This window comes from Rhineura floridana, chromosome 1 (assembly GCF_030035675.1).
Source record: "Rhineura floridana isolate rRhiFlo1 chromosome 1, rRhiFlo1.hap2, whole genome shotgun sequence".
NCBI classification, from domain to species: domain Eukaryota; kingdom Metazoa; phylum Chordata; class Lepidosauria; order Squamata; family Rhineuridae; genus Rhineura; species Rhineura floridana.
Window position 1 is genome coordinate 67,857,489 of NC_084480.1, and position 72,089 is coordinate 67,929,577.

Sequence of the window (72,089 nt, forward strand, 5' to 3'; positions counted from 1 at the left end):
GCAGTCTGAAATTGCCAGGAAACTTAAGGCATTGAGTAGGCAGAGTTTTAGTGGGGAGGCATCTTCCTAGGATGCTTTGACTGATTGCTTGGACAATGAATTTATGATGTCATTTCTTTCACTTTTTTTTTTAGCATTAGCAGGTCTCTGGGTTTTACATGGAGACTCCAGTTTTTTTGGGTCCTCTCCAGGTCTCCAGGTGAGGCACCCCAATCATGGGTTTTTGATCAACAGGGACACAACGGGCCCAAATCTCCCATCCCCAGGAAGATTTAGGCCTGTTGATGTGTGCCGCTGGCTTCAGAGCAGGCTGCATTCAATTGGCGGGGTGAGAAGGAAGTTCCTCTTCACCTCCCCATTGAATGCAGCTGGCTCTGAGGCCAGGGGGCATGTCAATGGGCCTAAATCATCCTAGTGAAGGGAGATTGTTGCACCCTCCCAGCTTAGGAACTGGCCACCACCCATCAATGGGATGCAGCCAGCTCCAGGGCCTGCCTTGTGACATCACTAGGTCCCACTCCATAACATCACTAGGTCTCACCCCTGAAATTTCAGGGTTTGGGATGCTTCTGACATGGCAACCATATCTGACATACTATGCCTTTTACAAGGTAATATCTGAATAGGGGGCATACTGTTCCTATTTTGGAAACCACCAATATTATTTCTCTATTGTTTCTGTATTGAGCATTGTGTACTAATAAAGCTTTCAGACAATTTCATTTATAATTTAGTCTGTGGTCCTTGACATTGGTATTGCTTTGTCCCAACCAACTGGGTTGTGAAGGTGCAATTTTAAACCTAGATTGAATGGCCAGATTAATGTATATTATTGACTAAAACAGTAGCAGTTGTCCAGGAAAAAATTAGGAAAAAAGTTGATTCACTTAGAAATTAAATCAGCATAATTACCAGTCTTTTGAGAATTAAGCCCGCCCCAAAAAGCTGGTACATTTTTTCTTTAAAAGTACAAAAGAAGGAAACTGAAAATAATTTTCATATATTAGGGATGGAGCATGAGGCAGTCAAATCATTTTTTACCTGTTCTGTCATACTGTGGTGTGGATCACTGAATGATGTCTATTATTTGCAACCCAGGGGTGAAATAAGACGCAGACACAATATGATAGGTTAAACATTATATTGGTTTAAAATTGTCTATTGATGGCCCTGTACTGCCGCTTTTTAAAATGGTTATTGTTGACAGCGCTGTATTTTATTATGTATTGTATTATTATGTATTGTTGAATTTAATGTTGTACGTCGCCTAGAGTGGTTTCGGCCAGATAGGCGACTCAAAAATTAAATTTATTATTATTATTAAACAACGGGCCACTTTATTAAACCAAATTCATATTATGATAATGAACCTGCAAAGGGGAACATAAGTGCGGGATTCAACTGGTGAGTCAGGCAAAGCCTGCTTGCAGCTATTCGGGCGACTCAAACCCCTGTCGGGCAAAGGGGTGCAATCTGTCAACCCCTTGCCCCGACCACACTCCAATTGTGCGTAGGGAGGCCAACCTGCGTCACCGCCCCCCGGTGCCCTGAAACTCTGGGTGGATGAGACCTGTTGGCCCCAAAGGCGACCCGTATCCTGCCCTCGGGCCATAAAACCCGGAGCTGCAGGCCTCCGGAACCGCCTATCACCTCCAAAGGTGCCTAAAGGTGTCACCTAGCTGCCCTTCACCTTCAACCTTTCCCGCACTTCCTCGCCACAGAAAGGGGACAAACCTCTGTTTAGTCACCCTTTACCCCACATTCCGACAAGATGTCCTTCAAGCCCCTCTGCAGGTCTTCTAAAAGGATATCATTACCTACATCGGTCATATGAACGCCATCTGACCGATATAGCTCAACCTTACTGCGCCTTATCTCTGGATGGTGAATGACAAAACCACCAGAGTCCAATAGAGCAAGACGGAGCTGCCTATTTACTTTTTTGCGGGTCCTATTTATCCCCCTAGGGTCACCCATACAATTCCAGTGTCTACGGGGTAAACTCATGCTCACCAACTGAGGGCCTTGCCATGAGTAACTGAGGCCGTCGTAGCCTCTCCGCTGCATGTCACACATGCTCACCAACTGAGGGCCTTGCCCAGCGCAACCAAGGCCGTCATAGCCTCTCCGCTGCATGTCACACATGCTCACCAACTGAGGGCCTTGCCCTGAGTAACTGAGGCCGTCGTAGCCTTTCCGCTGCATGTCACACATGCTTGCCAACTGAGGGCCTTGCCCAGCACAACGAAGGCCATCGTAGCCTCTCCGCTGCATGTCACACATGCTTGCCAACTGAGGGACTTGGCTTTAAGTAACTGAGGCCGTCGTAGCCTCTCTGTTGCATGTCACACATGCTTGCCAACTGAGGGACTGGGCTTTTAGTAACTGAGGCTGTCGTAGCCTCTCCGTTGCATGTCACACATGCTTGCCAACTGAGGGACTTGGCTTTAAGTAACTGCCTGCCCAAAAGACCATACTATGGCCACAGAGGAGGATGTGCACTCTTTCGTCTCCCTTCCAGCGGCCTGTCAAAACAAACAATGGAAACTCATAACAGTGACAGAAACAAGTCACAAACTGGTTTTTGGAACCCCTCGAAAAGGCCGAATATAAGACCTATAGGCTGTAGAACGCCATCTGCCCAGGGACTGTAACTGGCCTTGGGAAAAAACCCAAGCAGGCAGCCGTAGACACTGCACCAATACGGAAAGAATGTGTTCTAAACGTGTTGGGATCGAGTCCCATATGCCCAAGGGCTAACCTAGTAACCACCCAAAACTGAAATCTAGAAAGGGGGAGGCCATCCTTATGTACAAATAAGTATCCAGGCTGTTGTCCACGGACTGTTAAGAACTTGGTTAATGCAGCTACAGGGCAAATTTCGTGCAGCTGTGAGGGGGAAAGCACCACCATACGTCCCCTCCTGCGCTGATCAGTCTTTGACCAGCATAGCTGGAGGGTAGCCTGTCCCTCCCTCCAACTAAAGTCAGACAGCAAAAGGGCACGGGAGGATAGGTCAGTCCTGGACCCCGCCAGCACCACACTGATCCTAAAAGCTCTGAAGAACAGTGTAAGTGCGGCCACATGAAAAAGCAGGGCCTCAAAAGACGATGAACATAAACGTTCAAATTGGGACAAGAGCCCTAGCAAAAGTTCTGGGTGAATAGGGGAGCGAGGATCAGAAGTGGCGGGGTGTTCCCTTGCACAGCCTTCCAACATCTTACGAAGTCGGAAGTCATCAGAAAAGTCCCGCAAACCTCGGGACTTGGCCAAAAAGGATAGGCCAGAGAGCTTACCTCGAATAGTCTTAACGGCAAGGCCCTTCCTCCTCCCTTCCACGCAAAACTCTATGAGGTGTTCCACTGGGATGGGCCACTGCTGTACGTAACCCCTTTCTACCCTGAAAGCCAATAGCTCCCTACCTGCTCTCTGGTAGCTGGCCATAGTACTGGGCGCAATGGACAGGCTTATCACTCTCTTCGACTCAAGTTGCCAATCTCCCACAGATCTGGCGGGATCATGTCCAGCTGAGCCTTGGCCCACGGCGCCAGGTGGTGAAATCTCTCAATCTGGTTCCGTGACAGAGCACTGGCAAAGAGCCAATCTTGATACCCAGAAAGGTGAACACTGGGACAGGATCCTCCATATTCCCAGTTTTCAAGGGAACCCCCCAGTTACATATCCATACTATAAGCTGTGACCTCAGGTGCTAACATGCACCCCAAAATCTGCCCTACCGATGAACAGCCCATCATACAGATAGTGCCCCACTGTTTCTGAGTCCACTTGTCTCCTGACTGCCCCCTACCAGAAGGATCTGAAGCACTCCATGCGAGAAATATAGCAGTCCATAGGCAATGCTCTGCCAACTGTGCACACCATGTTAAATGAAGCATAGAGCACCGTTCCTAGACTATCAGGTATGAACCCGTTACTGCCTGACCCCTTAAATAAGACTGGTTGTGAATCAGGCATAATTTGCCCACTGCCTTTTAAGGCCCTACCCGACTGGGGTGGCCAGGAAGGGGTCAAGAACTCTGCCCAACTGTACATCTTTACACTCTGTCCCTGGCAATTACCGCCATAACTAAAACAGATTGAAGATTGTAGGCCATGAAGGCCAGCTGGGAGTTGGAGGCCATGACTGCCCCTCCCAGAAGGAGCTAAAGCACTCCATGTGAGAAATATAGCAGTCCATAGATAATGCTCTGCCACATAAAAATGCATAAGGCATCTCTATCATAGGCGTGCACCATGTTGAATGAAGTGCAGCGCACTATCCCAGACTACCCAGTATAAACCCATCACTGTCTGACCCCTTAAACAGGACTGGTGGTGAATCAGGTGTAATATGCCCTCTGCATCCTAGGGCCATAACTACGACAGATTTAAGACTGTATGCCCTGAAGGCCAGCTGGTAGTTGGAATCTGGGATCAGGAAACCAAAAGAAAAACACCATAACACAGACAAAACTTCCCTTTAAACCGGGTAGCCAGTAAGCGAAGTTCATAGTACCTCAAGTCTAACTGGGGAGGGACACATGTCCCTGAGCAGCTTAAGCTGGGGGCTTCCTCTTACCCCCTTAAAGGCCTCCGGCCTAATATCTCACTGCTGTGCATATCCTTCTGCAAAGAAAGGAAGTAAATCATTTATGAGTAAGTACACTTTACCAACTACTATTCCATGGCAGCTAATCCAGTTCCCCTAAAGCACAGAGACTGAGGATATGCTGCTGTCACCAATATTTGGACCCACTGCAGCTTTCTCCTAGTGGGTTTCCAAACAACCATAATAATAAATGTTCAAATGCAAAATGTGCATGCTACATTGATTTCAAGTAACTGATATCAAAATAGAAGTGCCAATATAAAAGTTGCATGCTATATATGACTGCAGGTAAATGATATCAGAAATCCTAACAAAGAAGGTTTTTTTTTTTTTTTTGGTCGTTGTTGTTGTTGTTACAAAATCATCAGGAAAGGATAAAGAGTCTGCCTGGAACTTAAAAGGCAGCCTCTATGTCAACAGGAATCTAAAATCCTGTCAAGGCAGCCCCTGCTTTAGTAAAGTCTAAGATCCTGGAATTAGGATAAGAGCCTTATAAGCAGTCTGGCTTTCCTTGTTATTCCTATCCTCCCATCAAGCCACATTATAATCTGCTAGACCTTCAATTCCATGCAGAAGTTTGCATGTCCTTCTTTAATATAACAAATGCCATATGCTTTGTTTTTGATACGAGACTAAATTCAAATAAATGCAACTTCTGTCTCAGAGGTAACAATTAGCGTGGCACTGACACTTGCAAAAGGATCACTGTCAACTAAGTTATGGAGATTTAGACATTTTCTAGCAAAACCTTGTCATCTGTGCACACCACTAGTATCTAAACAGGACAGGTACAAAGTCCCAGAAGGCTCACCCGGCCCCACCAAGGCCACCATATAATGTAATGATAATAGAATTAATTACCTCAACCTAATATATTCCTGGGCCTAGCAACAAGTCGGAAGCTTAGCCAAGAGCTCCGTATCCCCCAACAGCCACCATGTAATAAATTAATAGAATAAAGTACCTGCAACCTAATATAGGCCCGGGTCTAGGAAAAAACAAAACAAAACTGTAAGCCTAATCAAAGAGCCCTGCACAATTGCCAATAGAGGCTGCCAGGGCCTCACCCACATCCCTCACTGTGTGGCGCCCCCTACCTAGGCTGAACTCACACCCAGCCTTGGCAATCAAAGGGGGAAATAGGGCCTATGTTGGCAGGCTCGAAAAGCCTATGCAGCTGTCTTACTGGCTTGTTGTAAAAAGTGGAAAGTGTAAAGAATCTTGTTATAACACAGCCTCCTCCCATAATTTGCTCTGAGCCTGCAGTAACTGGCCCAAGGTCACCCAATGCGCCTCACAGCAGTTGGGGAGACTTGAACCCTGGTCTCCTGGGTCGCAGTCCAACACCCTAACCACTACACTAAACCACCTTTTCTCCCACAATCTGCCCTGGGCTAAGGGTTTGTGTGTGGTTTTAAATGCCCAAAGGCCTATGCAGCAAGGGGTTGCCAAATACATATATAGCATGTTTATTAACTTGATATGTTTATTGTATTTTACTTTATTTATAAATGTGTTTCTTTCTTTTACCATTATCAGCCCAGACGCTTCCTGCCTGCTAGGCCCTTTTAACGAGGCCTGCTGGCTAGGCACATGCCCCTTTTGGCCCAACTCTCTCCTTCTTAGGAGGCATTGGGTTCATATCTATTTATCATTAATTATTTAATATTTAATATGAATGTTCAATATATCTAAGTGGTACTCTTATATTACCTTCACCCCCTTCCCCTTTTATGGGGGGGGGGAGAAATCAGCAACCCACAGGGATGCGTCTCTCTCTCTCTCTCTCTCTCCCTTTAACTGCCTAAATGTATGTGGTTGTAATCCTTGTTTAACATCCACTCCTTCCTCCCTGTATAGGGGGGAGGATGTTTGTGTAATCTTGCTTAACTTGGCCAGGCCTCACCACCAGGCCACCTGCAGCCACACAGAAGCATTAACAGTCGTTGCCCTCATGGCTGCAACCTTAAATGGGCTGATCAGGCCCAAGCATCGACCATGCAGCCAGAAAATGGCTGCCGCTCTCTGTCCCTCGCTGTTCAGTAGCTCCGTCTGTCCCACGCCGTCATTCTTCCTCTCTTCACACAGATATTCGACTTCCTCCTTTCGTTGGAATCAAACTCCAGCCGTGAGCAGAGCTTTGGCTGCATTATGCCACAATTATGAAGAGGGAGAGGGGGCGGATGGCATGAGCTTAAGTAAGCTCGCATGCCCTGCCCCCTCTAGAAGCGCGCCGTGACTGCGTCACCCCAGTCCGGCGTGCTTGCCCTCTCCAGACATGGAGGCTCAGGCTTCACCTGGGCCGCAAACACGCCCCGCAACTCGGTAGTCCCGGGTGCGAAGCAGGGTTGGCCTTGTTTTGTGTATATATAGACCACACGATGCCCCTATACTATAGTGGAGGCCACCAATACTGAGTTTTGTTATTTTAAAATGAAACAGCTGATCCCTACCAAAGAATGCTGCTAATTCAAGCATTCTCACGGCCACTGCTGTCACCAGCTTTTGAAATTCAAAGCATTGCTAATTGGATCCAAAGACACCCCAAGGTTGCAAGCACCACATGTGGCAATATGCTAGGGAATCAGAGCCTACATGTTTGACCGTCGAAAAGTAGTGACAATAGTAAGCAATTTCTTAAGAGTTAAGGATATCAATGAAATGGACTACAGAACAGACCCAAATTCTGAATACAATGGGCCTATCCTATATTTCTTAGACAGCAATATTTTTGATGGTTTTATATATTTCTTTAAAATATTTGCTCTGGCATGGCTGCACACAAGCTAGTTGCTAAAATGTCAGTGATATCTGTGTCCTCATCTCATTGACTACATGTTGGTACCTATATTCTTACAGAGATTTTTCTCAGAATGCACTGTGAGTTTTTGTTTCTTCTTTAAATAAATGGTGTATGTGACTAGCAGATTTTAATTTGGATATATTAAATAGCTGAGCATGACAAGGAATTTCATAAACCTGTTGCTGAGAAATATTGCACTTCAATTTTTCACCGAAACATAATGCTTGTGTTCTCTAGGACACCTTGTGTCTTTAGCAAATGAACAAATAAAAGCAGGTTAAGGGTAGGAGATAGTTTTGCTGGTTTTTCAGCTTTGCTTGTGATTTAGTTCTGAGCATGGATTAATGCACAAAGTACACTGTGATTTTTTAACCTGCTTGACATAAACAAGCTTAAACACACAAGTTTCTGTTCAAAAAGAACTATTTTCATTTTACTTCTTTGCCAAAATTTCTCTACTACCAACATTAAGAAAAAATCATGGTGGTGACCAACATAAAATCAACAATAACATTACATTAATAAATATTTGTTTTATTTATTTTATTACTAAATTTATACCCCGCCCTTCCTCCCAGCAGGAGCCCAGGGCGGCAAACAGAAATGCTAAAAACACTTTAAATCATCATAAAAAACCTTAAAATACATTAAAACAACTTTAAAAACATTTTTAAAAAAGTACATCACTTTAATACATCAACATTGCTTGATCACCTCTCAGGGAAAGCCTGGGTGAACAGATGAGTTTTAAGCAGGTGCTTATATGCTAATATTTTAAAGGCCTGCCTGATGTTCATTGGGTGCATATTCCAAATGGCAGGTGCCACTACACAAAAGGCCCTGGTGTTAGTGGATATAAGACAAATCCTGGGAGCATATGGTTTTGTATAGAATGGTGGAATTCAGCCCTATGGCTAACCTTCCTTGTTAGGAGGGGAAACAATATTTCTAGGTGGGGCATTTTGAGGGGAGAGGTGATAGCACCAGCCAATTATCCCTGCCCACGAATGGAGACAATGTGAGGGCCAAACTAATGGAAGGGAAAGGCAGTGACCTTCCCTCTCATTACTTCTCCATGTGGAGTGTGTGTTTACTTACATAATGAGCTATGGAAATGTCAAGTTAACAGAAATTTAGTATGAACACAAGGAAATAATTAGCTTTTTTTGTTAGTTTGATTCATAAGAAAAAAGGATGTTGTCTACAATGAAGAAGGGGATACTAAAAGGTGTTAATTCCTTGAAGGTCCCTCCTACTCTTGTTGCTGACCTTTAGGTTTTCCTTCCTGTTGGACAATCAAGGGAAAACTTTTTAACTGGTTGCTATATAAAGGACTGGAAACCAATTGTGGAAAGCAATGGGAATTTTTGTATTGGTTGCTGGGTTGATTTTTCTGCCCAGAAAACCTGAAAAGATCTCATGCTGAACTGCACACATTGGGAAAATCATAACTTAGGTCTGAGTTACAGCCTAGGTGGCCAGCCAGGTAATTGTAGTGTGCACAGTGTAGGTAACTGTAGCATGTACAGCAGTGTTTCTGTTCCTCTAGGGTTGTTTTCATCCTTTGCTATCAAGTAAAGAAAAAGAAGAAGAAATAGCCACCATGGTTGTGAGTATAGTGAGTGCTTTAAAAGAGTAAAGGGTAATTTAGGGCAGATTTTTTCAGATCACTTTGTTATCTCTTTATTTCACCCTTTAGCAATAAGTACCTAGTCCTGCTCTACTCATAATAACTGCAGAATAAACAAATTCTTACTTCTTACAGCACACAAATATACTTCCTTAATGCAGAGCTTGGAAAAGTTACTTTTTTGAACTACAACTCCCATCAGCCCCAGCCAGCATGCACTGGCTGGGGTTGATGGGAGTTGTAGTTCAAAAAAGTAACTTTTCCAAGCTCTGCCTTAATGATGGCTGGGTAGAGAACACTACTGAAACTGAAACTGAAAAGCAGAGCAAATGAAGTCTAACTGCAGCCCACAATATTAAGTTCTAATATTTTACTCTTCAAGGGTCATGTTACTATACAGACTGTTTTTTCAGGATCACTTAAGTAATTATAGGGTGATTGTGATCCTGAAATATTCACCCTCAGTCAGGGAAAGTCTTGAGTGAGCAGACTTTTGGGCAGAGCTTGGAAAAGTCACTTTTTTGAACTACAACTCACATCAGCCCCAGCCAGCATGGCCACTGGATTGGGCTGATGGGAGTTGTAGTTCAAAAAAGTAACTTTTCCAAGCTCTGCTTTTGGGGGCTCTTCCAGATGAAGCTTTTGTTGTGCACTAGCTCTGCCTTATTCACTGCATTTTTCAGAGGGTCCTATTGTTATTATTAAATTGCTTCTGTTATTAAAACAAGATTTCATTCTTTAAACGGAGGCTATCATTGCCTGTCTGGTCACAAATTAAAAAGGCAATTTTCCAAAAAGAAAAAGAAACATCAAGGGAGGGGTGAAGTATAGCTCAAGGGGGGCAGTGCCCCCATTTGCACCACCCTGGCTACAGGGCTGATAGAATTACAAGCCACCTAGGCATGGAGAATCTCCTTCCTTGGAAAATTCAAGTGAGAGGATCTATAGAGTAATTTAGATGCCGGATAATATGTCTTCAGAATTCAAGTCAAACAGGGCCTTTGCCAGCCTTCCTTGCATAATTGGGCTGCCATATTTACAGATGGGTTGAAAAGAAATTAATAGAGAATCAGTTGTTTCCTCAAAACCAGGAGAAACATCTATAATCCGCTAATCAAGCCTAAATGTCTATGTGTATTTTAAGCCACAATCACAACTGCCAGTAAATGCCATTGAATTTGAGTAGACATGCTTGGTATCTTCTGAGTAGGCATGCATAGGATCATGCTGTTAGTAGCTAGAAATTGTCAGCATCAGGATAAATATCCTTTCTTTAAAAAATCACAACGTTTTATCTACTAAAATTGAAGACCTATCTTCTATAAACAAACCAAAAATACCTTATATAAAGATTTACATGAGTTTATATAGCCTATATAAAAACTGAAAGTAACAGGAATTAATTAGAAACATTTAGTTAAGCATGTTTCATAAGAATTAAGGATGCTAACAAAGGTCGTAAAATAATTAAAACATTTTACTCTTCTATAAGGAAGTATTTTCCTCCTCAAGTAATGACAGTAATCTGGAAAAATCCACCCTGTACTTGGGGAAATTTTAGATGGACAAAGTTGGGTAGTTCAAATGGATGCAATATGGAGAATTATCATTTTTGGGAGAGGGCATCATCTGCTATTTATCATCATCATCAATCATCATCATCAGACCAGAAATGTATTTATTCTAAAGAACAAGTTCTGTTTATTTAAATGGAAATTGTTATATTACAATGCCTTAAAAAAAATCCTTGGGTGGAAGAAAGCAATGATCCAAATGGAATTATACATACACTGTTCCCATCCGAGTTACAGACCTGAGATCAGATGAGGTGATCTGCTCACTGTTCCACTCAATTGGCCACATCCAATGGCATCAATCCACAAGTACAATGGACTTCCCCTTTGCACAACTGCACTGCCCCTTCCTTTCTTCCTCTCTTTAGACCCCCCCCCCACTAGTAGCATAGTGGCAAGTTCAGAAGTTCAGGGTCCCTTCATGATAGTCACAGCCACACACCCTCATAGCTATGCTCCTTTCTAAGATTATGCACCTTTCTAAGGTTTGTTTTTAGTTTATATATATATTGAACCAATTTATCTAAGGTTATAGAATAATGTGGGCAGGCTTGAATACTGCTTTCTGTTTCTCTATCATTGTCACCATTTGACTGTCCTTTCTCACTGTCAGAGATATTGCTTGAATTACTAGTTTTAGTGTCTACACTGGCAATGTAGGGACCCTGCTGGGATCTGGCTCCCAAAAAAGTAAGGCGTCTAAGACCCATAGGACCCTGGATGATACACCCCTGCCCTTCACATACTCCAAAACTTACATGGAGCATTGGGGGAATATCTGGAGTAGATTTGAGGGATTGTTGGCGGGCAGGGGGGGCTGCAGGAGAAAGGAGAGGAAGAGGATGTTCTGTGAAGTTGATCACTCAATGATTCTATAAACCATTTTGATAGAATAACAATGCAATTGCATGCATATATACTCAGATGTAAGTCCCATCGAGATCAATGGCGCTTATTCCCAGGTAAGGGGCTATAGGATTGCAGCCTAAGAAGAATTATAGTAATAATGATAGTATTTCCGAAGGGAATGCATTATAGGAAATGCTGAGGCTGTCTGATTAGGGCCTCAGACATCTAGAGGATAATGGCCATTCTTCCATAATAGCATAAACTCATTGTAAAACATGAACATTACTGAGTAGCAAAACCTCTGTAAATACAAGATTGATTTTTCTAAGAACAGGAGCATGATCTTGGAAAAATATCTGGGCCAATGTCGGTGATTTCATTTCACATGTAAATTTTTGACCTGTTATTAATTGTCTGAGTATCTCCACTCAAATTACAATTTCCCTCTTCCCTGCCAGCACAAAAACAAAACCATAGATGAATACTCTTTCTGAAAATACATTTTAGGTATACTTACTCTTCATATTTCATAAATATTACTGTTCCGAAGTAGCAAGCAATTTTCTGGCCAACAATTTGGGTTGTATGACTGGACTAAGAATTAAAAGCAATGTTTTTAATTTTAAGTTTGGAAGATGTAGGATGAAAAGCATAGAAACAATGTACACTGAGAATAATACAAGTTTAGTTTTCTGTAAAATGTGCACAAATTACTTGACTGAGACTGCACGAGGATGTAGAATTAAAATTATCTATACAAAGGTGTTTGGCAATGTAGAACCCCTGTAACAGGGAAAATGTTGGTGCCATATATGTTTTTATTTTTTGGATAGGATATGTATTGAACCAATTTATGTTGTAGACAAAAAGCACACATCTCACATATATCCTTGTTATTACATTAAATGGATGCACTCTCTCACTTTTCTGAGTTGTGATACCTAAGATTTATTTATTTATTTATTTATTAGATTTATATCCTGCCCTTCCTCCCAGTAGGAGCCCAGGGCAGCAAACAAAAGGACTAAAAATACTCTAAAACATCATAAAAACATCCTTAAAAACATATTAAAACAAAACATCCTTAAAAACATATTAAAACAAAACATCCTTAAAAACATATTAAAACAAAACATTCAAAATATCTTTTTTAAAAAAGCTTTAAAAACATCTTTTTAAAAAAGCATTCAAAACATCTTAAAAAGCAATTCCAACATAGATGCAGACTGAGATAAGGTCTCTACTTAAAAAGTTTGTTGAAAGAGGAAGGTTTTCAGTAGGCACTGAAAAAATAACAGAGATGGCGCCTGTCTAATATTTGAGGGGAAGGAATTCCACAGGGTAGGTGCCACTACACTAAAGGTCTGTTTCCTATGTTGTGCAGAACGGACCTCCTGATAAGAGGGTATCTGAAGGAAGCCCTCGCCTGCAGAGCATGGTAATTGACTGGGTACATAAGGGGTAAGATTATCTTTCAGGTTACCTGATCCCAAGCTGTATAGGGCTTTGTACACCAAAACCAGAAGCTTATTGTATTTATTTATTTATTAGATTTATATCCTGCCTTTTTTCCCAGTAGGAGCCCAGGGCGACCCAGGGCTAATTTTGAACTCAGCCTAGTAACTGTTGGCAGCGGTGTATCGATTGCATGTGCCCAGCAGTATAGAGCAAGTTGAAAGGATACCCACACACAGGCCGTTAATTGTTAAGAGTCTTTTACTGGCAGGATTTCGTAAAGGAACGGTTACAATACAGATACGAATACTTTCCTTTACTCTCCTAACACCCCCACACCTTGTAGTTTCTCTTTCAAGGCTTTATAGACTGGGTTTGCTCTGTGCCAGCTGCAGCCTCTGCTGTGAGCTGTCCTTGAGCTGCTGCACACCTTAACCCTTTACTTGTCTTTCATTTCTGGCTTTCTGGAAAACTAGACAGATAGACTCCTCAGCAGCCTACAGTTCCCACCTTTTCCATAAAGACACAGTTAATGACGTTTTATTCTTTTCGTTTCACACTTACAGTCAGTACATACCACTATGGCGATCTATATTTAACACATTCTAGGTACAATGTTTCACCATCATCCTTTTCTTTGCACCTGTTCATTTCTTGGTCTGTTACTGTGCCAATCTGAAACCTTTCAGGTGGTTTACCTAGATTCGCTCTTTCAGAGCGTCTCAATGTCACCTGAGGCTCTGTTTCCTCTTTGCCTCCCTCATCCACGCTAGCAAGAGGTCGTTCCTCTTCCTCCTGTTTTATCCCTTGTTCTATTTCATGTTCTGTGATTGCGTCATGTTCATGTGAATTGCCCAGTTCAACATACTCAATGTTATCCCAATCCTGTTCCTGAACTTTGAAGCTCCTGCTAAGCACCACTCTTCTTTGATTCTGTATCCAGATACAGTAATAAGCGTTTTGGAATCCCAGTACATGCCCTTTTTGTGCTCTGGGAGCCAGTTTCCCATTCCGTTTTCCCTTGGGAATGTGCACCCAGCACTTCGCCCCAAATCTCACAATATGCTGCAGTTTTGGTTTCTTTCCATTGAGTTTTTCATATGGTGACATTTGTATTGCCCTATGATACAGCCTGTTTTGAATGTAATTGGCGTACAACATACACTCTCTCCAAAAAGCATTCAGTAACTCAGAGTCCTGTAACATGGCTCTAGTTGCATCCTGTAGGGTTCTATTTTTTCTCTCCGCTATTCCGTTCTGAAACGGAGAAAATGGGGCTGTTAAAGTTTGTTCTATCCCTTTCTTTAGCAAATACTGCTCCAGCGATTTACCAGTGAATTTTCCCCCTTGGTCAAAGCGTATTCGTTGGATTGTTATACCGTGTTGCACCTCTATCTTTTTCACAAACAGTTTTAGTTTCCCCTCTGCTTCGTCTTTCGCATGTAACAAATATACGGTGCAAAACCTGGTATAGTCGTCTACTATTACTAGAAAATACTTGGCACCACCTTGTGATCTTTGAAACGGTCCTGCAAGATCAATATGAATCATTTGATATGGTGCGCTTGTGCTACTCTCTGCTTCTTTACATCTGGGAGCAACTGTGGCTTTGGTTCGGTTACATATATCACATTCCACATACTGGTTACACTCTTTTAATGTTACATCCATACTATTACTGGGTGTTTTTATGATCGTTCCGAAATTAGTGTGGCCTAGTTTCCTGTGCCATAGGTGAATGCATCTATCATGAGGTTTTTTGTTTGCAATCATAGTAGCACGTCCTGTGGGGTTTAATTGTATGTAAAACAGCAAATTCCTAAGATACCCCTTCAAACAGAGTTTGTCCCCTTTCCTTATCTCACATGTCCCTTGTCTAAACGTGACGATATATCCCATTGCGTTCAGTTTCGTAACAGACATGATATTACTTTCTAAGCCTGGTACATATAATGTCAGTCATTACAGTGTTAAGTACGCTTAACTTTACAGTTCCCCTCCCCAATACCTGACTGTGCATGCCATCCGCAAGCACAACATCCTCTTTTGTGGGAAGTGTAGTTTTGAATAATGTTTTGTCCTTTATCATACTGTGGGTAGCGCCTGAGTCTACAACCCATACAGTGCAATCTCTGTCCTCTTTTCTTGAACCTGATACTCTGACTATGTGTACCTTCGAAGGCTTCCTTCCTTGTCCTTTCCGCTTCGCTTCACAGTCTCTTTGTAGATGAGTATTAGAACCACAGACGTAGCAGGCCTTTAGTCCGAAAGATCGTGCTTCTGTGTCCTTAAAGTTTAGCTTTCTGCTTTCTCTTTTCTCATTTCGCTCCCTTCCTTCAGCTTCCTTTTGTCTCTCCCACTCCTGTAGCAGTTTGCCCGATACGTACTCGACTGTCAGACCCTCGTCTGGCATAGCTTCCAATGAGCTTACGATTGGATCCCAGGATGAATTCAGTGAAGAGAGAATGATGTACACTTGTTGCAACTGTGTGTGCACCACATTCCTTTCTTGCAGCTCTGCAAACAGTTTCTTTATCTCCAATAAATGAGCAGACATTGTCCCATCATCAGGCATCTTCATCTGATAGAGTCTTCGTGCTAAATGGATTTTACTGCTGGCTGTCTTTCTTACGTGAACCTCATTTAATGCAGTCCATATAAGCCTTGCTGTCGGCTTATCTTGTATTGCAGCAATTGGGAATCATCTACTGCCAAGATGATAAACGCCCTTGCTCTTTCATCCATTCGAATCCATGGAGCCAGTTGCGGTTCCGCCAGTGGGTCGGTCACAATCACCTGCCATAAATCTTCCTTAGTAAGGAACTCTTGCATCCTTAATCACCAACAGGAATAGTTTCATTCGGTGAGCCTTTCCAAAGGCATCCCGGCTGAAAGTGAGACTGCCATGCCTGCAGCCACGTCTCCTGAACACTTCTGGACACTATTCCTTCTTTCTTCCTTGGCACTGTGGACAAGCTGTGCTTTCTAAGCCTCTGGGCTTGCTGAGCCTACTGGGCTTGCTGGGTTAGCAGAGTGGTGCAGAGGAAGCGTGCTGGGCCCATAACCCTTGTTGGCAGCGGTGTATCGATTGCATGTGCCCAGCAGTATAGAGCAAGTTGAAAGGATACCCACACACAGGCCGTTAATTGTTAAGAGTCTTTTACTGACAGGATTTCGTAAAGGAACGGTTACAATACAGATACGAATACTTTCCTTTACTCTCTTAACACCCCCACACCTTGTAGTTTCTCTTTCAAGGCTTTATAGACTGGGTTTGCTCTGTGCCAGCTGCAGCCTCTGCTGTGAGCTGTCCTTGAGCTGCTGCACACCTTAACCCTTTACTTGTCTTTCATTTCTGGCTTTCTGGAAAACTAGACAGATAGACTCCTCAGCAGCCTACAGTAACTAATAGGTAGCCAGTGCAATTCTTTTTGCAGATACATTGGCAATACCCTGCCATAGTGAGCAGTCTTGCTGGTGCATTTTGCACCAGCTTCAGCTTCCGGACCAACCTCAAGGGCAGCCCCACATAGAGCGCATTATAATGGACCAGCCTGGAGGTTACCAGTGCATGGACAACAGTGATCAGGCTATTCTGGCCCAGAAATGGCCACAGCTGTCTTACCAGCCAAAACTGGTAAAAGGCACTTCTAGCCACTGAGGTCACCTAGGTGTCTAGTGACAAAGATAGATCCAGGGGCAGCCCTAGACTACAGACCTGTTCTCTCAGAGGAAGTATGACCCCATCCAAAGTAGGCAACTAACCAATTATCTGAGCTCTGGAACCTCCAATCCACAGTGCCACTGTCTTGCTAGGATTCAAACCCTCATCCAGCTCACCACCTAGTCCGTGCTGCGGTCCAGGGCTTGCACTGCCTTTCCTGTTTCAGATGTTATGGAGAAATAGAGCTGGGTATTGTCAATGTACTGCTGACATCTCACCCCAAATCTCCTGATGACTGCTCCCAAGGGCTTCATGGGGGACAAGATGGTACCCTGTGGCACCTCATAGCACAACTGGCAGGGGGCTGAAAGACAATCATCCAATGCTATTGCAGTGCATAGCCAGGAAATGAAGAGGCAAGACAAGATGAAGTATGGGTAAATCAAGGGCCACGTTTATTGGAATAAAGCCAATTACATGCTTGATTGCATAATAAAATGATCTGCAGAGACAAGTGTGGAACCTATCTCATACCTAATTGGGCGAGGACACCCTACCATGGGAAAGGAGGTGGTCTAAGCCCAATCCTCTTCTCCAGGCCTCATCCCCACAGGGTGGTTAGGGAGGCCTTCCTGCATCATCCCCCTCAGGGCTGCACAACTCTGAGTGGGTGTTACAGGTTAGCCCCAAAGGTGAGCCTTATCCTGCCAACAGGCGCACAACCTGGAAGGCAGGCCTCAGAACCCACTGATCACCTTAAAGAGTGCCTAAGGGTGGTCCCCAAACCCTACCTTGTGAAATTCCACACATATCTGCCACAGAAGAGGACAAGCCTCAGCTTAGTCCCTCTTCCCCCACCTGCGGCAAATTATTTCACGCAAGGCACTCTGCAGATCAGAAAGAAACAGATCATTACCCAGGTCAGACATATGAACACCGCCTGGCCGGTAAAGATCATCCCTGCCACACTTCACCTCCGGATGAGCAAGGGTGAGTCGGTCTTCCCTGCATCTGACGATGGTGGGAATTCTCTGAAAATGACCCTGGACAGTGCCTCCGATACCCATCTGACCAAGATGGCCCAGAAGGATACCATGGTCAATGGTATCAAAAGCCGCCAAGAGATCAAGTAAGAATAGCAAGGTTGCACTCCCCCTGTCCTTCTCCCAATAAAGGTAATCCATCAGGGTGACTAAGGCCGATTCAGTCCCATACCTAGGCCTGGACCCAGAGTGGAATGGGTCAAGATAATCTCTTTCATCCAAGCGTACTTGCAATTGCTCTGCCACAATTCTCTCAATCACCTTCCCTAAAAAGGGGGTATTTGCAACCGGGTGGTAGCTGTCACAAACCAATGGGCCTAGTGTGGGCTCTTTCAGGAATGGTTGGATCATCACCTCTTTCCCCTGATGGCTTACCAATCAGAGCACAGGCAAAATGAATATATGCAGTCAGTGTAGATTAAAGTAAAGTTTTAAAAGTCTAAAGGTTTTTTTTAAAAAAAATACCTTTTTGTTTTTTAAATTTCTGTATTTTAAAGAGGGTACTAGACTTTTTCAGGCAGAAATATAATTTTACTTTTAGTCAAATTGAAGCAAAGAGAGTCCCCAAGTTCAAAGTTTCCTAAGCTTTTTATTCATTAGTGGAATGTTGCCATTATGAGGCATTTAAACGCCAGTCTGGGGGCTGTTTCATACAGTATGAACAGCAAATCCAGATTTTCCACCACCTGTATCATTGCAGGTCTATAAGTTGTGTACCTTGCATGATTTATGCTTTCAAACAACTGTTTATACCTTTTACCCTATATTTTCTTACATGTATACCTAGAATCCTGAGACAATAAATGAATCATTCCTAATCCCCTTTTTTTCTGGTGGACTCCTCAAGAACATGTATTTTTATGTGAACAAATACATTAATGTTGGCAGGGCTGCCAGAGCTCACCTATCCCACAAGATATACAATTACATGAATGCAGTGAGGCAGAATGCAAGATCTGCATGGCTCTCAGTAAATCCAAAGAGCCTTTCTCCCTCACAATCTGCAACATGGGATGCACTTTATTATTATTATTATTATTATTATTATTATTATTATTATTATTATTATTATTATTATTATTATTATTATTATTATTATTATTAATTTATTACATTTGTATACCGCCCCATAGCCAAAGCTCTCTGGGCAGTTTACACTTCACATTTCCACATTTGATTTATACTTAAAAGTGCTAATAATGCACATTACTGATCCTAAAATGGCAATTCAGAGAATAATATACAGTGTTACCTTAGCATTATTACTAAATAAACAGTAGTGATATTTACACTTGATGTTAGCCAAAATCTGAGAAGCTATTGAAAATCAGTGATTTTTTCCCCTTCAGAATTTCACTAGAACACTTGGGCATGTTTGTTCTTTCAGATTTCATTCCATTGAGGGGCAAAATTAGAAAGGCTAATTTGCAACTCATTTCCTACTGCTAAACTGTTTTTGTTTTTAGATTCATCACTGATGAAAACTCTTGCTCACAGAGATAGGTGGTACCAAATGGCAGCAAATGGACGACAGCTTCACTTGCCAATTCTGGATATTCTAGAAATCCAAAACTTTGGTAATATTAGTTGTTGAAATTGCATTTTTAAGCTTGTGTCAAAACAGAGCTCATGGAATTGTTTCAACAACTCATATCTTAATTCTAGTGACTGGGTCTGCTGTGAATAGTGATTGCATCCACTGTATATCCTCACACAATTTTTGGGAGATGCAGATACTGAATCATTCAATAAATTCTTCTACATGTTGCATAACATCTCCTTTGATAGAAGCATCAGCTTTGATAGCTCGAAACTTCCATTTGCTAGCATCTCACCACATTTCATACACTGAGGTATTGGCAAACTGTTTTCTTCAGTGCATGTAAACCTATATTTCATGTACTGTTGGGTCAAACTTTTGGACTCTTTTAGGAGTTGTGTCCTCTTTCCAGGTTTTTTTTTCTTCAATGAAGTCTGTCTTTAATGTTGAGCAAGAGTCATCATCAGCACCATTATGCTTGTGTTTTCTTACCAAAAAAATCATCCAAGGCATTCAAAAAGATTCAACTCTCCTTTGTCTTCTATATCTCCTCTCGCTTTCTGTTCTTTTTACCTCCTCCTTTCTTTTTCTGTTACTTTTCCTGGTGACTTTTCCCCTCCCTATCTTCTTGAACCTTTTGCTCCATCACCTGTCTTGCTTTTATCTCTTCTCAGCTCCTGCTTTCTCTTTGCCTCCTCCTTGCACTTTCTCAGTCCTTTCTCTGTTACCGCTCTGTCCCTTGTCTCACCTCCTTTCACAATCTTCTATGCCTAGCTGTTTGCCTGTAGTCTTTTCCTCTCTGCTGACATCTTCCACATTCTCTTTACCTGCTCACATGTTACGATCCTTTCTCTCGCCTGCTGTTGTTGCCTTTCCTATAGGCATCCATAGCCATTCCATCACACTTCCATGTACAGAACAGAAACAGCTACAGCTACAATTCCCTCTCCATCTTTCTCCATGCACTAAAATCTACCCCACCAGAGAGAGAGAGAGAGAGAGAGAGAGAGAGAGAGAGAGAGAGAGAGAGAGAGAGAGAATGCGTCCCTTGTAGTTCAGCATAACATGAGCTAAAAAGCAAAGGGCTGTTGGGCAGCTGGCTGAAGTGGGCATATGGCCTGAACAGATGTCCTGAAATGGGAGAAGGGAATCTGCGGCCGAGGGTTGAATTAAACACACAGACCAAAAGGCTGGGTTGAACTAAGGGCCACTTTATTAAACTTTAAACTTACCCCTTAAAATAACCTGCAGAGGTAAAACATAGGTGTGGGAGCTAGGTTATAATTGATATATCTAGTCCTGGAACATAGCAGGATGGCCTGCTAAACAAAACATTCCAGACTTTATCAACTATTTAAACCAACAAGATGTAATTTGTTTACAGGAGACTTGGCACACTAGTGACTTAAGTATAGATGGTTTTACTTCTATTGCCTTACCTGCTGTCCTTCCCTTGCCTAAATCCAAAGGACGTCCTAAAGGAGGTTTGGCAATTCTTATATCAACATCACTAAAGATCCGCACCTGTAAATTACCGCCCTGCCATAATTATGCAATGGCCGTTTGCCTGACCTTTGATACCTTGTCCTTCATATTAATTAATGTCTATATTCCACCTGCCACATCCAGAGCACTCACGGACCAAATATGGGAGGATTTAGATCAATATGTCACAGAGTTGGAGGCTCGTTTTCCTAAAGCTAACATAGTCATTACGGGAGACTTCAACGCTAGAATCGGACAGAATAATGAAAGGCTATTTGATTCCAAATTATGGATGGGTGAAGTCAATACACACCTAATGCCCGACTTAGAGAGAACCTCTAAAGACCTTAAAGTTAACTATGCGGGAATATGTTTGACTCGCTTTGTTGGTAGCCATAATTTTGCTATTCTTAATGGCCTGCAAACCTTTGACGCTTATGCAGAATTCACTTACATTTCAAATAGGGGAAGTAGTGTGATCGATTTTGTGATCACATCACCCCCCCTTTTGAATCTAATAACCAATTTTTTGGTAGATAACAGATTAGATAGTGATCATCTACCCCTGTCTCTTTCATTACGTTTAGAGCCAACCTGCAGACTACAGGCAACATACAACCCAGCCGTTAACCATCTGTACTTCAGATATAAACACCCCATGTGGAGCGCGACTGTCGCTTCTAAAATAGCGGAATTTATTTCATCCCCATCGGCTAAGATCATACAAGAGTTTCTTGGAAACTCCTCCAATCTCTCTGACTCTCTAAGTGCATTTGATTCGCTGGTCGAGTCACTCCAGCCACTACTAGTACCAAAAACTGTGCACATTCAAACAAATTCTAATCTAGGCCTTCCCACTTGGTATGACTCAGAATGCTTAAATCTGAAGAGACAATTAAAACAAATATATCTATTCTACTGCAGGCAAAATGCCAACTTTTTGCCGATTGACTATTATAATACCAAAAGGAAATATAAGGCTCTTATAGCCACCAAAAAATGGCAAGCCCTACAAAAAGGATGAGTTACTCTGAGACAAGCAGCCTTAGATAAAAATCCAAAAAGCTTCTGGTCACTAGTAAACGGCTCTATTAGACCGCATAACCTTGCCCCCTGCAATATCCTCCCGTGTGTCTGGGAACAACATTTTGCGGACTTCCAAAAGGATTTTTCCCATAATGCCCCAAAGTCCTCGTTTATTGTTGATCATGAAAACCTTCCTACTTGGTCATCAGTCACTCAATCAGAAATAATGGATCTGATTAACAACTTAAGGCCGGCCAAAGCTCCGGGCGGAGATAATCTTCCCCCGGAGCTATTGAAAAAACACTCTGACTGGTGGGCTCCTATTTTGGCCAACCTATTTACTTTGATCAATAATACTGGACACTTTCCCCAGGCTTGGAAGGAAGCCATAGTCGTGCCCATTTACAAAAAAGGCCGCAGGGATGCACCCGCCAGTTATAGGCCAATTAGCTTGCTTTCGGTCATTGGAAAGTTATATGCCACCTACTTAAGGAGGAAACTACATAACTGGATGGAGGTGGAAAATGTAATGGGATGGGAACAGGCAGGCTTCAGGAGCAGTAGATCTGTCATGGATCTCTGTATCCTCCTGCTTCATCTGGCGGAAAAGTACAGGAATCATGTTGGGAGCGGCCTCTATGCCGCATTCATTGACCTGAAGTCTGCCTTTGATTCCATTTCGAGGGACATACTTTGGGCCAAATTGGCCAAAACCTCTATCGACAAAAGGCTGTTGTTTCTGATATACAATCTCCATCTCGACACCTCGCTCTGCGTCCGTTGTGGACGCAATGGAGGTCTTACCAATCCAATCCACACGGTAAAAGGAGTCAGACAAGGTTGTGTATTGGCTCCCCTCCTTTTCAACCTTTTTCTCAATGACCTGGCCCCTAACTGCCTGGCGCCTGATTTCCACTCTCCCAAAATTCATGGAAGTCGCTGCCCCCTTCTCCTCTATGCTGACGATGCGGTCCTGCTTTCCTTTTACAAAGTAGGCCTCATACGTTTGATTAGAGTCTTTATGAGCTATTGCTCAGAATTCACTAACAATCAACTTCAATAAAACAAAAATATTGGTGTTTACCAAATCCTTATTGACCTTTAGATGGAAAATTAATGGCCATTCTATCGAGCAAGTTAGATCTTATAAATACCTGGGTATGATATTTCACTCTTCCCTCTCCTGGGTGCCTCATATTCGTGTGGCAGTTGCTACGGCTCGGAACACTCTGAAGGGCATTATACGCTACTATTATAATAAAAGAGGGCAATTTATACCAGCAGCCATCGAGGTTTTCAGAGCCAAAGTGCTAGCCCAACTATTATATGGTGTTCCGCTATGGATTTATGCCTTTAACTCTACAGTTGAAGCAGTTTTGTCCATCTTTTTACGCCGAATTTTTGGGATTCCAGTGTGTCCCCAGCGCGGTCTTGAGATTAGAAGCCGGCCTAAGCTCGGTCGAGTGTCAAGCATGGTCTCTTGCTTATAACTTTTGGGCCAAAATTGCTTATGCCTGCTTACCGGGTTATGTGTCGCTCCTAGAGGAAGATATGTTCCTTTCCACCTGGAAGAAATCCTTTATAGATAAGCTTCCCTATTTAGGCCTTTCAACAGAATTTCTATTGTCCCAAAATTTTAATAAGGCCAAACAGATTATCTCCTCCCGCCTCAAGGACATTGATAGACAATCAACGTTTCAAGCAGCAGCCAAAGTCTGCTCTCCCCTACATCACAATTTGAGCTTTAATTTCCCAAAATGTGTACCTTATTTGGAGATCCTTACGAATCCTAAATATCGACTAGCTTTTTCTAAGGCTCGCTTCAACTGCTTAGATTCTGCGCTTTTGGAGGGCAGATTTCAGGGTATTCCCTTAGACCAACGTCTATGCCCGTGCAGGTTAGGACATATAGAATCACTTGATCATGTTCTCTATGTTTGCCCATTTTATTCTGTGGAAAGGAACCAACTCATTTTACCTTATATCCAAAAGTACTCTAACAGCTCCTTAGAGCACCGGACATCTAGGCTTTTGTCTGGTAAGAATAGTCCACATCTGATTCCAGTTGCCAAGTTTTTATATATAAGTCAGTCTAAACGTATATCACTTGGTCATCAATATCCCACCTAATTATTTGTTATTATTATCATTTTATTAGTCCTAATGTACATCCGTCCTCATTTGTTAAGTTTTTATATATAAGCCAGTGCAAATGTATATCACTTGGTCATCAACATTCCATCTAATCATTTGCTATTATTATTATTTTACCAGTCCTAATGTATGATTGACTAACTGACTAGAAGCTGTCTGTATTTGACTATTCTATTTTTATTTTATTTTATCTCTTGGATGGGTCGTTGACCGTAATAAAGATACTTGTACTTGTTGATATATCTAATTATAACTATTGGGCGACCACCCTTGCCCGGGCAAGGGCGAACCATTTTGCTTGCCCCTACCACTGACTAACCTCAAGGGTGAGTAGGGGGGAGTTCCCATATCACCACCCCCAGGGCCATACAAGTCTGGGTGGATGAGGTAAGTTGGCCCCAAAGGCAGCCCATATCCTGCCTCCAAGCTGTATAGCTCTGAAGGGCAGGCCTCCGGATCTGCCAATCACCCCCAAAGGTGCCTAAGGATGCCACCTAGCAGTCCTTACCAGCTTCCCTTCCCGCACCTTCCTGCCACAAAAGGGTGTCAAATCTCTATTTAGACACCCTTTACCCACTGCCAAGGACCAAACCTCACAGAAACCTCTGCAGTTCTGTAAAAAAAAAATGTTGTTACCCGCATGTCAGGTGAACGCCATGAGGCCTATAAAGTTCAACCCTGTCATGACTTATGTCTGGATGCTGTATAACTAAATCCCCTTGTCCAAGAAGAGCCAACCCAATCTGTCAGTTGACCTTCTTGCATGCCCTATCAGTACCCCTTGGGGTCTCACAATAGCGCCACACCCTACGTGGTAGGATGTCAGACCACACCAACAGAACTTGAGGCCAACTGTGCTTGACAACATGAAAGTCGTGGCATGCCTGCAACATTGGGGCCTTGCCCTTCAACAAACCTAGGTCATTCCCACCCAGGTGGATGACCAGGACATGCGGAACAGCCCGCACCAAACTTTGCTGGAACAAAAGGAGTAGGAGCCCATCCCAGTGCATCCCTCGGCGGCCAAGCCATTGCACTGTGGCCCACTGGCTGAGCCCGAGCTGTGAACCAACACTTGACTTTGCCGCCCTATGGCCAGCCCAAAAAAACATGCTATGGCCGCAGAGTAGGATGTGCACATGCTCCGCTCCCATCCAGCAACCTGCCAACACAAAAAGAAAAATTAAAACAAGTCAAACATTCGGATCCCGTGGCTTACTCCATGATCGAACATACAACTTGTAAGCCTTAGAATGCCATCTACCAATAACCTTAAGCTGGTCTCATGGAATGCCAATGCAGGCCGCATTTGAAGCCACCCCAATCCAAAAGGAATGGGTACCAAATGTAGCAGCATCCATCCCTAGGCCCTGAAGGGTGGATTTCATGAGGGCCCAAATTGAAATCTTGTCAGAGGGGAACCCCCTTTGTGTATAAACAGATAATGAGGTCCAGATCCCCGAATCAACATAAAGGCTCCAGTGCCTAACGGGGCAAATGTCCTTCTGTGATGCAGGTGACAAGACCACTGTCTGGCCCTTACACTGCTGGTAGGTCTTAGACCACCTCAGCTTAATGCTAGCCTGCCCTTCTATCAAACTAACACCTGAAATTAACAAAGCACGGAAGGAGCCGTCTTTGATCTGGCCACTACTTCTCCTACCCTGAATGCCCCAAAAAACAATGTGAGGGCAGCCACGTGAAACAAACAAGCCTCACAGGCAGAAGAAAATAAGGTTTTCCATTGCTCTAACAACCCCAGGAACAGTTGTGGTGAAAAAGGGCATCTAGCATCAGGGGAGGGGGGTGCTCCCTGGCCCATCCCTCCAACATACGCTCCACTCGAAAATACTCAGAGGAATCCATAACACCCTGGGATTTGGCAAGAAATGAAAGTCCTGCTAACTTACCCCTTAGGGCTCTAACTGAAAGGCTCTGTTGCTGCCTGCCATGAAGAATTCCAGTAAATGATCAACTGGAATGGGTCATGAAATTCCCTACCTGCTCAGTTATAACTGGCCAGCATGCTGGGGGCAAGTGATAAACCTATCTCCCTCTCCAACTCCGCTCTCCAATCTTCCAAAGTGAGAGTGGGACGACATCCTGCTGAGCCCTGGTGAATGGTGCCAGCTGGTGAAATCTCTCCATCTGGTTCCATGACACAGCATCAGCAATGCTATTATCAATGCCCGGGACATGACATGCCCAAAAGAGAATATTGAAGCAGAGACATTGAAGGATGAATGCCCTGACCAAGCACATGACATTGATGTTCTTGGATATAAGGGAGTTAGTCACCTGAACAGTGGCCATATTATCACACCAAAAATGGACGGTGGAATTCTGTAGCCTAACGGCCCACAAGTGCACCACCACTACAATAGGAAAAAAATTGAGGAAGGTTAAGTCTCTAGTTAACCCAGCCCAAACCCAATCTTCAGACCAGCCACCTTTACACCAAGAAGCACCAAAAATCACCCCAAAGCCAAAAGACCCAGCTGCATCTGAATGGACCTGTAGCTCCGCCTCCAAGAGATGTTCTTCTTACCAGAAGGACACTCCATTAAATCCTTGAAGGAAGAATGTCCACATGGCCAGATTGGCACGCAAGTCAGCCGTCACTCAGACCCTATGATGAGGCCGAGACAGCCCTGCCATGGCGTCATACACCTGTTGCAGGAATGCCCGTCCAGGTGCAATGACCTTGCAGGCAAAGTTCAAATGCCTGGCCAGCTCTTGCAGGGTAGCCAGGGAAACTTTTGCTGCCCGAGTCACCTTCCTGATCCTATCATGTAGTGCATCGCGCTTAACCCCGGGGAGCCGGCAATACTGGGCCCTGGAGTCAATCCCAATGCCCAGAAAGGAAAGCACCGGTGAGCGCCCCTCAGTCTTTTCCGTGGCCAATGGAACGCCCAGCTCCTCAGTAAGCTTGTAAAAATTGGGACATACAATAATGGCACTCACCGGAATCCCTACTGCCCGCAAATAAAAAATCATCCAAATAATGCACCACATAGTCTAACCGGGTTTGCCTCCTGAGGGCCCATTCCAAAAAGGAACTGAAATGCTCAAACACTGAGCAAGAAATTGAGCAGCCCTTTGGCAATGCATGGTCAACATAAAATTAACCTGCAAAGGAAAAGCCTAGCAACTCAAAATTCTCTGGATGGACTGGCAGGAGCCGAAAGGCAGACTTAATGTCACATTTTCCCATAAGGGCCCCTAAGCCACAAGAGCGCACCATGTGCACCACGGAATCAAAGGAGGTGTAGCAAACTGTGTACAACTCCCCTGGAATAAAATCATTAACTGACATACCCTTGGGATAAGAAAGGTGGTGTATAAGGCAAAATTCTTCAGCCGCCTTCTTAGGTACTGTACCCAGGGGTAAGACCTGCAATGAAGAAGTAGGGGGGGACAGAAAGGGACCCAGCACCCGACCAGCTTGAACTTCCTTCTCAATCTTTTCCTTAACTACGCCTTCAAGCCCCACAATCGACCTGAGATTACAAGACATGAAGGCTATCTGAGGGCCCGAATATGAGATCCAAAAACCAAAAGAAAAACCTTGTAACAAAAACTGAGCATCCTTGATGGATGGATACCCCACCACCAGTGCTCTAAGAGCATGGAGTTGAATTGGGGAGGGCTCCTTTTCCTGCAGCTGCCACTGGAGGAGGCTGCTTCCTACCGCCTGGGACTCCCTATCCCCACCCCTAAAGGGGCGGCCCAATGGGCAGCTGTTACAGGAGTGAGCTCCACCGCGGATGGCACACTCATGTTTCAAATGGCATGAATTCCTTGCACATAAACCCTTGGAGATATACTCCCAGCACACAGATGGTGTTGAACCCCCTGCCCTGCAGTTACATGGGAAGAATGTACTACCGGTTGCCTAAGTAAGAGGTGCCCACTGTCGCTCCTGTTCCCTGTCACTGGCCTAGCAGCTGCCATAAACTGGAGCCATAAATCTGGCTCCTTCTTATCCCAAGGTAATGTCACATCAAAGGGATATGAAAGGCCTCATCATACGACAACCAGGCAGAGCCCGTAAACTCCATGTAACCCCTATATATGATGTCTAGGTATTTAAGAAGCAACAGCCCCCTCCGAGGCTGAATCTGCAAAATAACTCCCTCATATGTCAGGTAGGCAGGCAACCAATTGGCCCCAGTTCTGTCCACCTTTCTGCACTTGAGCCATTTGTACTCCCTATCCTCCCCTTCTCCTTATCTTTTTTGGGAGGCTCCCTATAGAGAAGAGAAAATAGATCTATGTATTCCCCCCTCCATTTTTTTCTTTTGTTGTAGGGAGCTATGAAAATCCAGAGGCGCTGACATCTCCCCAAAGGGAATGGCACTCTCTGTAACTGCTCCCAATGGGTCCTCCACGTCTGTGAAACTTGCTGAAGCCGAGGACTGGTTCAGAACAGTGGCAGTAGCGCCACTCACCAGTGTGGGCTGGCCCGCTGCCTGGGGCTTCTACACCTGCTCACAAGCCGCCATAAGTGGCTGTTGGGAGTGCGCCATACCATCCGCTCCCTGTGTGATCCCCTGAGTGGACCTCACATCGCCTGCTACATGGGGTGAAGAAGTCCAAGCCTGGCCTGTGGGAAACCCCCACCCCGGCCAGCCTCGTGGTAGAGTTGCATAGCCCTGCTCACCTGACAACATCATTGGGGGGTGGCTCCACCACCGGACGTTGGTCAGACATGGACTGAGTGCTTGCCTCCTCCCTCACTGGAGCCGGAGTAACACTTCTAGGTCCTGCTTCCAGCACATCCAGCCATGCTAAAATTAAGTCCAAAGCACTGCGGTTAGCCCCCTGATTGTTACCTTTCTTACCTCCTTTCACCTGTCTAGCTGGCTGGGTAGCCAATGGCCCTGCTACTACCCTGGCCTGCACATTAAAATGTTCCAGTGCCTCCAGACGGATGAGGATAGCAGCTAGCGGCTGTTCCTCGACTTTCCTGTCATCCTCAGCGGGTGGAAGGAGATTTTGGGGGGGCTACCTTTCCTTTTAGGCCCCCCAATCCTTTTTTTGGTGGCATGCCTGGTACCCTATGTGATATAATTCACCAATTAATAATACTAATATTGGTAATAATAATAATAGTAATACTAGCAACAACAATCATAAGAGGAACAAAACTAAAGTGCCAAAATCACACTAAAAAGCAGAAGACTGCCCCCCAATTGCAGAAACAGCCGCAAAAGGTGCCAAAAGAAAAACAAATTGGCGCCTGAACAGAAAATGGTGGCTGCTCCTAAGAGGCCTGCAGCTTAAGGTCTATTAGGCCCAGTGCATCCTACCGCCATGTGAGAGGCAGCGTAGGTGATGGAGCCCCAATCCAGCCTGAAAAAGCTGGCTGCGGGGGTCACGGCCCCTAATAGCTCTGCCGCTGTCTGCTCACCCCAGCAAGGTCAAGAAACCCCTCTGGGGCTCAGACCGTCTCCCCCCACTCAGGCCCGCCAAACAGCTGATTTGCAGACCACCAAACAGCTGATCACTTGCAGGGGCAGAAAAATCAAGGAAGAGTGAAATGTTGCTCCACTGCGCCACCCCCCTCCTGGCTATTCAGGTGAAAAAACAGCTGATCAGCAGCTGCCAAACAGCTGATCGCCCTTGGGGGTAGGAGTGCAATCACTGCCAAGCTCTGTGGCTCGGCCCCTCGGCTTGCAATTGATAGAGGCCTCAAGATCTCTGGAGGTCTGCCGCAGACTCATTGCTGTCACTTGCCAGAGAGAGGCTTAAGGACGGTGCGAGCTTAAATTAGCTCCTTTGTCCCACCTCCCTCATGTCTGTGCATGGCACATAAGTGCCAGCTCGGGCACGTTAGCCGCCCTTGTCTGGCGTCTGGGACTTCAATCCTGGGCGGCAAACACGCCCTGCTGCCCCAGGCCTTGCCGGGGCTGCGGAGTGGGACATGTGAAGCAGTAAGGAAGGAAATGGAATCAGGGCCACTTGAATCATCATGAGTTTGGTATTGAGACCTGTAAATGGATTCTGTCCTCTGCCCAGCAAGGAATGTTTCCCCAACCCTGCCCTACTTCAGGTTGCAGGGAGTGGGAATGAGGATGATGTGGCATCCTTGCTCCCTTCAGCTCTTGCCTGCTGTCACTTCCTGGGCCCCCAGCTGCTGCTATGATGGCAAGTGAGCTATCCCACCACAGCTGATGCTTATGGATTCTAGTCCCCAGCATATGTCCATTCCAGAAGTCTAGAAAGCCACATAAATGGACTAGAAAGTGAACAGATTGCTCCTCCTCCATATAGAACTCACTTCCTACCGGCAGAGCTATTGAAAGGTGGGGCATATGGTTGCCAGAAATATGTATCTTGTTGAACAAGGTTCATGCCTTTCTCATGCCATATTGCAGCAGTCATGGATATTGATAAAATGAATGCCTCTACAGAAAGATGCATCCTAGCCCAGATACCACCTGTAGAGCTTGTTTGGTCTGGTCAACCTTAGCTGGAGTCCAACATGGTGGTAACAGCTTTGCTACGACTTACCTGATGTGGCCTTGTGACTCACCTGTGGGTCCTAACCCACTGTTTGAAGACCTATGCATTAACATGAGTGACTTTTACCTTGCAGTCCTTTAGTGTAATATGGGATGCCTCCTACTAAAAGATCATACTTTCTTTTTTTTTTTTTAATAATTTTTATTCAAATTTTTCCAAAAACAAACAAAACAAAGTCAAAAAGACATAACAATACATCAACAAAAAAATGAAAATAAAATAGTTGACTTCCGATTTGTCGCAGATCAGCTATAAGTATATAATATACATCAAACCTGTCCCTTAATGTATACATACATAGTCCCTTTTCTCCATAGGCTGTCTTAATTAATCGTCAAATCCCAGTATCATCATTTTATTTTGATCTTTCAACAAAAAGTCTAAGAGAGGTTTCCATTCCTTAAGAAATGTATCTGTCGATTTTTCTCTAAGTAAACATGTCAATTTATCCATTTCTACTAAGTCCATTAATTTCAATAACCATTCTTCCATTGTTGGTGTTGATTCCATTTTCCACTTTTGTGCATATAATAATCTTGCTGCCGTAATCATATATAATATTATTCTTCCATATTTCTTTTCTATTTGTTTATCCATAAAACCCAATAAGAAAAATTCTGGTTTTGACCGAATATTTATCTTTAGAATTTTTTGCATCTTCCTACCTATCTGTGCCCAAAATAATTTCGCCTTTTTACATGACCACCACATATGATAAAAAGATCCTTCTTGTTGTTTACATTTCCAACAAACATTAGAGACATTACTATACATTTTTGACAGCTTTTCTGGAGTCATGTACCAACGGTACATCATTTTATAAAAATTTTCTTTAAGATTATAACATAATGTAAATTTCAAGCCTTTTTTCCACATATTTTCCCATTGATCCATTTGTATGTTATGACCAAAATTTTTTGCCCACTTTACCATGCACTCTTTTACTTGTTCTTCCTCCATATCCATTTTCAATAAAAGCTTATACATTTTTGCAATTATGTTTTCATCATTTGTACACAAACCTATTTCAAAATCAGATTTATTTATTTCAAACCCATACATTTTCTTGTCCATTTTATATCTTTCTAACAATTGTAAATAGGCAAACCAATGAAAACTATATCCTTCCTTTATCAATTGTTCTCTCTCTTTCATTATGTATTCTCCATGTACATTTTCTAATAGTTCTTGATAAGTTAACCATTTCTCTTTTCCAGACATTTCTCTTCTATAAAAAGCTTCTTGACTTGAGACACATAATGGTATTTTCGAATAAAACCTTGGTTTGTATAAAAGATCATACTTTCAAATGTGACTTCCTTCTTTCAAATACATGATGAACAGTTTGTTATTCACATAGCAGCCTTATTATAGGCATTGTTTTGCTTCTTTTGATCACTTGAAATTCAAATGGCATTGTCCTCGACTCAACAACAGGATCTGATGCCTACAGCAATGACAAAAAAAGAACATGTCAAATGGCTATATTACATGGCATACTGCTGTGTTTGTCTGTCTGATCACTGTAGTAGCAGAGAAGTCCTTCAGGTAATCAACAGCCTCATAACAATAAGCTTCTGTGCTTTACATAAATACAGCCTTATAAATGGAGAGTGTCAAAAATATGATTAAAATAATACATTTTGCTGGCTTCAGGGCATTTCCACATGAGACAGTGGAAGGTTATTTTCTGCTACTGTAACATCGATTAAATGACAAAACCATAAAAAATCTAATAGAGATTCACTTTCCACCATATGTGTTCTCTCCCCCCAGGTATTCCTAATGGAGGTTAAGCCGAAGTCCTCACAAACCTCTTACCCATGGAGTATTCTCTTTGCTAGTTTCTGGGCAGCTAGATCAGTATTGCTTACCAGAAGGGAGAAAGGGGACGGGTGAGTCAAGAGAGAGATCACCATGGTGCCTCCCACCTGAGCCTCCCTCCCTGCTGCCTTGTCCATCCCCTTCTCCCTTCCGCTAAGCAATATTGATCCAGCTGCCCAGAAACTAGCAAAGTAGTTTTGCCCCACCCGGTGATATATAGGATATGTGGGACTGGTTTTGAAATGGCATCCCCATGTTGAGCTGGACCCCTCCATTCCATGTAATAACATTTACTTTGGGTTTTGACATTGCATGTTTCCATGATCCTGTCTGCAGCAGCCAAGGATTTGGAACAGGATGGGGAAAGGTGTTATTTATGGATTTTTTTTTTAAAAAAAACCTTAATTGCTTCATAGTCAAAAGAATCTCAAAGCAATGTACAAAAGAGATTAATACAGTACAGCACGTCAATTATCAGATAAATTAATAAGTCAGATAAAAACTTATTAAAATAATATTGTACTGTTCTAAAATTAACAGTGACTATGCCAGAATTATCTTCCTGGAAACCCTGGTGGAATATTTATGTATATATTAAACTATTGTCGCTCAACACTATAAGCCATATTTTTCATAGAAGTACAACATGCAAAGACACAATAACATTTTAAAACTAATACAAACATCATTAAAAACAATAAAAAATCAAATATTGCATTGGTTAGGGGAAAAATAAGTTAAAAGGGCTGTCTAACATGTTTAGCCTTCAGAAGGTGCCAAAATCTTCAATAGGTGCCAAAATCCCAAAAGGATTGATGCCTGTCTAACATCCACTGGAAGGGAGTTCCATAACAATGGGGCTTCTACACTAAAGTCCCTGCTCCATGTCAGCATGGAGCGGATCTCAAGGGCATGCTACACTACAAAAAGTGCCTCCTCTGATCACCATCGTATAATAAGACCACACCAGTATATAAGGGGTTAGGTGATCTCTCAGCAACCTTGATCCCAAGGTGTTAAGGTCTTTATATACCTATACTAAAACCTTAAACTTGACTCAGTAGCATACTAATTGTTAGTGCAGATCCTTCAGCACTATGCTAGTGCTAGCTTCTTCCAGTTCTGCACCACCTGCAATTTCCAGATCAAGCCTAAAGGCAGCCCCACGTAGAGTGCATTGCATTAATTGAGCCTTGAGATGACTTGTGCATGAACAACTGTGGTCAAACTATCCAGGTCCATGATCAGTCATAACTCTTGAAATAGTCCCCACAATTGGGGCTGGGAAAACACAGATTATAGCAGAAAGGCATCTGGAGGAATCTCTTGACAGTTTCACCACTGGAATTACAAAATGATCACAATAATCTTTTGGATTTTTCTAACCCAATGTGAAAATGCATAGCACATTTTTGTAAGGCCTCAGTTCCCACAGCCTTTGATACAATTAAGACTTGCCTACATCCCTTTCCCCTCTGCTCTTGGAACACTTTTGTGCCAAATCATCAGTGGTATCAAGGGGAGGCAATGCAGAGCCCAGTTCTGGTGCTTTTTTCAGAAGCAATAACATTACCAGTTGGGTTGCCCAGATAACTATTGGGACCTTATTGCTCTAGCAAGTGAACGAGGGGATAATGAGGCATTCCATTTGCTTGTGATAGATTAGCACAGAGGAAGTCAGAGAACAATGTAAATAATCAAGCAGAGGCTGGATAATTATTCTCTTTTGTTTGAAAGAGTTCTTGCTAGCAGTTTAAATGGTAACACTTCTTTGCAAGACAAGGAGAAACCTCCAGTTTCTGGAGGTTTCACCCACAGTGATGTGATTTTCTCAGTCTGCATGTGGATTAGTAAAGACCAGCATGGTTGCCATGTTTCCTGGGTGAATCACCAAATCTTATCCCCAATGCTACCTACTCCATACAGACATGGTCTTCACTCCAGTTGCAAATCAGTTAAATTTAATCATGCCTTATAAGAGTGATGGGGAACCTGTGGCCCTCCAGATGTTGTTGGACTTCAACACCCATCAGTTCCAGCTAGCGTGGCTGATGATTAGGGATGATGGGAGTTGTAGTTTATAAACATCTGGGGAACCACAGGTTTCCCACCTCTGCTATATGTTGATGCTCTGGGCCCTATATGTTGATGCTCTGGGCCCCTTCTAGGAAGAAGGGTGGGCTATAAATGTAATAAAAAAATAAAAAATAGGCTATTCCTGATCATTTACATATTTTCCTCTGTCAGTTGATGATCCAGATAATCTGATTTGTGTTTCCAGAGCAACCAGACTTTATAGATGCTTTATAGAGAAAGAGAGGGAAAAGGTTTTATTACTATAACCAGGAAACAGAAGTGCCTAAAATTTCTTATTCTTGACAACAGATCCTCATCTGAACTTCCAGTACACTTAACACTCCTCTTGGACTATTAATAAGGCTTTGGCTGTATTCAAACAGCAGCTTATTTTGTTTTCCCAATGTTTCCTTGCTTGATAATTTCCACATTTTATTTGATATTTCACATGAAGTAAAAGCCACTTCTTGAAATCTAGTGGAAGTTTAGCACTCATTCTTATGTTAATAGCTTAAAAAAACCCCTCTTTGCAACCCCATTATCTCCGAAAATCATGGGAGTAATGTGGCAAAATGTGGGATGGTATACCAGCATACAGTTCTTTCCTCCATTTTAATGGCTGAATCACAGGGGAACAGAAATGCCCATGTGCAGGAAGGGGGGGTAGCGACATGTCCAATGACATTCATTGATGTGTTACACCACACCCACTGGTATGAATGAAATGTAGTGTTACATGGTGGCATATCGGGAAAAAAGCAGCAGTTCCATAATGCAACAGGTTCTGCAGTGTGAAAGGAATGTTAGAAATCTGGACAATTGCAATCAGTAAAACTAATACAATAAACCCCATGTCTGAATGCAGCCTTTGAAGGGTCAGGGTTTATTATAGCAGCAATAACTCAACTTTGTTGAGATTGAAAATATTTGCAACATAGATTCTTCATGAAAGTATAGATTGCTTTTTATATCCTACTTAAGAATTGTAGCCATCCATAGGCCCTTTCTTTTGTTTTTTATTATTCTTTTAAACTAGTTCTACTGTTTGCTGGCCTGATCCAGTGGGGCTTTACTTAGGCCCCATCTGCACTATACATCTAAAACACTACTATACTACTTAAATAAAAAAATCATGGCTTTCCCAAAGAGTCCTGGGAACTGCAGTTTGTTAAGGGCAGTGAGAGTTAGGAAACACCTATTATCCTCACAGAGCTACAGTTTGTAGAGTAGTTTAACAATCAATCCCTCTTCCCAGTGAAATCTGGGAATTGTAGCTCTCTGAGGGGAAATAGTATCTCCTAACTCTCATCACCCCTAACAAGCTACAGTTCCCAGTATTCTTTGAGGAAGCTATAACTGTTTAAAGTGTTATCATAGTGATTTAAATGTATAATGCAGATGAGGCTTTATGTTCTTATGTTGTTATTTTTAATCGGTCTGCTTGTTTACTGAAGGGTCACACAAAATTTGTTGTAATAAACAAAGTCTTGTGTTCCTTAACATGGTTGTTTCCTGATGTACTCTCAAAGAACAAATTCTATTTTGAAAATTCAGCATAAATTTTGGAAGGGTTTCAAAATGTCAATTCAGAATCTTTCTCTTTCTGTCCCTCTCTGTCTTTTATTTCATAAATACAATGTAAGAGCTAGTGCTGTGTCTGGAACCCAGAGAAATATAAAACAAATTCTCTCTGGTTCTAATGCAACATTAGTTATTATTTATGAACTCTGACAAGTAGTTGGGGAAGCCTCATACTAATATAATTTCATATATATATATATATTGAAAGTCTCTTTTTTTAAATAATGTAAAGACAGGCAAATTTTGATGCTGTCATTTTCATTAATACAGCTTACAGTTTATTGCATACAAGAAAGGTGCTAAAGAATAATCCTTGCCTCTGTGTCTTTCTGCTTGGCATTAGTCATTTGACAACACACCATAAAACAGTGAGAATAATATAAAACATTTCTCCTGCTGAGTTGTAAATATATTTTGTTCAACCCTAGTGTGACTATCCCCCTCTAAATTTCCAGACTTGAGCCGTGGGCATATCTTAGCTGAGATTTCCAAATCAGTGCCAATTTAGTGCAATTTTAGGATGGGTAATCTTCTATACAGAATACCAGCTGAGACTGCTTTCATTTATCTTGTGACACTTGTTTTGTTTTGTTGAGTTGTAGTGGCCTTTATTGCTTCACTGCTTCAGACAGAATAAACATTTTTGGATATTTTTTTTTGTCCTGTAGCATCATGCAGCGCTCTGGCTCAATGGAAGAGAAGTATGCCTTTTGTAGATGACCGATAGTGTATCCTTTCAGAATTCACAGGACTAAGCAATGAAAGAGTGTGACTGAGCACCCCAAAACAAAACAAGAAATATATTTTGCTGTGGATGTAAATTGGTGGAAACACAGTTAACACAAAATGGGTCAGTCTGAGCCTGTTTTAAGGGAATATCTCACATTTCCAGCAGGGGGCAATGGTGGGTACATAAGGAACTAATGGGCATGTTTTCAGGTATGACAGGAGATATATGGGAAGGTCATGCTCCTGGTAAGATACATGGGTGCCAAAGGAGGGCACAGTTGTGGAACATAAGACATAAGAGTGAGTGTCTAAACATGTGAAGGGCCCAGTTTTTCATTACTGATAGCTAAGTGACTTCACCATTTGGGGTCTTCTCTATTGCTCCATCTACTTTTTTATTGCTTTATGGGAAACTTAAATGGATATTTGAGTGTGTTACTAGAACCCCAGCAAGTCACTGCAAATGGTCAAGAAACACTTTAATTGTAATTATTTTGCAGAAGTTATATACCGCATTTCATTTCTACAACAAATGATCAAAGTGTTTTACATATAAAACATAATACATTATAATACTCGCTGGGTCATCACCTTGTAGTGGTGAGTGGGCTTGCATGTTCCACTGAGCCCTGTGAGTGATGCCATCAGGAGTCATGTATTCCCAGCAAGGTCACCCATGGCCGTAAGGTCAAGGGAGAGGAACCAGACAAAAAACGATCCAAGAAAGTCTTCAATGGCCGAACAGGCAGAGGATAACAATGTGTACATTACAACAGCTGTGAAGGTGGATGAAGGCTGCAGCAGATAAAAGACTTCCAATCGTTGTGGTATCCATGCGATTGGGTCAAAGCCTTTTTCTATCAAGATTGTGTGTTGATCATCGTGTGCCGATCTCTCCACATAAAACAAATTCACACACAGGCATCTTCCAAGCAAACCAAAAGTCCATGGCGATTGGCGAATGGCAACGGGGGCAGGACTGTGAAATCTAGAAGCCCCTAGTCATGGACCGGCACATGGGCGGTGGATACAGACTCAGTCATCCTGGCTCAAGGACTGAGGCAGTTGAGTAGTTCAGCAGCTACATCCATGACTGAGCAGTCCTATTCAGGATCCACTCTGCTCACACCATATGGGGAGGGGGCTGGAAAAGATGCCCTAAACATAATCTGTCTCATCTCTCTCCCTGACTGGATTACTGCATCCAGTGGGGTCACCACTTAGCGGTCGCAAAAGACAATTGAATTTTGGAACATGGAACATACGGACATTGCTGGACAATACAGATAGTGAATGTCCTGAACACAGGACTGCCATCATTGCGAGGTAGTTGAGATGATTTAATATTGACATAGCAGCACTCCAGAAACTCGAAGAGCAGGAGAAGGACAACTGAAGGAAGAAGAAGGAGGTTATACCTTCTTCTGGAAAGGACTGCCTGAACAAGAACAACAAATACATGGAGTAGGCTTTGCTATTAACAATAATCTTGTGGAGCACTTGTCAGAAGTTCCTATTGGCATTAATGAACGACTCTCGACTCTTGCCAAAAACCAGCAGGCAACCATTGTAAATGCTTATGCACCAACATTAGATGCTGATGAAGACATCAAGGAAACATTTTATAACCAGCTGGACACCATTTTATCAGAGATACCTATGGAGGATAAAATTATCCTCTTGGGTGATTTCAATGCAAGAGTTGGGCATGATTTCAATTTATGGCCAGAAACCATTGGGAAAGAAGGAGTTGGCAATAGCAACCTGAATGGCATTCTACTTCTGACTAAATGTGCAGAGCATAATCTTGTTATTACAAACACACTCTTTTGTCTGAAAAATAAGTTTAAAACATCATGGAAGCACTCTCGGTCAAAACACTGGCATTTCCTGGATTACGTAATTGTCTGTGCCAGAGATTGTCGTGATATACTCCTCACTAGGGCCATGACGAGTGCCGATGTCTGCTGGACAGATCACTGATTAATTCAATTCACTATGGCCATTAATATTGTTCCTCAACGTAGGCTCCAAGGAAGAAAACCAATGCATAAAATGAACATCCATGCCCTTCAAGATCCTATTAAGCGAGTCTGCTTTCAAACAACTCTCAAGAAACATCTACTGATGGAACTCCGTTAAAATGTCGAGGAACACTGGATTAAACTGAAGACATCCATTATTGCAGCACGTGAACAAATTGAGGTGATCCAGTGGACATAGTGTACTTAGACTTTCAAAAAGCGTTTGACAAGGTACCTCACCAAAGACTTCTGAGGAAGCTTAGCAGTCATGGAATAAGAGGAGAGGTCCTCTTGTGGATAAGGAATTGGTTAAGAAGCAGAAAGCAGAGAGTAGGAATAAACGGACAGTTCTCCCAATGGAGGGCTGTAGAAAGTGGAGTCCCTCAAGGATCGGTATTGGGACTTGTATTTTTCAACTTGTTCATTAATGACCTAGGATTAGGAGTGAGCAGTGAAGTGGCCAAGTTTGCTGACGATACTAAATTGTTCAGGGTTGTTAAAACAAAAAGGGACTGCAAAGAGCTCCAAAAAGATCTCTCCAAACTGAGTGAGTGTGCAGAAAAATGGCAAATGCAATTCAATATAAACAAATGTAAAATTATGCATATTGGAGAAAAAAATCTTAATTTCACATATACGCTCATGGGGTCTGAACTGGCGGTGACCGACCAGGAGAGAGACCTCGGGGTTGTAGTGGACGGCACGATGAAAATGTCGACCCAGTGTGTGGCAGCTGTGAAAAAGGCAAATTCCATGCTAGGGATAATTAGGAAAGGTATTGAAAATAAAACAGCCGATATCATAATGCTGTTGTATAAAACTATGCTGCGGCCGCATTTGGAATACTGTGTACAGTTCTGGTCGCCTCATCTCAAAAAGGATATTATAGAGTTGGAAAAGGTTCAGAAGAGGGCAACCAGAATGATCAAGGGGATGGAGCGACTCCCTTACGAGGAAAGGTTGCAGCATTTGGGGCTTTTTAGTTTAGAGAAAAGGCGGGTCAGAGGAGAAATGATAGAAGTGTATAAAATTATGCATGGCATTGAGAAAGTGGATAGAGAAAAGTTCTTCTCCCTCTCTCATAATACTAGAACTCGTGGACATTCAAAGAAGCTGAATGTTGGAAGATTCAGGACAGACAAAAGGAAGTACTTCTTTACTCAGCGCATAGTTAAACTATGGAATTTGCTCCCACAAGATGCAGTAATGGCCACCAGCTTGGATGGCTTTAAAAGAAGATTAGACAAATTCATGGAGGACAGGGCTATCAATGGCTACTAGCCATGATGGCTGTGCTCTACCACCCTAGTCAGAGGCAGCATGCTTCTGAAAACCAGTTGCTGGAAGCTTCAGGAGGGGAGAGTGTTCTTGCACTCGGGTCCTGCTTGCGGGCTTCCCCCAGGCACCTGGTTGGCCACTGTGAGAACAGGATGCTGGACTAGATGGGTCACTGGCCTGATCCAGCAGGCTCTTCTTATGTTCTTATGTTCTTATTGGATACCAAACTAAGAAACATCAGGATTGGTTTGATGAGAATGATAGTGAGATTGAACATATCATTGACAAGAAAAGGAAAGCCTTCCAGATATGGCAGAAAGACATTAACTGTGCTGCTAAGAAAAAAAAAATCTATGCCAGTGCAAAGGCTGAGGTGCAAAGAAGAACTAGAGGACTTAAGAAAGCCTGGTGGATAAAGAAAGCTCAAGAAATCCAGCACTTTGCAGATGCTCACAATGCATGGGGCTTTTTTAATGTCACAAAGGCCATCTATGGACCAACAAATTACGGTACAAATCCTTTATGCTCAATGGATGGTACCAAACTTCTTAAGGATAAAGAGTCTATTGCACTGTGCTGGAAAGAGCATTACCATGACCTCCTTAATCGTAACTCTGTCGTGGCTGATGAGGTCTTCTCATAAATTCCACAGCAACAAACTAGAGATGAGCTTGCAGTATCCCCTAATTTGGATGAAGTCAGTAAAGCTATCAATCAAATGAAGAACAACAAAGCTAGTGGACATGATGGGATTCCTGCTGAAGTCTTTAAAGAAGGTGGGCCTGACCGTACACAACAACTTCATAAGCTCATCGAAAAAAATCTGGATGAGGGAGGAGATCCCAGAAGACTTTAGGGACGCCATAATTATCACCCTTTTAAAGAAGGGTGATAGAACAGATTGTGGGAACTATCAAGGTATCTCTTTTCTTGCTACCGCAGGTAAAATCCTTGCAAAGATCCTTGCAAATCGCCTCCTGCCGATCTCAGAGGATGTCCTCCCCGAATCTCAAAATGGTTTCCTCCCTTTCAGGGGGACAGTGGACATGATCTTCACTGCATGACAGTTTCAAGAAAAATGCTGGGAACAGAATCGACCTTTATATATGGCATTTATTGATCTGACTAAAGCCTTTGACACTGTGAATCGAACCGCTCTCTGGTCCATCCTTCTGAAAATGGGATGCCCTGATAAATTTGTGAATATTTTGCAACTACTACATGACAAAATCACAGCAACAATTTTGGACAACAATGGCTTTCAGAGCGATCCATTCAGAGTCGGGCCAGGTGTAAAACAGGGATGCGTCATTGCTCCTACCTTATTTGCTATCTTCATTGCTATGATTGTACACTTTATTGAGGGGAAACTTTCTACTGGTGTGGAAATCATATATCGAACAGATGGAAAGCTTTTTAATCTCAGTAGACTGAAAGCAAAAAGTAAGGTAATGTCAACCTCTGTCGTAGAACTTTAATATGCCGATGATAATGTAGTCTCTGCACATTCAGAGGAAGATCTTCAAACTATCCTAAATGTTTTTGCAGAAGCATATGGAAAGCTTGAGCTCTCACTTAATATTAAAAAAACCAAAGTGCTTCATCAATAGGTGCGAACTAATCCCTCTGTAGCACCATCAATCCAGCCTAATGGTGTGACATTGGAGAATGTTGATCACTTCCCCTATCTCGGCAGCTATCTCTCTGTAAAAGCCAACATCGATGCTGAAATTCAACATCGTCTGAGCTCTGCGAGTGCCGCATTCTCTCGAATGAAGCATAGTGTTCGAGGATCAGGATATTCACAGGGAGACCAAAATGCTTATTTACAAAGCCATTGTACTACCAACCTTACTGTATGTCTGTGAAACATAGACCATTTATAAACGCTACTCCCAACTTCTTGAAAGATTCCACCAACGCTGCTTCCGGAAAATTCTGCAAATTACTTGGGAAGACAGATGGACTAATGTTAGTGTTTTGGAAGAAGCAAAAACTACCAGTGTTCAAACAATGATCCTTCAACATCAACTTTGCTGGACCGGCCATGTTGTTCGAATGCCTAATCACCATCTTCCAAAGCAGTTACTTTCCTCCCAACTTAAGAATGGAAAATGGAACATTGGTGGACAGCAAAAGAGGTTTAAATATGTTCTTAAAGTGAATCTAAAAAAATGTAACATGAACATTGACAACTGGGAAGTCTTGGCCCATGACTGTACCAAATGGAGGTCAGCTATTATCAAAGGTGCTGTGGACTTTGAAGAAGCACGAATACAGGGCGAACAGGACAAATGAGCTAAGTGGAAGGCAAGTCAAACAATTCCTCATCGCGACCATCTTCCATCTGGAAACCTATGTCCTCACTGTGGGAGGCTGTGTGGATCCAGAATTGGCCTCTACAGTCACTTACAGACCCACTGTTAAATACCTTATCTTGGAAGACAATCTTACTTGGCCACGAGTGATCGCCAATGAATGAATGAATTTTAATCAATAAAATCCAAGTACTAAAACCAAATGAGAACACCAGGCTGATGTGGTGGAGGTTAAAAAATCAATACCAAAAGAGCAAAAAATGGTCAGGAGCAGGTTCATGATAGAAGTTTTGACTCCTGCAGTGTTATTCCCAGGAGCACTTTATTTTTCTTCATAGTAGCTATTCTCTATTGCACTCAAAGACACAACTGGAATAAAGACTAAATCTGCCTACTGTTCCTGGTGGCCCCAGTGTTTAGAATGGCACAGGAATCTTCCAAATACTGCTTCTTCCCAAACTTCCATCTGCTGTTCCACCTTTGACAGCTTTATGCAGAGACCTAAGCAGATCCAATGCTGGGCTGGAAGCTTTCCATGACCCACATACTTGGCTGTGGTGGATTCCAAAGATGTACTGGTCTATGGGTTGGATGTTGGCAACCTCACTTGTCCTCTTGCCTTGCAAAGGGGAGGGGGAGAAGGGGAGAAAACTCTTTATCCCACATGTTTATCCACGCATGCAGATTCAAAGCTCAACACAGAGGGAAGCCTTCTAGTCTTCTGTGATCACCCCACTTTTCTGGCAGAGCTACCATATTCCGCTACAAAACTGCTGGGCACACAAAATCACAAACTGAATCTGTGGCATAGAGCTCAGATAACCATTTAAAGTTCACTGTTCCAGTAAGAGAGCCACAACTTCCTCCACATTATTCCATTCCATTCCATTCCATTCCCTTGTCTGTCCAGTTTTTCATTCATTCCACAGCAGCCAGCAGTTCATGGCCACTGAACACACTCAATCCTATTAGGCTGCCCCCCTTAAGGTTTTTTTTCTGAAAAAGTTTTTGTGCTTCTGCAACCCGTGGTGTTACCCAAGTCTGCTGATACCTCCTTTTTGAAGACGGATGGTACAATTTTAGCTGCATAAGGAATGGCAGTCATGCCTGCCATTTGAAACAGAAGGAAGGATTAGACTGTAGTGAGTGAGCCATGCATGTTTTTTTTAAAAAATATGTAACACACAGAAACCAAACTCTGCTATGTTAACATATTACTGATTATAAGAATATAGAAAATTGCAGTATTGCCAAATACCCCTTAAAGTGGTTCAGATTACCTTAATGTAACTGCTTGTCAGTAATACATTATAATTTAATATTCTTCTATTCTTTTCTATATGACAGAAATATCCATAGATGGTCGGTGATATCTGTAAAAGATTATGGCAGCCAAATATGGAATCAAACATATCTAGCTTTTTTGCTACCACAGGGAATGGAATAGCTTTCGAATGGCAGCTTAATTTCCTATTCTCATTTGTAGTTCATCTGAAACTAGGCAATTTGGGTGTATATATATAAACCACATTATACAGACATGAGAGTGGCTGTATATTACAGCCAGTGTGGATTTTTCGCATTCCGCAATGTTAAATTGAAAATATCCCCAATAGCATTCTGATGCTTCCCATAAGCTCATTTGAAAACAAAACCTTACAAAACTTATAGTCCTGAACTCAGAAACACTTGCTTAACAACCGTCTAAGTTTTCATGGCAATACACAAAAAAGTCAGAGAGAATCAAGAGTTCAAAGTGTAAAACAAGAGAAAAAAATCCAGGTCCCTATTGGACGTTTCTCCATCAGAATTCTCATAATTTGTTGAAATTAATTAAAAATCAGCCATGTTCACAAAGTACCTTAATCCTATTACTGACCTGGCCCCATACTCTGACCTTCATCTTCTGCAGTTTAAAAGTTAAAAAAATTCCTGGCTTATTTTTAATTAATTTAAGAAATTTAACATTGAAGTCTATTATAGAGTAGGGCATGCTCAGTAAGAACAGTCAGTGTTCTAAAAGCCAGCCTCACAGCTGACTACACAAAGCAGAAAATCAACCCCCAGTTTGTGTTGTATTTGATCTGGTAGAGCTGGGAGACCAGGGTTCAAATCCTCACATAGCAATGAAGCTCACTGGGTGACCTTGGGCCAGTCACTGCCTCTCAGCCTCATGAAAACCCTATTCATAGCATCGCCATAAGTCGGGATTTACTTGAAGACAGTACATTTACATTTTACATTTTAAAATGTTCTAAAACTGGGGTAGCCAATGTAGTGCCCTCCAGCTATTTTGGCCCACAGCTCCTGGCATTCCTGACCATTGGCAGAATTGGCTGGGGCTGATGGAAGTTCTAGTCTACAACAGCTGGAGAGCATCACATTGGCTATCCCTATTCTAAACCTGTCTCTTGCACCTTGAGTTCACTCCATTGCAACCATCGTTAGTAGCTTAAGGCCTATAACCATTTACAAAGAAGTAAGCTCCACTAAACTTAATGGGACTTATTTATAAGTATTATAGGACTGCACTGTAAAAGTCTTAGAACATTTTTTAAAAGATCTTAGCAGGCAAGAAAACATTGTTATACCCACCATACACTTCTGAGTAGTGAGAAGCTTTACCTAGGTTCAGCTTCTTTTGAAAGAAGGGCACTTATGACATTTTGTAAGATATTTGACTTTGTTTAAAAATGTACAGGTTGAGCATAGGTGGAGCTTAACCACTCCAACAAACATCCAGAGTTCATTGCTCCCACATCAGATCTCTAAAGAGAGGCAGCCAGTATCCCTAAATGCTATCACCTTACAGAGTTCAAATACAACTCTCTCTGTCTCTGTCGTCATCTCTGACCATTTCAAAACGACAGTCTATTGTTCTCCAATCTTGGCTAGATGGGGGAATAAGGATGAGTCATTTCCTCTTACCTAGCCTTCTTAGGCCATCTACCTGCAGTTTCCCTAATAAAGAATGTGTCTTGCAATTTAGCCTGCTGGCTTTTAAGAAACAGCTGCAATCATTCTGACTCCATTATCTGCCTTCTATACACTCCAGTCTTGCTTCTTCAACTCCATTGACTCACAAATGAACAATGGAGATGAAGAACCAAAATATAATATCTCTAATTTATTTTATCAAAAACAAAAGCACACAGAAATATTTTTGGAATTTGGCATACTGATCTTTGTATTTCTATAATCTTTATGCAGGAGCTGTCAGTGGACATTAGAGACTACCCACTGAATCTTTTGCAGAGAAGAGATGTTGAAGCATATTCTGCTGACGATGCTTTTCCTGCTGGAGCCCAGACGTATATCACACCTTGCATAAAATCTGGCCTCATTTGAAAGGAGAGGGTTAGATAATTGTTTCCATGGATTTCAATCTTCTATATAAATAATAAAACCCAAGAATAATAGATGGGCATACATGTGATTGGAAGTAATGAAGGGGCAATTTCCATTTCAGTCCAGGAAGAGAATTTGGGTCTTTAGGGGAGGGAAATGTCAAGCAAAACTTATTATAGACAATTCATCTCCCTTTTCTTTTATTATTCCATCATGATTCCCCATCTTCTTTGATTGTACTAACATATGCTTTGGGGGGGCGAAAGTATATTTTTTAAAAATTGTGTTATAGTGTACTATAGAATCTCCTTTGTGGATACCTTTTGTTACAGGGTGCAATCCAAAACCATGAGAATCAATGATGATGTACCATTTAATGGAACATGACCACTCTAGTGTGAAGGTCTTCAGAAAGCATCATTTTAACCTAAAAATATACATGGAGCATTGAGTACCAGCTCTTGAAGCTCATTTGTTTTCTACATTTGCCTGTAGTAGAGACTGAAACAACATTTTTTTTAAAAAACATAGATCCTTCTTTACTTAACATAAGACTGAAAGTGAGCTTTGGTTCTACCCCATAGTTTTGCCCATGCACAACATAGGAGTCATATTAGAACTTCTACTTCTTTCCGATGCACAGAAGTTTATTGATTTTTTTTAAAAGAATGGGCTGCATTTACTATCCTTTACTTTACCGATGCAAGTTTTCCCCACAGTTTGCAATGTCCACTGACAGGTAAAACTTTTATGGGTTACTTGTGTTAGTGCATAAGAACATAAGAACATAAGAAGAGCCTGCTGGATCAGGCCAGTGGCCCATCTAGTCCAGCATCCTGTTCTCACAGTGGCCAACCAGGTGCCTGGGGGAAGCCTGCAAGCAGGACCCGAGTGCAAGAACACTCTCCCCTCCTGAGGCTTCCGGCAACTGGTTTTCAGAAGCATGCTGCCTCTGACTAGGGTGGCAGAGCACAGCCATCACGGCTAGTAGCCATTGATAGCCCTGTCCTCCATGAATTTGTCTAATCTTCTTTTAAAGCCATCCAAGCTGGTGGCCATTACTGCATCTTGTGGGAGCAAATTCCATAGTTTAACTATGCGCTGAGTAAAGAAGTACTTCCTTTTGTCTGTCCTGAATCTTCCAACATTCAGCTTCTTTGAATGTCCACGAGTTCTAGTATTATGAGAGAGGGAGAAGAACTTTTCTCTATCCACTTTCTCAATGCCATGCATAATTTTATACACTTCTATCATGTCTCCTCTGACCCGCCTTTTCTCTAAACTAAAAAGCCCCAAGTGCTGCAACCTTTCCTCGTAAGGGAGTTGCTCCATCCCCTTGATCATTCTGGTTGCCCTCTTCTGAACCTTTTCCAACTCTATAATATCCTTTTTGAGATGAGGCGACCAGAACTGTACACAGTATTCCAAATGCGGCCGCATCATAGATTTATACAACGGCATTATGATATCGGCTGTTTTATTTTCAATACCTTTCCTAATTATTGCTAGCATGGAATTTGCCTTTTTCACAGCTGCCGCACACTGGGTCAACATTTTCATCGTGCTGTCCACTACAACCCCGAGGTCTCTCTCCTGGTCGGTCACCGCCAGTTCAGACCCCATGAGCGTATATGTGAAATTCAGATTTTTTTCTCCAATATGCATAATTTTACACTTGTTTATATTAAATTGCATTTGCCATTTTTCCGCCCATTCACTCAGTTTGGAGAGGTCTTTTTGGAGCTCTTCGCAATCCCTTTTTGTTTTAACAACCCTGAACAATTTAGTGTCATCAGCAAACTTGGCCACTTCACTGCTCACTCCTAATTCTAGGTCATTAATGAACAAGTTGAAAAGTACAGGTCTCAATACCGATCCTTGAGGGACTCCACTTTCTACAGCCCTCCATTGGGAGAACTGTCCGTTTATTCCTACTCTCTGCTTTCTGCTTCTTAACCAATTCCTTATCCACAAGAAGACCTCTCCTCTTATTCCATGACTGCTAAGCTTCCTCAGAAGCCTTTGGTGAGGTGGACTTCCGGGAAGGGTGACTTAGCCTGTGCCTGCTTTTGAGACGGGCTCCTGCCTCAAAAGAAGCTTATTCAGATATATCAGTCAGTTTTTTCTTTTTTTTTTGACTGATTAAACTTCTCCCGGGTAGGGAGAAACGAAGAGATTAACCTCAAAGCCTATTTTTGTTGGGACGACCAGATCTCATTAATTTATGGGACGAGGTCCAGCCAACGAAGGTGGGACGGATTTTTAACAGCAAGCTCTATCTGATAAAGCGAACGTTCACCTTATCTTCTAAGAGAGAACGCACTAACAGGCAAGCACCCTTCTTTCTATATTTTTCTTTTACTTGACTTAAATTGTTGCTGTTTAAAAGAGATTTGCCAGATTGATCAGTTTTTGACATCTCACTGGGGAGCCATAACTTCTCTCTGCTACGCACTAATTAATAGCTTATCTCTGTTTTTGTTGCAAAAAGCTGTCCTGGATTTGCATTCTAAAGATATACACAGAAGAGGGATTTCTATTCCAGATTTTTATTTTGAAAAATATTATACTGTTTTGAGACTACTCTCTTTTTGGTCTATTTTATTTTGACGAATCTGTTTCTTGACGATTGCCATTAATTGTTTCGATCCTGGGAACTGCATTTTGTTTACTTAACTATTGGAGAGATAAGGCTGTCTGCTTTGTTTATACTGTGATGTCACCAAGTTTGGAGTATTAACCCAATTGTTGCTGAAATAAGAAGTGGTTTTCCTATATTTTTCTTTTAAAATGGCAATTAAGAAAGTGGCTGAAAATCTGGAAATAACTATGTTTCAGAAAATAATGGATGAGATTGAGATAATGAAAATTGAATTGAGTAAAATGAAGCAGGAGATTAAAGATATAAGGGTCCCTGTGAGAGAGGTGACCCTGGAAGGGGTCCCTGTGAGAGAGGAGACCCCGGAGATTGGAACAGGGGTCCCTGTGAGAGAGGCGACCCTGGAGACTGGAATAGGGGTCCCTGTGAGAGAGGAGATCCCGGAGATTGGAACCAACGTGGAACAGGAACAAGATTTGGAGTCTATGGACTTTAGAAATAAAATCTATTGTTTGGAACTCAATGTTATCTCTGAAGAAATGAATGAAGATTCTAGAGATAAAGTTATCAATGGCATGGATAATCTTCTGGACTGGAATGATGTGATGGAGCCCAATATAGAGAAAATCTATGGAATTATCTGCAGCCATGTGACAATGGAAAAACTTTTAAGAGATGACCCAGTGTATTTTGAAAAAAAGAACAGAGATATGATTTTACAGCAGTATTTCAGCAACTTATTCAGAATGGATGGCAAGAAAATATTTGGGATAGAGGTAATCCCCATCAGACTCTTACTATATGACTATGGCTTTGACAGCAAGATTATTATGGAATACTGATAATGGAAGATTGGATATTGAAATTACTGGACTTAACAAGACTACTGAAGATGGAAGATGGAAAATGGAACTAATAGAGATAATAGAACAATGGCTACTGAAATTATTGAACCTAACAGATTCTGATGTGATGGATTAATTGAAATGTTTATTTTGACTATGGTTATGACAATAAGATTATCATAATTAGTAATGAGATGGATTAATCGATATGCTTATCTGGAAAAAAAAATTGATAGATATATTTCTTAAAGAATTGAAACCTCTCTTTGACTTTTTGTGGAAAGAATAAAGTAATGTTTATGAGATTTGATGATTAAGTAAGATAACTACTGGAGGAAAGTGATTTTATAATATGACTTAAGAGACAGGATTGTTATATATTATAGACTTATAACTGATTTGATCTTTGACAAATGGGAAGTCAATATTTTACTCTTTATTTTTTATTTTTGTTTTTTTTTTCTTTTTTTCTTTTTGTTTAACTATTTTTGATTTTGTTTTTTGTCTTTGAATGTTTTATGATTTTGTCTTGTATGTTTTATGAAAATCTGAATAAAAATTATTGAAAAAAAAAAAAAAAGAAGCCTTTGGTGAGGTACCTTGTCAAACGCTTTTTGAAAGTTTAAGTACACTATGTCCACTGGATCACCTCTATCTATATGCTTGTTGACACTCTCAAAGAATTCTAATAGGTTACTGAGACAGGACTTTCCCTTGCAGAAGCCATGCTGGCTCTGCTTCAGCAAGGCTTGTTCTTCTATGTGCTTAGTTAATCTAGCTTTAATAATACTTTCTACCAGTTTTCCAGGGACAGAAGTTAAGCTAACTGGCATGTAATTCCCGTGATCCCCTCTGGATCCCTTTTTGAAGATTGGCGTTACATTTGCCACTTTCCAGTCCTCAGGCACGGAGGAGGACCCGAGGGACAAGTTACATATTTTAGTTAGCAGATCAGCAATTTCACCTTTGAGTTCTTTGAGAACTCTCGGGTGGATGCCATCCGGGCCCGGTGATTTGTCAGTTTTTATATTGTCCATTAAGCTTAGAACTTCCTCTCTTGTTACCACTATTTGTCTTAGTTCCTCAGAATCCCTTCCTGCAAATGTTAGTTCAGGTTCAGGGATCTGCCCTATATCTTCCACTGTGAAGACAGATGCAAAGAATTCATTTAGCTTCTCTGCAATCTCCTTATCGTTCTTTAGTACACCTTTGACTCCCTTATCATCCAAGGGTCCAATTGTCTCCCTAGATGGTCTCCTGCTTTGAATGTATTTATAGAATTTTTTGTTGTTGGTTTTTATGTTCTTAGCAATGTGCTCCTCAAATTCTTTTTTAGCATCCCTTATTGTCTTCTTGCATTTCTTTTGCCAGAGTTTGTGTTCTTTTTTATGTTCTTCATTCGGACAAGACTTCCATTTTCTGAAGGAAGACTTTTTGCCTCTAAGAGCTTCCTTGACTTTGCTCGTTAACCATGCTGGCATCTTCTTGGCCCTGGCGGTACCTTTTCTGATCTGTGGTATGCACTCCAGTTGAGCTTCTAATATAGTGTTTTTAAACAACTTCCAAGCATTTTCGAGTGATGTGACCCTCTGGACTTTGTTTTTCAGCTTTCTTTTTACCAATCCCCTCATTTTTGTGGTTTCCTCTTTTGAAGTCAAATGTGACCGTGTTGGATTTTCTTGGCAATTGGCCATTTACATGTATGTTTAATTTAATAGCACTATGGTCACTGCTCACAATCGGTTCAACAACACTTACATCTCGCACCAGGTCCCGGTCCCCACTGAGGATTAAGTCCAGGGTTGCCGTCCCTCTGGTCGGTTCCATGACCAACTGCTCTAGGGAATAGTCATTTAGAATATCTAGAAACTTTGCTTCTTTGTCATGACTGGAACACATATGCAGCCAGTCTATGTCCGGGTAGTTGAAGTCACCCATTACTACCACATTTCCTAGTTTGGATGCTTCCTCAATTTCATATCTCATCTCAAGGTCTCCCTGAGCATTTTGATCAGGGGGACGATAGATCGTTCCCAGTATTAAGTCCCTCCTGGGGCACGGTATCACCACCCACAACGATTCTGTGGAGGAGTCTGCCTCTTTTGGGGTTTCGAGCTTGCTGGATTCAATGCCTTCTTTCACGTATAGAGCGACTCCACCACCAATACGTCCTTCCCTGTCCTTCCAATATAGTTTATATCCAGGGATAACCGTATCCCACTGGTTTTCTCCATTCCACCAGGTCTCCGTTATGCTCACTATATCAATGCTCTTCTCTAAGACCAAGCACTCCAGTTCTCCCATCTTGGTTCGCAGGCTCCTAGCATTAGCGTACAGGCACTTGTAAGCAGTGTCTCTCTTCAAGTGTCTTTGGCACTTGTGGTTAGGCCTGTGGTAATTTTGCTCTTCTGAATTTATATCCTGTGCCCCTGCTCTCACAATGCCTACTTCTAGGCCTACCCCTTTTAAAATTTCATCATTTCTTTGGTTTTTATCCCAGGGGGGAGGTTTATTCCAAACCGGACCTTTCTCAGCTCCTGTCGGGTTTCTCCCCTCAGTCAGTTTAAAAGCTGCTCTGCTACCTTTTTAATTTTAAGTGCCAGCAGTCTGGTTCCATTCTGGTTCAAGTGGAGCCCATCCCTTTTGTACAGGCCCGGCTTGTCCCAAAATGTTCCCCAGTGCCTAACAAATCCGAACCCTTCCACCCGACACCATCGTCTCATCCACGCATTGAGACTGCGAAGCTAGGCCTGTCTGGCTGGTCCTGCGCGTGGAACTGGTAGCATTTCAGAGAAAGCCACCTTGGAGGTCCTGGCTTTCAGCATCCTACCTAGCAACCTAAATTTTGCTTCCAGGACCTCACGGCTGCATTTCCCCATGTCGTTGGTGCCAACGTGCACCACGACCACTGACTCCTTCCCAGCACTGTCTACCAAACTATCTAAACGACGGGCGATATCCGCAACCTTCGCACCAGGCAGGCAAAACACCTTGCGGTCTACACGCCCATCACACACCCCACTGTCTATGTTCCTAATGATCGAATCACCCACTACAAGGATCCCTCCACCCCCTGGAGATATATCCTCGGCACGAGAGGATAGCTGCTCATCCCCCAAGGAATGGGTCCCTTCTAAGGGATCGTTTCCCTCTTCCTCAGCTGGATGCTCTCCTTCCCCGAGACCATCGTTCTCCATGATAGCAGGAGAGCTATCATCGTTGGAGTGGGACACAGCTATAACGTCCCCGAAGGCCTCATCCACACACCTCTCTGCCTCTCTCAGCTTTTCCAGGTCCGCCACCTTGGGCTCAAGGAAATGAAGTCGTTCCCGGAGAGCCAGGAGCTCATTGCACCGAGAGCACACCCACGACTTCTGTCCAACAGGCAGATAGTCGTACATGCTGCAGGCGGTGCAAAACACTGGAAAGCCCCCACACCCCTGCTGGCTTCTTACCTGCATAGTTTTGTTTAAGGTTTATTACGTCAATGGGTTGGAGACTGCGGTTTAGTTGAGGTCAGGGAACAGACGGGCAGAGTGGGGGGCCCTGGCCTCCTCGCCCTGCTGCCGAACTCGCTCTGCTGCTTAACTCGCCTTGACGCTTCATCAGCTGGGGCTCCCTCTAGCTCGTGGAGCAGGCTCCCTCGCTAGGGTGCTCTGACTTTATATGTGTGGCTGGTTCCTCCCAGCTACTGCTGCCAGCCAATGATGTGTTACTTGAGGCTGATGGCTATCAGCTGGGGCTTAACTCTTTAGTATTCTCTCAGGCTTCCTTCCTTCCTGAGCGAGGGGCGGGGCTGTTTAAGCTTTTGGCTGCTTTTAATCTAATCAAGGGGCTGCGCCTTCCAGGCAAGTCTTTTGTGTTTGTTGTTTTCCCACCTAGAACAGCCTGACCTTTCTTTAACCTAGGGAAACAGAGCTTGTGGTTGTGTTTCAGGAAGGCTGAAGCTGCCCTTTTTAGCAAGGACTGCATCTTTAAGTACCTATAAAAAAATAACCAATTCATGCATACAGGAATTTTAACACCCAACTATGATGTTCATATTTTTTGTGTTTGAAGTTGGAAATACTGGCATTAATTCCAGTGTATCCACATATATTGTGCCTGCCATATGAAGTGTGGATCCTTCAGACAAAGTTTCTAAATGAATCATAGCCATTTCATAACGCGAGAGCCCCACTTGGTTGTTCACTTGTCCCATTATTATATTAGATGATTGTGTGGAATGTGTTTCCATCATGTTTCACTCATACTTAATAGGTTGGATCCAGATTAAGTTAAACTAAGTTCCCAATGAAATCAGTAAGACAGTTATAGCTAACTTGTCCCATTGATTTCCTTGTGATCTAAATGCAACTAATGCAGTTTAGATCCAATTCAATCCAGCATAATTAATGGCCAAATGACATGGCAAATGTGACGTGGGAAGGTGGGGATCATTTTCTTTGCAACAATTTCCACTCTGCTCGCCCAAGCACAGTCTGAGCAAGTGGGGCGTAGTTACAGCCTGGGGTTGAAGCCCTGGCCATCATTTTGGAAAAGGGCAGGCACATGTGGCAGTGTGACTGTGTGTGTGTGGCATCGGGGCTTATTTAAGCCAGTGCTGCTCCCAAAACCTCCTCTTAGCTCACAACACCCACCCCACCCTCCAGTTGCTATGATGTGACCATGGTCACTTTGGGGCGGACCAGGAATTTTTATCCTCACCCTTGTCGGCAGGCAGGTTTTTTGCCTACTCCACACTGTGGTGGTTGGATGGAATCGGGTTAGGGGGCGCTGTGGTTATTAGGTTATTTTGGCTAATTTGAAAATGTTAAGGTTAATTCCTTGAGTTGGTTTTAGGCTGTCTGGTCACTTGTGCGGCAAGGTATGAGAAGGGAAGTAGATAAGGACAGCTAGGTGGCCCCCTTAGAGATGATTGGTGGCTCTGGAGGCCTACAAGTCAGGGCTGTAGGACTCAGGGGCAGGATATGGGCTGCTTTTGGGGCCAACCTACCTCATCCACCCGGAGTTGTAGGGCCCCAAGGGGTGGTGATGTGGCCCCCCTGTTCACCTATAGGGTGTGGTGGAGGTAAGCGGTGAGCAGAATGGCTTGCACTTGCCATAGCAAGGGCTGGTTGCCCTATAGCTGTATTTCAGGTGCTTGCTTATAGACAGCTCCTGCACCTCTGTTTCCCCTCTGCAGGTTTAGTTTAAGGGGTTTGTTTGAAGTTTAATAAAGTGGCCCTTTGTTCAATCCAGCTTGCTGTGTCCGTGTATTATTTCAACCCTCGCCACAATGATCACTAATCTTTTGTTATAAACACAAAGGACATACGACCAGAACTTAGCTTTTAAATCCTTCTGGTTTTAGTGAGATATATTTAAGTAACTTTCCTACTGGGATAAAGAGCCTTAACTTCATTTCTTCTGTTTTATGGCTATTCCTCTGCAGCAGCAAAATGTTGAGAAGAGGCTTCTCTCCAAACTAGAACAGCATATAAATCCAAAATATAAATGTGGGTTATAGCCCTCAGTTTGGAACACTGGTATAATTTTGCTAGATGAACAAATGGCAGACAGCTATATTTAGACTGGTAAAGGCTATTGCAATTTTCTGACACCAGAAATTACCCACCATCCTGTATAGCAGCTACTCTTATTGGAACAATCAAATCCTTCCTGGGAGTTTTAGCAATTGGAATTCGTAAGGAGGTGACCTGCATATCCATAAACCTTTTCTTGACAGACAAAATAAAATAGGCTTACCTTGAAAACATGAAATGTTAATCCTGTTTCCTATGCAAGAGTGAGGCACTGTTTACAATGAGATTATCTACTAGTGTAGATGTACAGCATCAGGTGCTAAGGTCTTGGGATCAGCTTTCATGGATTATGGTGTTGTACAAAGTCATAATGCAAAAGACTTAACACAGAACAATCCACTATATGAATTCCATAGTACAATGGTGTCAAATCAATCTTATCAAATAAAATCTGTGATGAGCTCACAATAAAGGAAGAAAGGAATCATTTTATTCAAGCTATCACAGAACATGTACAAAATCAGAAGTAAAGAGAGACCATTGCCTCCTGCATTTTTAGCAAGGATATACTATTGACCTGATTTCAGTCTATAGGCTATTATTTAATTAAATAAAGAGGTGGAAAATAGAATCAGGGCTGATCCATCACTCAGTAACTGATCACTCCATGGCCTCTTACTTGTTGACTTGCATCAGGATGTATGAATCATCTTCAAACACTGGATATATCCCAGTTTTGCAAATCAATGAATGGAACAGCCTTCTGTACATGCAACATAATTTCCCCTTCATCTCTTTCTCCTGCATCGGGATCCTCTGGAGTACATCTGTGCGGGCACCGGAATTGCCAGTGGGTAGAGAGGAAGTGGAATTCTGCTTGCAAGATATTGGATATCACCCATTCTTTTTGAGGGGAGATGATAATGAAAGTTCTGTTCATGGTGTTTATTCTGTGATGACTCTTTTTCACATTCATCATGCTGCAGTCATGGAGTGATGCACTTATATTTTCCTGCCAGACCTTCCTTCTCAACATGGGAAAGTCTGAAGTAGACTCGGTGTCTGGGAAATGGTGGGTGTGAAGCTCACATCTGTACCACTGCCTTCTCCTCACTTTTAGCCCATCCACATTCAGGTCAACACCTTAATAGACAGGGCCGGAGCCAGGCATTATGTTATCGCCTTTCATAGGCAGTGCATTTTATATTGTTATTTTCCCCTATCTATCTATCCATGTCTAAAATGTAAGGATGACAAAAGTACCACATGACCAGATGCAGAAGCCTTCAATGTTTTGAAAGAACACATGAGGGGGCCATGGAGTCACACTGGATAGCTCCTCCCCACTTATGCACATGCTGGTGTTAGGTCCAAACCCAACACGCAAGCCGCCCTGTCTACCCCAACTCGCTTATTACACCCGGGAAGAGTGCGGAGCTGAGTGCAAATGAACCCACTATCAGAGATCAAGTAACACGAAACAAAACCTTTGCAAAGGGGACCCAATACTTACTCGCCAAAGCAGGCCAGCATGGGAACCTCGTTTATTGGTGTTTATCAGTTTATATAGGCTTACCCCGAAGTTTACAATATCGGGTTCACGTCATAAAATACAAAAGAAGCAATTGCTAACTGTCATAGCTTTGGGGCATGTGCACGGAGACAAAGGGGGTACAGGGGAAAGGACAAAGTGGAAACATCAAGACTATCTCTTAGACTCTATGTCTGCACATTTCGCATGTCCTTGAGATAAGCACTATGCAGGAACAGACAAAGGCAACTATCGAGGGGAGGTCCAGCTGCAACCGGGCGCCCCCTAAACCAGAGGCAGGCATGGTATTACTATTGCATGCATATCAAAGGAATATCACAAGTCAAGGATATGAGGGGCATAGGAAGAGCAGTTGACATGTCTATGCAAGTTACATTAGCAACAACAAGCAAGGCTATCAGCATAAATGTGATACAGAAATGCATAGTAGGGAAGTTTCCAGCTTAAACCGGCTTTTATTATGCGAGCCACTGGAATGTAGGTAAGGGTCAGGTCACAGGGAAATAAACCGACATTTTATATCAACAGTCAAATAAAGGCCACTTTGGTTCTATTTCCCATGAAGCCCAAGCTGGTTTAGATCAGGACAAGTGAACCATAGTTTTACAGAGCTGGGGATTTCATTTTATCCTTAACAATCCCCCCTTTCAGCCCTGAGAGACTCTATGTCTCTCAGGTAGCTGCATTATTCTTGGGCTGCCAAATCGGTCTCAGAGCCATTTCCATATAAGTTGGTTGTGATTTCCGAGAAAAGGACAGCATAAACTTGCTGAAACATACTGAAGCTAACTGTATCAAGTTAGGAATACATTGTAAACAGCAACACGCAAAAATGACCAAAGCTAATACCATAACTATATAAAAAACGATCTTGTGCCACCCAGGCCATGCAGAGAACCAGTCAGAAAACCCCGAGAACAAAGAGAAGTTCCCTATGCGTTCTACCTCATGATAGATGTTACCAATATCATTTATGTGTTTTATGACATCAGCCTTACTGTCTGTGATATGGGTACAACATTCACTCCCTATCAGCGAACAGACCCCCCCGTGAGAGCTTAATAAAAAGTCCAGGGCTAACTGATTTTGCAAAACTACAGTTCTAATTTGTCCCTGTTCATTGGTAAGATCTGCAAAAGACATAGCTGAGTCGTTCATAAAACGTTCAAAGGCTTGTGAAAGCTCCACGAGTTCCTGGTATGTTTTGGCTGCTCCATACATTGGAAAAAAACCTCTTAGTAGTGCTTCCCCTGTGCCTCTTTTGTTACGGCGGCGCAAAGTGGGGAGCGTGGGGGAAACCCGAAGTCCTGGGACTACCCTTCCCAGCGTGCAGGTCCAAGAACCTGCTATTGGTAATTTCCTTACCGCTGAGTGTCCACAAAGCCACCAGAGTCCAGCTGGGGTTTGATGGTCCACTAAATCCGTGAGGAAAGGCACCAAATGATGGTCCGCAAAAGTTAGTTGCAGCAAATGTTGCCAGATAGATAGCCAAGTCAAGCCTTCTGCTCTGTGGGTCCCGTTTAAAAACGTCCAATTACCCAGGTTTGTGGAATAAATCAAGCCATCACACATCATCCCCCCCGTCGGCTGGCTTCCGCTGCCTACACAGACCGATCTAGCTATGGGCCCACTTAAAACCAACCCCCCTTCTAATTCCTGGGAGCTGGAATGTGAGGCAAAGGAGAGATATTCTTTCAGTGGCAAAGGGGCCCCAGTGAGGGGGACTCCAGCCTGCCCATGGGGCGGTGTATGTGCGCAAACATAACAAGTGCCTTGTATAGGAGCAGTTTCTTCCATCAAGGCAACAAAAGTATTTCCATCCCACCCATCACCTATGTTTGTATTTCTCTGTTTAAATCCGCCTAATGTTTTTGTACCTTGTGGAGCCTGTGTTACCTTTTTTTGTGGCGGGTTTTGAGAACCTAACTTGTCTTTCAGCCATGCATAGCAGGATGGTACACCTATGCCCACACAAAACTTCATTCTTTCAGTCATTCTGGGCTGGACTCTGCGGTTTTGAACCTGGAAAGTAAGCATGTTATACTCTGAACGTATGGATGTTATGTCCACATCAGGGGGGCAACCATAATTAGGCATAGGGCGATATTGTCTGCACCGGAGTGCGAGTCTGATGGGCCATTCGATTTCCACCCGGGTGCATTGTACTACCCAGTTGCCTGTATAATTGTGCTGCAGTACAACGGCTGCTTTATGGCATGAACGTCCCGCAATGTCAGCTCTCAATGTTCCTTCCTTTATTCCTTCCACAGCATACAGAAAAGGGTCCGGGCAGTCCTGTGTTTTAGGTATTGTTCGTCCAAAGTCTTTCACATAATAATAATCATTATCATTGCAGATTTTCACATTGGGGGGGCAACACAAAGGCCAGGCATAGTGGATCAAAACGCTCGCAACCCATAAATGGGCCGAGGGTATTTTCCATCCATATCGTGGCATTTTCAGCACCACTGGTTTTACTCTATGTCCGCGTCCTGGAAAGGAAGTTGAGCCGCCTGCCACCGACCAGTCTCTTCGTTCCTCTGCAAGCGTATCTTAGGAACCGAAGGAGGTGGAGGTTCTGTTACCACAGCGGGCTTTACGTGGGAATGGTGTATCCACGACTTCCGTCCTTCCAGAAAGACAGCGGCTTGTGTAGTCAAAAGGACTTGATGTGGTCCTGTATATCTCGGCTGTAAAGAGTTGCCTCTCACAAATTTCTTTGCCCAGACGAAGTCTCCAGAACAATATGGGTGCACCTGATCCTCTAGTGGCACCGTCTTAGTGAACCCGGCAGTTTTCCACAATTCTCGGAGTCTGTTCTGTAGAGAAAGATACTGAGATACAGTTATGTGATCCCCCCCCAAGAGTGAAACATCCACATTTGGCAAGCTCCCCCCTTTTGTCGGAGGCCTGCCATACATTAACTCAAATGGAGAGAGGCCCAAAGCTTGGGTAGGGCGGGTGCGCAAGTGGAAGAGAACGAGAGGGAGTACCTGAGGCCACCTTAAACCTGTTTCCTGAGTGTACTTAGCCAACGCTGTCTTAATTTCCCAGTTCTGTCTCTCCGTCGCCCCAGACGATTGTGGATGGTAAACAGTGTGAAATAGATGTTTAATTCCCAAACCTTCTTCAACTTTTGCCAGGATCTGTCCCGTAAAATGTGTTCCTCGGTCTGAGTCGATTACCTCTGGGACCCCGAACTGCGGTATGATTTCTTTCAATAGCAATTTGGCCACTGTAGAGGCGGTGGCGTTTGTGGTTGGGAATGCCTCTACCCATGCTGTTAGGGGGCATACCATGACCAGAAGATGTTTCTTTCCTTCTGCTTTAGGGAGGTCAACAAAGTCGATTTGGACATGTATGAATGGTGCAGCCGGCACGGGTCTACCTCCTTGTGGGGCCCTGTTTGGTAAGGCTGGGCCGTTTGCTTGACAAATGTGACATGCTTTCACTATTGCAGCACATACTGGTTGGATTCCGGGGGCATACCAGAAGCACGTGATTGAGTCCACTAGCGCGTGTGTACCATAGTGGCCTCCATGGTCATGGAACCATTTCGCTGCTGTGTGGTACGTTGCCCTGGGAAGGCATGCTCGGCCATCAGGCATCATCCATAACTGTTGCTGCTGGATCGCTCCCAGTTCCGTCCATCGCTTCAATTCCTGTGGGGGTATTGAAACAGATATGGGGGGGACAAAAGCAGTGGTTGCCAGCGCCAAAGTCGGCATGTTTATAGGAAGCAATGCCGCCTGGCGCGCCGTTTGGTCCGCCAGAGCGTTTCCCAATGTCACAGGATCCTGTTCCTTGGTGTGCGCTTTGCAATGGACCACCGCTAGCTGTAAAGGTTCAAGAATAGTTTGTAACAATTTTTGCACGAGTTCCAGATGCTGAATTGGTTTTCCCCCTGCAGTTGTGAACCCCCTGTATTTCCACAAGTGAATATGGCAATGTATAACCCCAAAAGCATACCTGCTGTCTGTAAAGATAGTCACTTTTTTACCTGCTGACAATTGACACACTCTGGCCAGCGCATAGATTTCTGCTGCTTGCGCTCCCCACCGTCCTGGGAGTGCTGCCGCTTCTACTACTTCCCATTGCGTTGTTATTGCAAAACCTGTGTATCTTACCCCATTCTGGTAGTAGGAGCTGCCGTCCGTGAAGAGAATAATGTCCGATTCCGGTAACGGTTCATCAGACAGATCTGGTCTGATCTGCAAGGTAGATTGCAATACTTCTACGCAGTCATGGTCTGGGAAGGGCTGCGGTAAGTCGGGCAGGAGGGTGGCTGGGTTCAACGGTCCACAGCGTTCAAACCGCACATTTGGATCTTCTAACAGTTCTGCTTCCAGTTGTTGCTGTCTTTGTGCTGAAAACACTTGCGTGGTACCTTTTCGCAACAAAGCCGAAAGTGCATGCGAAGTCCAAACAGTAGTGGAATGACCGAGGGTTAAGTCCTTTCACCTTAGCTAAAAGCAAAGCCGCTGCCGTCAGCGTTCATGTACAGGTGGGGGTTCCACGAGCCACATTGTCTATTTGCTGGGAATAGAACGCCACTGGGAAATGACTGGGGCCGTACAGTTGTGTCAGAACTCCGCTAGCTACCCCCGACCTTTCATGGACGAACAGATGAAAGGGCTTCCCGTAATTTGGCGGTTTCAAAGACATTGACGTGGCTACGCTCTGTTTTAGCAATACAAATGCCTTTTCATTGTCCTGGCTCCATTGTATCAGATCAGGAGCTTTATTTGCAGTGAGCGCGTGTAGCGGCTTACTCAGTTCTCCACAAGAAGGCAGCCATGGTCTGCAAAACCCAATCAGCCCCAGAAACCCTCTTAACTGTCTTTTTGTTTTTGGGAGCGGACAATTCTGTATGGTGGAGACGCGCCCGGGATCCATTTGTCGTCCCTCTGGCGTCAATATGAACCCCAAGTATTTAACCTTGTCTGACAGCCATTGGATTTTCTTCGGGTCGATTTTATGGCCCCTTGAGTGCAAATATAGCAAGAAAGCCTTACCGTCTTCTCACAGCGCCTCCTGGTGTCCATTTGCGATCAGAATGTCATCAACGTACAAAACGAGAACTGAGCCCCCTTTTGGAGTGAACCCCTCGAGATCGTCCCGTAGACACTGGCTAAACACCCCGGGACTATCACAGTATCCCTGAGGGATTCGGGTCCAAACGAAAGAGCTCTGGTCCCATTCGAACCCGAACAAATGCTGCGAATCTGGATGGAGAGGAATACTAAAAAAGGCATTTTTTAGATCAATGACGGTGAACCACTTCGCATCCCATGGAATTTGGCTGATGATTGTAACTGGGTCCGGAACGACCGTATGTAAAGGGATCACATACCTGTTCACCGCTCTCAAGTCCTGACAAAATCTCCACCGGACCGGATCTCCGGGTTTCTTGGGGGGTTTCTTTATGGGCAAAATAGGCGTATTGCAGGGGGTCCACTGCGGCCGGATGACTCCTTTTGCGATAAATCCCTCGATTATGGGGCGAATGCCTTCTCTGGCTTCTAGTGACAGAGGATACTGGGCGACGTTCGGTGGCGGGAGGAAGGGCTTTACCTGTATCCTGACAGGGCTGACCGATCGTAGCAGTCCCACATCTGTATCCTCTGTGCCCCATAAATCAGGTGGGAGATCAGCAAGATCTTCTGGTAAACAGTGGCCCGAGTGTTTGTGCTTAATGGTATTCCCCACAGGCACCCCCAATACACTCATCAGCAAGCCCACCCCATCAGGGGTGCAGGTTAAGGTAGCCTCCAGTTTACATAGCATATCGCGGCCCATTAAAGAGATAGGACATGTAGCAGAGTAAAGAAAAACATGGTTAAACATTTTGTCGTTGTATTTTACTTGTAACGGTAATGTTATGCACATGGGTGTGGGGCTTCCGTCTACCCCCATTGTCATTTTCACTTCTCTGCTTAACCAACTACTAGGGGCTACATTTATCAGAGAATACGTGGCTCCCGTGTCCACTAAAAAGGACACTGTCTGCCCCTGGACAGTTAACGACAATTTGGGTTCCTTGATGGGGGAAGAGAGAGAGAGAAAGAAACCTGCTAAAGACATAAGATTCATTAGTCCCGCTCCCAACCCCTCCCGATCTGAATTTAGTCATTGCTGATTTCCTTGTCGCCCGCCGTACTGGTCCCATGCGGCTGGTGTTTGTTGAATGGGAGGCGGAGGGGGAGGCGGGTAATCTGCGTTAGTACCTGTGAAGTCTGGGTATGAAGAGCTGTTAGGAGTGTACTGGACATCCCCTGTCCTCCACGGACAGTCCTTTTTAAAATGGGTGTATTCTCCACATTGAAAGCAAGCTCTATCACCTTGCCATGAATTTCTCATCTGTCCCCTTCCTCTCTGATTTCCGGCTCTCGGCCCCCTTGGAAAACCTCTTCCCCTGCCTCGATATCCTCTATTTAGTGGCTGGCCTCTTACCGCAAGAGCCAGCATCTCAAATTCTTCCTTCTTCTCCTTCTTCCTACTTTTCTCCTTCTCCTTGTCCCACACAAAATCCGCTACCTCCAAGATCACTGTCACAGCTTCTCCCCCCATCCAGGTCTAAAATGTAAAAAGTAATCCCTCACCGCTGGCTGCGCTTGATGAACGAAATTAGCTATGAGGGTTGGGTGATCTAGCACGTTCTCAGGGTTCAAATTGGTGTAGCTACGTGCTCCCTCTAACAAGCGCGACCAGAATTTTCTGGGAGGTTCATTGGCTTCTTGTTTTATTGCCATGAATTTAGCTTGGTTGGGGGGTTTCTGTGACATTCGGTCCAAATGCATCAAAATTCTATCCCTATCGGTCTGCAGCTGAGCGCGGCGAGGCTGCGTCCAGTCTCCCGCTACCCAAGCCGCAGCCGTTTGTGCTTGTTCCGACCAAGCTCTATTTGCTGCTGCTTCCGCAGCCCAAGCTGTTTCCAAAGTCCACAATCTGCTACGTTCTTCACCTGTCAGCACTCTCCTCAGTAAATGTTCCACATCCGAATATGTTGGATTGTGGCTTTCAAACAATCTAGCTAACAGTTCCCTGATTCTCCTTGGCTGTTCCCCAAAGGTTCCAGCCATTTTACTCCACTCTTTTAAATCCCACTCCAGCCAACTTTTCAGTTCCACCACCTCAGTACGCTGGATACCCCCACGGCCATCCACGTACGGCTGATCATGTACAAGTAAAGGCATCTCCAATGCTTCTGCCTCTTTTCTTTTCTGGCTTTTCTTTTTTTGCTGGCGCGTGTCCATACCACCTGAGGCCCCCCTCTCTATTCCTTTTTCATCTGTCTCGTCATCTGATACACATGAAAAGGCCCCTTCCTCCGAATTGGGGTCCCCGCTCCCGGGAGCTGGTAGCGGGTTCGGAGCAGAGGGTATTATAGAACGATTTAAGACCGTCCTTTTACTTGACATGTCGTCATTAAAATAATGAGGAGGGGGTTCCTCAATGGACAAAGTTCTCACTGCCATCAGAGTCAAACTATCCCATTTTTGTGACCCTATTTTCCATAGGAGCCAAAATTCCAATTGATCCGGGTGGGTATCCCCAATCCGCCTCCGCACTCCCAACAGCGGAGCGGTTTCGAAGGATCCACCCCTCGGCCACCGTTCACCCGGCACCAACACTGCAGTCATTCGCGGCCACTCTTCCTCACAGAGCTCTATCATTTTTTTCTTTTTTAGGCCTCTCCTTCTCACTGGCAACTCCTCCTCTTGCCACAACATGCACATAATTCCCAAAGGGCTGTCCTTTACCGGCACGCTCCCTTTATTTCCCATGACGTCTGGTAGCGGGTTTTTCCTCAACTGTGCTTTATCCCCAAAATGTCAAAGCTACCCGCTGTTATTGATAACCGAGAAAATTCTCTCGTGGCGCCTGTTATCAATTAAGGGGTGCAATGGCAAAAAGGGGGTCCGCACAAGGGATCCTGGACGAGCCCCCAATTGTTAGGTCCAAACCCAACACGCAAGCCGCCCTGTCTACCCCAACTCGCTTATTACACCCGGGAAGAGTGCGGAGCTGAGTGCAAATGAACCCACTATCAGAGATCAAGTAACACGAAACAAAACCTTTGCAAAGGGGACCCAATACTTACTCGCCAAAGCAGGCCAGCATGGGAACCTCGTTTATTGGTGTTTATCAGTTTATATAGGCTTACCCCGAAGTTTAAAATATCGGGTTCACGTCATAAAATACAAAAGAAGCAATTGCTAACTGTCATAGCTTTGGGGCATGTGCACGGAGACAAAGGGGGTACAGGGGAAAGGACAAAGTGGAAACATCAAGACTATCTCTTAGACTCTATGTCTGCACATTTCGCATGTCCTTGAGATAAGCACTATGCAGGAACAGACAAAGGCAACTATCGAGGGGAGGTCCAGCTGCAACCGGGCGCCCCCTAAACCAGAGGCAGGCATGGTATTACTATTGCATGCATATCAAAGGAATATCACAAGTCAAGGATATGAGGGGCATAGGAAGAGTAGTTGACATGTCTATGCAAGTTACATTAGCAACAACAAGCAAGGCTATCAGCATAAATGTGATACAGAAATGCATAGTAGGGAAGTTTCCAGCTTAAACCGGCTTTTATTATGCGAGCCACTGGAATGTAGGTAAGGGTCAGGTCACAGGGAAATAAACCGACATTTTATATCAACAGTCAAATAAAGGCCACTTTGGTTCTATTTCCCATGAAGCCCAAGCTGGTTTAGATCAGGACAAGTGAACCATAGTTTTACAGAGCTGGGGATTTCATTTTATCCTTAACACTGGCCAAGCCTCCCGCTGTCCATGGGATTTGGCAGCTGCGTGCACTGATCTATGAATGTTGAGCTCCCCTATGTGAGGTGGAATCCTGGGCCAGTTGAGACCCCCTTGGCATGGAGGAGCTTTATGCATAAACACCTGTATGGACACAGGGCCCTTTAACATGGCCACCAATTGCACAGCCAGGAGGAGCTCAGCTGGTTTGCACACTGATAATAGTGGTGGAAGTGGTGGACCTAGTCAGCATGACTACATGATTTTCTCACACATTATTTCAACAAATGAAGTGGCTCAAGTAAACCTCTTAGGTAGAGAAAACAAAACAAAGAGGAAGTGCTTTTTCAACAAACATGTAAATTATATCAGAATGAGAAACAGTTCAGTGATATTCGAAAAGGGATTGGACCCTTATGTAGATAAAAACAATAACTCATAAGATCTCACTGTTAATACAAAGAGAAAGAATGCCATGCTACAGGGCCAAAGTCATTCCTCGTTTGTTTCTTAAATTCCTCCTTTTTTAAAAAAGAAATTGTTGGAAAAATTCACATTATGAAGGTAATGATTTCACACCTCATTATATATGTAAGCATATGAATGGGCCATTTATTGACACTCTCACTACAAATTTTCATTTCACACACAGCATTATATGCCAACAGGAGCATCTATAAATGATGCAACAAGGAAGTCACTTTTGATTCCTCCTTGGGGAAACTCCTCGTGGGACATCATTTTTCTATATTTCATGTCACAATTTTCAGCATACCATTGGAAACTTTTTCTGGTGTCTGGGAGGAAACTCTGCTCTGTGTGGTGAAATGCTGCACATCAATATCTTGCTGCATGGAGACACTGGTGTTGAGGAGAAGAATTCTGACTTCTGTGTGGCAGCTGTTTCATATACAACCTTTTTTTGGGGAGGGTACAAAATCCTACATCCCTGCACCTAATTAAGTACAATACATTATATTTGCATTTTTCCAGATAGCAGCAGGCATGTCAAGATTATTTTTTCATGCAATTGTATTCAGTTGGATAAAGCAACTTTTAGAGATATCACAACATATTGTGTGGTTGGAGTTTCTACTTTCAAGATTTAATTGCCACATTGCCATGGAAATTAAAAATGACCCATTAATTTTATATTTATTTATTTATTTATTATTTCAATTTATATACCGCCCTTAGCAAAATAGCTCTCAGGGCGGTGAACAAACAAGATAAAATACAATATACCATAATAAAAATACAAAAACATATACAAACAAACAACAAAAAGCACAGCAAAACAAAATAAATACTACAAAAATTAAAAATACAGATTAAAAGATTAAAAAAGATTAAGAAGATTAAAATGCCTGGGAGCATAAAAAGGTCTTTACCTGGCGCCGAAAAGATGGAAGTGTAGGCGCCAGGCGTACCTCTTCGGGGAGCCTGTTCCACAACTCAGGGGCCACCACAGAAAAGGCCCTAGATCTCGTAACCACCCTCCGGGCTTCCCGATGGGTTGGTACCCGGAGGAGGGCCTTAGATTCTGAACGAAGTGAGCGGGTAGGTTCATAGCGAGAGAGGTGTTCCACAAGGTATTGAGGTCCCACGCCGTGTAAGGCTTTATAGGTCAAAACCAGCACCTTGAATCTCGCCTGGAAGCAAATAGGAAGCCAGTGCAGATGCGCCAGGACAGGTGTTATATGCGACGACCGACTGGTCCTCGTCAATAATCTGGCAGCTGCGTTCTGCACCAGCTGAAGCTTCTGAACTGTCTTCAAGGGCAGCCCTACGTAGAGCGCATTACAGTAATCCAATCTTGAAGTTACCAGAGCGTGGACAACGGAGGCGAGGTCATCCCTGTCCAGATAGGGGCGTAGTTGGGCTACCAGACGAAGATGGTAAAATGCATTCCGTGCCACCGAGGCCACTTGGGCCTCGAGAGACAAGGAAGAGTCGAGAAGAACCCCCAAACTACGTACCTGTTCTTTCAGGGGGAGTGTAACCCCATTAATAATGATCACACTTGCAATCTTCTCCAAAGAACTCAGGGTAGCATATAAGGAATTATTCACAGAAACTATGAAACTGCCTTGTATAGAGACAGACCATTGGTTTTTCTAGCTCAGTATTATTTAACAGTGACTGTAAACAGTGTTTCATTCTGGAGAATTTCACAGCCCTTCCTGGGAAATGCTAAAGATTGGGCCTCAGATCTTTATCATTAATGTGCTCTATCACTGAACTATGTTTTTCCCCATTTTATCATCATAATATTCCTGCACTGGTCCAAGGTCACACAGTGACCATGATCAGCTGAGATCTGTTTACAGGTCTGTTTGCTCTACTATACTGTATCCATTACATTGATCATGAACAGGAGCCTTGTGTTCCATGATGGAAGAAAGGTGGGAGATAAATGTAAGAAAATAAACAGATAATGTTCTTTATTCCTAACTACGGCAATGAGATCCAGTGCCAAAACCCCCCCACAGCTGACCCTATGTATACAACAGAAATTGAAAGGCCATTTAAAACAACTGTGGATGGTAACAGACATTACAGAATACTTTCTGAACCTTGTCATCCTAGAGAGACTGAAGCTGTGTTCAGAAGTTTGCCTAACCATGCAAAGTTTGTATGCATAGAAGTGAGACAGGGGTGTGTTCACAAGTCCCATCTCCAATATCCCCATGTAGTAAACTCCACCTTTCCAAGCCTTCCCTGTGGTGAGTGAGGAAGGTCTGTAGGGGAGTTTGACTTGTGTTTGCCTAAACATGAATAAAACACCTCACATTATTAGGGTTCCTAGTTGCACGGAGGGTTCTACTCACATTTGAGCAAACATGAGTATAAACTGCTTGCAAAACTTCCACATGCAACATGGGGAATATTGGGGACTGAGCACGCAGGATCATGTGCACAGGGGATTGAGTGGGGCTTGTATGCATACCCCTGCCCTCTGTCCACAGTACACAGTTTGTGTTTTCAGGCAAACTCCTGAGGATGCCTTAAAATTGCTTCCTTTTCACACTGAAGAATGTTGTGGTGACCAGGGAAAATGAGACCCAATAATGTCCCACATACACATGAAACAAGTAAATATTGGATTAGTCCTGCATGTCTTGTGCTTCCAAGCTGAAACCACATGACATGGGAAAACTGTGATAATACTGGCTTTGCTGCCTACATGAGACTGCAAAGCAGATGGTTTGTCAAACAATTGGAAGACCACAAGATATGGCTGGTGGCTGCATTCATCTTTTTTGGAGCTTCTGTTAGAGTACCCAGGGCTGGCCCCAGGCATGCTGGGGCCCTTGGACACCAGCCTGCCCTGGGCCCCTCCGTTCCCCTTCCACAATCCGCAAAAGCAGCCGCGGCTCGCCGGACAGGAGCTTCCAAACCACCTGCCATCCCCCGCTTCACCTACCTTTCTCTCCGCTGTTTTTTGCGGCTGTGCACACTGCATGTGCAGGTTTGCCATCAATCAAGATGGCGGCTGAGGTTTCCCTAAGGGGCTGAAGCCTCTGCTGCCATCTTGGTTGATGGCAGCAATGCGCACGTGTAGCACACATGTGTGCCATCAACCAACATGGTGGTAGAGTGTTCAGCCCCTTAGGGAAACCTCGGCCGCCATCTTGATTGATGGCAAACCTGCGCGCGCAGTGTGTGCAGCCAGAAAAAAACAGCAGAGAGAAAGGTAGGTGAACCGGGGGGGATGGTGGGCGGCTCGGAAGCTCCTGTCCAGCGAGCGGAGGAACCTGTGTAGCTCCAGGGGCCCTCAGGCCAGTGCCCCACCTGGCCGCCCTTTAGAACCGGCCCTGAGAGTACCTGTACTTTTGAGTTTTGTTTATTGGAGTCTTCTACCAGTCTTGTGAAACCCTGATTGCCTGGAACATTTGACATAAATGATCCAATTATTTGAATATGTATATACCCACATTTTGGCATTAACCTATTTAAATTGCAAACTTGTCAAACACAAACTTCTGTTACTGTAAATGTTTTTGATATCCCCAGGCCATTCAGATAAATAAGGCTGTTCTATAAATATATTAGTAATTCATTAAATTCAAATGTTTTCAGATTATGAAATGCACCAAGTGTTCAGGACTGGGTTTTCCTATATTACCAATTTGTGAGAGATCTCATTATGCTTTTATTCCTTATGTGAAGAGCTACTACAGCTATCATTGATTAGTCTTTGTAATATGTGATTACTCTTTTCTGTTACAAACTGGAGAGACAGAAACCATGAAGGACAACATTAAATGTATTTTCCACTACTGTAATAGTATTGATATAGACACATTGCAACCCTTCAGGCATCAGTCAACATCACTGAGAAGCTGAAGCAAGAACAAGATGAGTTAAGCAGGAAAAATTAGTTAATGTATGAGTATGTGTGTGGGAAGGGAATTATCCCATAAATTTAAAATTAAGTTCCTTCTTCAATTTCCGTAAAGCAAGTTTCCTGCGGTGAACACCTGGCAGCATACCTTTCTATCTTTCTTTCACTAGAAGGCTGGATGAAAGAGAAAAGCTATACATTGTTGAAGTAATTGATTTGTTCCTTTAAAACAAATTAGACCATTCATAAGACTCGTTGAAAAATAGTATAAGCTGTAGCTTAGGAACTGAACGGTAAGGACGACTGGACTCATCCCGTGTCCATGCTTTTAGTGTTCTATGGGTCTACTTTGGCTTGCATTCCAATCATCCTGAATTTTCATTTAGCTAGGAAAATTTCTAAAATGAATTCTGAGACTTGGATATGTATTTAGCATTTAGTTGCTTTCATTTGTATCCTCACTGTATTAACACACAACCCACATTTATAAAACATTCCAAAGTGTTCTGAAGTGCTGAAGTGATTGTATATATGACTTGCATCAAAATTCATTTTTTGTGGTGTTTTACTGATGCACACATAAACTCCAGCAGATTGGTACTGCATGACACAAGTGCTGTCCCTGTTGCATGAGATGGGGTGCGTTGGCCTTTCTTCTAAAGAGAACAGGGAGAGTGGGCTTTCGTTGGCCTCTGGAGACAATCAGAGCAGGACTGGTGTTAAGGAAATCAATCTATTTCTAGTTCATGTCATGTTCACATGTGTTTACTCTTAAATCCAGTTTCTGAATTAATCTGTATTTAAAAATAATAACTGCACAAGACTGTTTATATTAGTATACTTTAAATGTATTTTAAAATGTAAATCTGTTTTCACTTTTTAAAAAAAATGTATTTCTCTCAATATATATTTCTAAACATACTTTCCCTCAAACTGCAACTTTTTTAAAAAAAGAAAAAAAGAACTATGTTGGAATGTTTGGGGAGTGAAAAATTAAGTTCTGATCTACACATTAATCAGATTGGGTTTTTTTAATTGGAATTTGCAGATTGGATTCCTGAAGCATCAGTAATGTCCAGTCAAATGATGGTTTCATTCTTGTATTATCTTATTAATGCAGTTAAGTCCACCAGCACATCAGTAGAACACAACTAACACAAAAATCTTGGTGTAAACTTATGTACAATCACATTCAAAACATTTTTGGGCAGCGGTAAGGATGCATGTATTGGTAATGTGTATGGAGGGGTGGAAGACACCCTGTGAAGTAAAATAACTGAAAGGTGAGGCAAAGTATGCCTGCACAAAGCACTCTGTATAAAAACCAGCAATTCTTCAGATGAGAATAGAATATTCCTAACGCATTACTCCCTCCTGGCCTGCTTTGGAAACAAGATCAGATAATTTAGAGCTTCAAACTCTATGGGAGAAATTCAGATAAAGAGAAGTGGCCTTTCTTGATGGTACAACATCACTTTGGTTTTCAGCAGTGCTGAGCAAATCATGTACAAGGAGGACGGTCTTTCTTATTTCTTTAGTGTCTGGAACTCTTCCTTCTGTTAGATCTAACGTAGCTGAATATCTTTTGCAGCTGCTGTCAAAAAGAGAAATGCAAGTCTCTTCTTCCACTGTATTCTCCAACTAGTAGGTATTTTTCCTGACTTCATTATTTTCAACAAGGTCTCCAGCATCAAAATGATTCACATACAGTTTTCCCACTGATTCATCAGAGGACTGGTTACTCCAGGATCCAAGAGAGTTCTTATTTTCTGGACTGCTATAGGCATCAGCCTGCATCATTTCTCTGCCATGTCTTCCCTTTTGCCTGTTTCCCTCCTTCATAAGATGCAAAATAAGTTTTATCAAGTAAACATTTCACAAGCTATCATCTTAACTCTTTTCTCATTTTACTCCAGGAGACACATTGCATATCATTGTTAAGATGATTATCTTAGAAATGCAGAACTTGCTTCGGGGTGTTAGATAAACTAACAAAAAGGAAATGGAAGACTGTAGTTAAACAACTATTCATATCTTATCTAACGGTCATGCAATACTAATCCTTTGAGAGGGAATCCAGAAGTTACTTCCATGGAACCCAATATTTTTCTAGAGAGCAGAGATAATAGTGTTGCTTTATGAAGGTGGGGGGGGAATTGAATGACATATTTCCTTCAAATTGAGTGTATGTTGAGATGCTCTGCAGGATCACTATTCATCAGCTTGCTGGATCAAAGCAGCAATACATAGTTCTTACAGGAATAAAATTGTTAAGGGAATTACTCAGCAACTATGAGCTAGCAGTTCTCAAACTGGGAGTTGTTCTCGTTTCAGCCAGAGTATTTCCTAATATGCAGTTCCAGAGTGATTAAACAAATTACAGTGTGGACTGGAGAGAATTATTTAAATTTAGTCCTTGGCATGGCCTGTCACCGGATATAATGGAAGTGGTTTTCTCGCTATTCCTTGATTGCATATAGCTATATTCTTATATAGCTATATTCTTCAATTAAATGCTGAAGGATATGAAAAACTATTTGAAAAGACAGATGGCCATTGATTCCCCTTTTTCATTAACTTCAGGTTAGAGAATGGACATGCCAGAAACTAATTGCTAACATCAGCTGCTAATATACAAATGCAAGGATGCTGTTACCAAGGTGGCAATTACAGAGCTTTGAAAACAATGCTTAGAGGGGCTTCATTCACAGGAGCTAAGCTATGATGGTGCTGTCCTCCAGGATGAGGCCATGTGGTGGCAATGTGTGCAGGGTGCATATCCAGAAGTTCTCCCTCTTAGTTAATGTTGTTGGATCTGTTGACATCTCTATAGCTGTTATAGAGAAGTCTAACAGGCTGTGGTTTTCACTGTTGAATGAATGTTTTGCAACTGGTTGTATAGGTCAGTTG